We start from the raw sequence: 72,089 nt of genomic DNA, 5'->3' as shown, positions 1-72,089 counted from the left end.
GAACATCAACAAGTGGTATTAGAGCTATTTGTTCAACAATGGTTGGGGTCTTTGCAATTAGGTTTGATGTGAACAAGTTCGATAAAATTGGTAATTTTGAGCTTTGGCAATGAACGGTGAAAGATCAGATAGTGCAGCAAGGGATGGTGAGGGCGTTATACTAAAAGAAGTCGGATGACATGAAAGACGCAAGTTGGAAGGAGCTTGAAGCAAAGGCGATTTCCATGATCAAGTTATGTTTGGTTTTTGATGTGTTGTATCATGTCATGGATAAGGACTCGCTGGCGGTGGTTTGGTTGAAACTGAAGCGTCAATGCATCTCCAAGTCGATTTTGAACAAGTTTTATCTTAAGCAAAAGCTTTATTGGCTTAAGATGGCGGAGGGTTCGGACTTGACTTAGCACATCAACACTTTTAATCAAATCATTAGTGATTTGGGGTGGGTTGATGTGAAGTTCAAGGAGGAGGACAAAACATTGATGTTGCTGAATTCCTTACCTACGTCACCTATATATGGGAATTTGGTTACGACACTGACTTGGGGGAAAGAAACCCTATAGTTGGAGGACATCGCGAGTGCATTGTTGGGATTCCATCAAAGGAGGAAGGCCAACAATGAGGGTTCACATGGTGAAGGGCTCATGGTGAAGGGAAATCAAGATCGTAGGAGAGGCAAATAAAATCGGAATGTATGGAATGGGAGGAGGGAAAGGCAAAAGCTCAAGGGGGTGGGAGAAGGGAAACTAGGTCACATAAAATTGGAATGAACGAAGAGGGAGAAGGGAAAGGCAAAGGGGTTCATCAAAATCAGTGAATGTATTTGAAGAAGGGGACTCGGGGAGCAGTGATGGTGAGATGCTTACTGTTTCATCAGGTTCATTCGCCTCACGGGTTCTTGGATCCTAGACTCGGGATGTTCTTTACCTAGGACGTCCAACAAAGCCTGGTTCACCATTTACAGATTTGTGAGTTCTGATTCCATTTTGATGGGAAACGGTGTAGTATGCAACATTATCGGAATGGGGGATATCAGGATCAAGATATATGATGGTGTGGTAAGGACGTTGTGTGGGCTAAGGCATGTGCCCGATCTACAAATGAATGTGATATCATTGTGTGTTTTGGATTGTGACGGGTATAGTCACAAGTACAAAGGCGGGACGATGATGGTGTATGATGAAGTATTTATAGTAAGGACAGAGGATAACAGGTTATCTTTATGCACTACAGGGTTAGATGGAGCTACAACTGAGAGTTCTGAATCAGGACATACTGTTTTGTTCAATGTAATCACACACAAAATGGTGGGTATTCTTAACTACATTGATGTGGATGTTTTGGGACCGATCAGGGCAGCATCACGAGTTGGACATGGGTATTCCCTGAGGTTTTCACGAAAGGTCTGGAGGTATCTAATGCAGCACAAGTTGGAGTTGTTTGCTAGGTGTAACTTGTGGTTAAGGTGGAGTACTATACTGGGAGAGAGGTCCTCAGGTAAGATATTGTTGCTGAGTATGCTAGTGTTCAAGAAGTTTTGTGAGCAGGGCTTGGTGTATGCAGGGCTTGCAAGGGACTTCTTGGTGAAGTTAGCGAGTATGACGTGTTTCTCGGTTAATCAATCACCAAAGTTATCACTAGATGGGAGAGTTGAAAGAAAGGCTTGGACTTGTTATGCAGTAGACTTTAGAGGTCAAGCTTTGCACATTTCTTGTAAGGTGGGGTCTAGGCTTGGTGTTATGTCTGGATAGTGCATCTTTCTGGTATATAAAAAAGATGGGTTTAGGTTGGGTGATCCAATGGCAAATAGGGTGGTGGTTGGAGGAGACATGGTTTGTGTTAAAGCCATGTGATAGCGTACTTAGGTAAATGAAGAGAAACGGGTGCCAAAAAGTTGCAGTAGTAGCAATAAGCATGTTGTGAAGGTGGAGTTAGAGACTTAAGGTAGGAGTGTAGGGAGTTCTAACTTAGAAGACTTGCGGTATCATAGGATAAACTAGAACAGAAAGGAGATTGTGATGCAGGTGGAGTTTCAAACTCATGGTAGAGATAATGTTGCTCATAATGTAAGGAGTTTGAACTCAAGAGACTAGTAGGTTCACAATGGGCTTAAAGGCACTATCATGCCATCGCCTAAGTGTGATCTGATGTCTTATGCAACCATTACTACAAGGAAGGATCCTACTACCTTTTAGAAGGCATTGCACAGCCAAGAGAAGGGTAGGTGGATAGGTGCCATGGTGGAGGAGATGGACGTACTATATAAGAATCGGACATGGGGGTTGGTGGTGCTCCCATAGGGGGAAAGGGAGATAGGCTACAAGTGGGTAGGTATTCTTATTGTTTTATATGAGTGACATGCCGATTACTGGAAAGGTTCTGACTGAGGTAAATCAGTCGGGGACTCTATTGATAAAGGAAGTTGACATGAAGGTATTGAGTGCTTTTAAGAGTGTTCTTGGGTTGAAGATTCGCAAAAGTAAAGTTATAGGGAGATTGGGATTATCTCAGGGTGACTTTGTAGCTATAGGGAGATTGGTGTTATCTCAGGGTGGCTGTATGGACAAAACTACATGGAAATTGGGGTTATCTCAGGGTGGTTTTGGGGATCAGGTGTTGGTAAGGTTTAACATGGTTGATGTTAAACCGATCACTGGTACACCATTGGTGAATCTAAGTAAACAGACTGCCGCTTAGTACTCGAGGACGAATGGTGATGTTCAAATCGTGTCAAAGGTTTCCTACGCCAGTATAGTTGGGTACTTTGGTGGGCAACAGAGGGTTCCATTAGTTGTAAGGTTTGCAGATGGAGACTAAACGGGGGGCTTGGATGATAGGAGGCTTGCAACGAGGTACATTATGGGAAGCCCTAGTTGTTGAAAGTTTAGGGTATAGTCTCAGGGTGCGCTAGTTACAACTAGATCATAATACTTGGTAGAGGCTGAGGCTGCCAAGGTAGTATTGTGGTTCGGAGGATCGTTCAAGGAGCTGGGTGTTCAACTAGGTGAATTTTTTGTTACCACAATCAAGTTCAAGCATGGATTAGACTTAGTTTATGTCTTCAAGTGTTAGAGGGGAGGCAGGTCCTAATCTATAGGCCCGAGTGGAGCAGCGGATATGCTTTCAGATTTTCAAGGTGGAGATTGTTGGGATGTGGCTCATATTCAGAGCGGATCACATGTACCAGAGAAAGTTATGTGAAGCGAGGGACAATTGCATGATAAGTGGTTTTAGGCAGTACGCAAGAGGACCTTTGCTCAGCACAAAACCATCGACAGTTTGGCTAAACTATTGACGATTTTCGTGGGTGCAGATTATGTAATTTGAATTCGAGGGCTTGTAGATTGGGTTTATCTGGAGGATTTTCCTCCAGGGGATAACCATAGATGTAATTTAGTTATACTAGAACTCTTCTATTGAAATTAGATGGTTATATAAACATCATTATGTAACCTTAGATAAGATTAATCTTCAAGTAAGCTTCAAAGATTGTAGCTTTGACATTAGTCATAGTGAAACCAATGTTGTTGCTCCCGTGGACATAGGCTATTGATGAACCATGTAAATCTTGTGTGTTCTAGTTGTATTTTTTATTATTCTTATTATTTTTTGATTGTTTCTTAAGTATATTTCATCATCGAGTGATTGCATTAGTGGTTGTTGATTGTTTTGTGCTTGATTGCATGCTTCCGCTACACATGTTCAAGTTGAACGAATGTCAACAAAAACTATATGTCTCTCTTCATGTTGTCTTCCTCGAACACATTTCTTTCTTTACCGTTCCTACTAGCTCTCCTCATATGGCACAACTAGACCTTATTTGTATTGACCCTTTCTCTGATGACGAAAATGGTGGCGATAGTGGGGTGATGATGATGCAAATGGTGGTGATGATGATGCCCCTCTTGCGGTCCCCCAAGAATCTCATGTGGTTGTGGATTCTCATTAGTCTCGCTATCCCAAGCGTACTCGTAAGTCCACTCAGTTACCAAATTTTGCTTATTCTTATTTTTCTGGTTCTTTCACTTTGTTTTTAGCAACTATTTGCCCACTTTGTGAGTCTACCTCGTATAAGGAGGCTACTTGTGATCTCTTCGGCAACAGGCTATGGCTGAGGAAACTTCTGCGTTGCATAGAACACATACTTGGGACTTGGTGTTACTCCCACCTAGTAAGAAATTGATTAGTTCTCATTGGGTTTACAAGATCAAAACGAAGTTAGATGGTTCTATTGAGTGATACAAAGCTCGTTTGTTTGCTAAGGGTTTTACCCAAGAGTATGATATGGATTATGAGGAGACTTTTGCTCCAATTGCCAAGATGAAAACTGTTCGTGCTCTTATTGTTGTAGCTTCTATTCATTATTGGGCTATCTCTCATTTGGATGTTAAAAATGCCTTCTTGAATGGGGATTCTGAAGGAGGAAGTTTACATGGTACCTTTGCCTAGTGTCTCTCATAACCCAAGTGAGGTTTGCAAACTCAAAAAGGCTTTATATGGTCTCAAAAAAGCCCCTTGAGCTTGGTTTGAGAAGTTTTCAATGGTTGTCACTTCTCTTGGATCTCTTCCAATGCTAATGATTCAACTTTATTTGGTAAGCATACTTCTATTGGCCGTGCCATTCTTTCTTTGTATGTTGATGATATGATTATTACGGGTGATGATGTTGATGGTATTGTAGACTTAAAAAAGATGTTGGCTCAAGAGTTTGACATGAAGGATTTGGGGCAGCCACTCCTCTACTTCTTAGGAATTGAAGTAGCCTACTCCTTCCAAGGTTACTTGCTCTCCTAATTGAAATATGTTGTAGATATTCTTGACTGTGCTCGTCTCATTGATAGTTAGACTGTTGATACTCCTCTTGAGCTTAATGCCCGCTACACTCCCACTGATGGTATTCCCCTACTTGATCCGACATTGTATTGTACTATTGTTGGTAGTTTGGTCTATCTAACTATTACTCATCCAGATATTGCTTATGCTATCCACATTGTGAGTTAGTTTGTTGCTTCACCTATATTTGTGCATTGGTAAGCTATTTTGCGCATCGTTGCGATGTCTTTAAGAGACTCTCTATCAGAGTCTTTTATTCTCTTCGACATCATCGTTGAAGCTTTGTGCCTACTCTGATGTGGATTGGGCTACTAATCCTACTGATTGAAAATCCACTACCGAATTTTGCATATTTTTAGGTGACTCTTTTATTTCTTGGAAAAGCAAGAAGCAAGTAGTTGTTTCGTGCTTTTCCACCGAGGTTGAATATCGTGTGATGGCGTCTACCACGATTGAGATTGTGTGGTTATTTTGGTTGTTGGCTGATATGAGTGTTATATTTTTTGCTCCTACTCCTCTGTATTGTGACAATAGGAGTGTTATCCAGATTGTAAGAAAATTTGGTGTTTCATGAACGGGTCAAATACATTGAAATTGATTGTCATGTCACTAGACACCACCTTCAACAAGGGACTATTACTTTGCCCTTTGTTCCCTCCTCCATGTACGTTGCTGACTTCTTTACAAAGTCCCACACCATCTAGCGCTTTTTTTTTTTGGTTCACAAACTCTTGATGCTTCTTGCTGCTGCATCGTGAGTTTGAGGGGGGATGTTAGTGATAATAATTATTTGCATTATATCAAGGTAGAATAGTCTTTTTTCTCTATCTCTTGTAGAAATTTTAATGATTCAATGAAAACTTTTTCTTTTCCCAATTTTTTGCTCCTCTTTGATTCTAACAGTACTCCTACTACATAGGCAATATCAAGTTTACTTAATTAGTTGCATATCTTAGGCTACCAATAATGCTACTATATTTCTTTTGATTAATTACTTCATTTTCACTTCCAATTGGAAATAAGTGACTACTTGAATCAAAAGGAGTAGAGACATGCTTACATTTATCGTAGTCATATTTATTCAATATTTTCTTAATGTAATGCGATTGATAAAGAAATTTACCATCATATGATCTTGCAATTTTTTTGCCTAAAATAACATTAGCCTCACTTTAATCTTTCATTTCAAAATGCTTTGTAAGCATATTTTTTGTTTTATTTATGGCATGCAAATTTGAACCAAAAATTAGTAAGTCATCCACATAGAGACTAATGATAACATGTGTGTCTTCCCAAGGCTTATAATAGATATACTTGTTAGACTCATTTGTTTTATATCCATTCTCAATCATACAGGAATCAAACTTTTCATGCCACTGTTTAGAACTTGTTTTAAGCCATAAAACAACTTATTTAATTTATACATTTTATTTTCTTGGCTAGGCTCTAAGCCTTTCAATTGGTCCATATAAATTTCTTAATCTTGGTCCTCATGTAAAAAAAAATTTTTACATCCATTTTATGAATTTTTAGATTATAAATTACAATAATCGCGATTAATAATCTAATGGATGCACTCCTACAAATTGGAGAAAATGTATTAAAGACATTAAGGTCTTATTTTGCTTAAAGCCTTTTGCTACAAGAAACACTTTATACTTATCCATTGACCCATCTGGTTTGAGTTTCATTTTTAGGATCCATTTGCACCCTATGGTTTTACAACCATGTGGCCGGTAAATCTACCAATTTTTATGTTTTATTGGTAATCAAAGATTCCATATCATTATTCACAACCTCTTTTTAGAAAATTGCATCAGGTGATATTAATGCATCTTGTAAGGTAATTTGAATTTTCCTTAAAACATAAACAAAATAGTCAGGACCAAAATATTTTTTTAACTCTATTCCTTTTACTCCTTCTGGGTTTGATCTCAAAATATCATTGATTTTTTAAACCAGAACTAGATGAACTAGGTTCTAAAGCAACATTTTCACTAATGTTTTTATCCCCATTATTTTTAGTTTTAAAAGGAAATTTCTCTTCATGAAAAATTGCATCACTTGACTGAAGAATAATATTATTTTCAATATCTAGAAATCTATAAGTTGAACTATTTATAGCATATCCAAGAAAGACACAAGCAGACACTTTAACACTTAATTTGGGCGAGTATGGACGACCTAGTCCTACTGATAACCCTCAAGCAAGCACATACACCTTAAACACTTTAAATTAAGAATTTAATCAACCAAATGCAAAAACCATAAACTAAGCTATGATTCACATGTTTCAAGGATTTTGAAAAGGTGTTTGACTTGTCTAGAAATTAAATCCCAATTGTTCCTTCACAAAGGAATCAAGTTATATGCGGAAAAGATGCTATTTCAAAAATTCAAGAATGTAATTTCTATGTTTGAACAAAAATATTCCCACAATTGATATGAACAAGTGATAATAATATTGAAAACTAAAGGTTCAAGATGACTTCAGTCACCTAAACTTCAGGGTTCAGTCGTCTGAAGAATTTAGAAGCAGAATTTCTAACTGGCAGTAGAGGTTTTGTAACATTCTGCTATTTAACTGGGGTTTTTTTTTTTTATATTGTAACATTTATAATGCTCTGATACCAAACTGAATTAAACCCAACCATCAACCTAACCAGCGAGAAGCGGAAATCAGATGAACACAACCATATATAATTATATACAATACCAGAGTGCTAAAAGGTTTCTCTAAATATACATATATGACTGCTTCCCAAAAATACCCTCAACTGGGCTAGGGTTATACAAAAATACTCCAAAAAATACTCACTCTATTATCAGGGCAATACTGAGGCCGTTCTATCTGCGAGCCTGGTCTGCTCGCCTACTTGAATTACCTGAAAAATGTTAAAGTAATGGGATGAGCCAACGCTCAGTAAGATGAAATATGTTATTGCTAGTATGTGGCAAATAAGTTACAATACTATGAAAATCTATTACTATATAATCGTGTATCACTGAATTCCGTAAATACAATACCAGTAATATAAACCATCACCTTTTTTTATTGCATAACATTTCTGTACTTTAGGTTTCTACTCAAAATACTTCTAATATATATATATATATATATATTGTCTCTGTAAACCTATATTAACATAATAATAACTGAAAACTTCCCTGTGGATAACTGTGTGTCATGATTTAACCCCTCATGACAGGGTTGTGCGGCCCGAAGGCGGGATCTACCCTGCTTGGATAACTAGGAATAAACCACTATACTTCATTAGTCTGATCAACCCTCCTCAACCCATATCTGATGGGGAGCCAGTCCACTCGTGGGCTCTATACGATCGACTGTTATACCACGTATTATCTGAATAGGTGGTTGCACTCTGTACTGTATGTAGCTATGGTACCGTGCTCTATAAACTGTAATGGTCCAACAGGATCTAATACTATATAATACATCTCTATATACTACTATCTGTTTTACCATGGTTCTGTAATAACTATATCAACCATGACGCTGTAGAAAATTGTATCTATATCAACTGTGTTTCTATAATTAATTGTAAATCTATATGTCATGGTACTGTAAAACTGTATAAACATGGTATTTCTGTAATTGCTGTAAAATATATTCACTGCCTGTATATTCTGTAAAACAAATCTCTGAAAAATAATGTAAAGCATGTTTTTGTACTATATCCATATTCTCAAGCCACACAGTAATTTTAAAATATATTAATCATACTTTATAAATTGTATAAATCTCTGCTGTGAATAATACTCTGGTAGAATATATATATAATTTTATATTGAAATCATACTCAAATAACCTAGCATAGCATATTTCTCTTACCTGTTTCCTGCTAAAAATCCCCTACTATGACGGGTCTTACACCCGCAGGGTTCCCCACTCAACACCTTGAAAATCAAATATCTTAGAATAAAACATCATTATTTCTTTGCCTACATTATTTTCTACAACTGGCAGAAGGCCAAAAATTGACTAAAATGCCTTATCCTAATTTTGGGAAGAAATTCGACTCAATCCCAGTAATGATACACCCTAGCAGACTTGAATAGAATTCTTCTAGGAGCATCGTGGTAGCCTCACATCGTCGATTCAGCAACTGACGGAGCCAAAATCAAATAAAAATGGGAGAGTGTCCGTAGAGAGAGGAGAGAGAGAGTCTTCACTGAAATTTCTGCATAAAAACTGAGTTTAAGCACTATTTATACTGTAGGATTCGTCGACAAGCTACGTCACCTCGTTGATGAGTCCTGTAGAAAGTTCGTCGATGAACCTGCACCCTCGTCGATGAATTTCAGACTTCCAGAAATTCACTCTCGGTAACTTCTCGTCGACAAAATCCTGAAGAACCCTTGTAACGACCTCAAAATCTTAATATAAAATAAAACATAATAATAAAATGGTCAACCCAAACCCATGGGTATCTGAGACACCTGTCAAACACAACGGAAACCTAAGCAGCAGTAAGTATAAAATTACAACCATCCAACCATAAAACATAATACCAGAGTCTACTTACACCAAGATAACATATATATATATATATATATATATATATATTTACAATCTCCCATAACATTCCAAATACAACTAGGATCTCACAACAAAATAATCTTGATCCTAGTACAAAATCTTACACTCCTAGTAGGGTAACTTTACAAACTCAATGGCGGCCACGACTCGCCGGTCTCTCAGGGTCTCCTGAAAAATTAATTAAGTTCGGGGGTAAGACACTTCTCAATAAAGGAAAATAAACTAAATACAGTTGTGTGGCAACATGAACATTTAATGCAATTATACATATACAGTATATTTCACATATATGTAAACATTCATCATATCGTACTAAATAATAATATACTTTTCATATTTGCTAATAAATCATATTGTTCATAAAGCTTCTGTTATAGCTGATAATATCGAAAACATACACAGGATGAATAGCTAGCTAATGTCATGTATTACCCCCCATGATGGGTTGTGTAGCTCGAAGGCGGGACCCGACAATGGCTGGCCAACCACTGCTGAGTTAAAAATGTCTGTAAGTACGATGGGCCAGCCACACTTGGTCCGGACTGCCAAGAGGACGTCTACACTCTACACTGAAAGCCACATCGACTATCCATCTCCCAACCCCCCGTGGGGTGGTTAGCACCAATTTAATCATAGATATATGATCTATAAGCTACGATACCAAGCTCCTGAACTAAACTAAACTAACATCCAGGTTCTGATAACATATAATACATGATAATATAACATCTTTCATAATTTCATAAATATGGCCTCGCGCCAAAATCATTTCCTAAATACGGCCTCGTGTCAAACATTTCATAAATACGACCTCGCACCGAAATCATTTCATATATACATGTCCTCGCGCCGGAATCATTTCAGGTATATACAGCCTCCCACCGAAATCATTTCGTACATTACATTCTGAAAATAAATCAATTATCATGTATTTGTCAAAATCATCATAACATACCATATCTTTTCATAATACTTGAAAACATGTTTTACTCGTAAACTTTGTCATATCATTACCTTTCATGAAAATAACGTTCATGCCACACAAGTTAAGTAATTCCATACATTTCATTTTAAAATCACATTTTCCGTAAAATAGCAGTATTTTCCCAATAACATACATTTTCTCAATAACAGTCAAATATCATGCATGCTTTCTTGAAAATTAATTTGCTGATAAATAATAATAATACGCTTGGAAAATAACTGCTTTAGTTTATTCCCTTACTTGGCTACTAAGAAAAGCCCCTATAAATTCTGGTCTCACGCCTGTAGGATTTCCTAATCAATACCTTGAAAATGAAAACTTCCAGTACTAAACTTCAGTATTGTCACATTTATCTCACTTCCTATAACTACCGTAAGACCAAATTTGGCTTAAAAAACCTTACCTCAACTCAGGGATGATTTTCAACGAAGTTCCACTGACGATCCGCTCCTACAGATATGTAGAGAACTTCTCCAAGAGCGTCATGGTGGCTTTAGATCGTTGATCCAGTGAAAATTTGGTCTGAAATCGAAGGGAGAAGAGGAGGGAGCCAAAGGGAGAGAGAGTGAGAGTGAGAGATTTTTTAATTTTGAAGTTCAAATTCGGGTTTTTGACATTTATAGGACTGGATTCGTCGACGAGACACGTTACCTCGTCGACGAGTCCTGTAGAAAGTTTATCGACGAACCTGCACCTTCGTCAATGAATTTCAGATTTTCCCAAAACCCTCTCTCGATATCTTCTCGTCGATGAATCTTGTCTTCGTCGACGAGGTCCTCTTATATCCTCGTCAACAAATCCCCTGTGTTCGTCGACGAGGCCCTAATAATTTCCCTCGGTTATTCCTTCTGTTACTATTTCCATTTCCCTTCCTTTTTATTATTTAAATCCCATTATTCTTCGGGTCGTCACATTCTCCCCTCCTTATAAGATTTCGTCCTCGAAATTTACTATTCATATAATTCATCATCCTTTATTAGGCAAAATGTTCTACTTATTTTATTACTTACCCTCACTTATGGCGGAGGAATACCGTGGTTACATTTCAAGTCTTGGGAGACTACATATACCAAAAGAAAATTTTTCCCAAACTACAGTACCTCATACTACCTAAAACATTACATGTACCTACAAAAAGAACATTACATATTTACTTACATTTCTTGATCACATATGGACTTCTTGGAATAATTGTGGGTATTTCTGTCTGATCTGTATCTCAAGTTCCCAAGAAGCCTCTTCTATTGCATGATTCCACCATAAAACCTTTACTAGAGGAATTTTCTTATTATGTAGTTCCTGTTCCTTTCTGTCCAGAATCTGCATCGGTACCTCCTCATAGACTAGCGAATCACTGAGTTCTAACTCACCATAGCTGATAATATAAGAAGGATCTGGGACGTATTTCTTTAACATAGATACGTGGAATACATCGTGCATCCTGGATAGTGTAGGTGGCAAAGCTAGCTTGTAGGCCACCGGCCCCACTTTCTCTAAAATCTCAAACGGACCGATAAACCTAAGGTTAAGTTTACCCTTCCTACCAAACCTCATAACTCCTTTTAATGGAGCTATCTTAAGAAACACATTATCACCAATATCAAATTCTAAATTCCTGCGGTGATTATTGACATAACTCTTCTATTGGCTCTGAGCTACTCTGATTCTTTCCCTGATGAGTCGAACTTTATCGTACTCTTGTTGTACCAGCTCTGGCCCCACAACTCGCCACTCACCCATCTCATCCCAATACAAAGGAGATCGACATCTCCTACCATAGAAAGCCTCAAATAGTGTCATGCCAATACTGGACTGTTAACTGTTATTATACGCGAACTCTACTAGCGACATGAACAGAGTGCAACTACCCCCAAAGTCTAATACACACGCTTGGAGCATATCTTCTAGTATCAGTATCGTCCTCTTAGTCTGCCCTTCTAACTGAGGATGGAATGTCGTGCTGAAAGATAACTGAGATCCTAAAGCTTCCTGTAAGCTTCTCTAGAACCGAACGCGGGTCTCGATCTGGCACTATAGATACTGTAACCCCATGAGAACGAACTATCTCCTGGACGTAAATCTCTGCTAAACGGCTGAGGGGATAACTGATCTTGCCAGGGAGAAAATGGGCAGTCTTAGTCAACCAGTCTACTATCACCCAAATCGCATTCTGGTCATGCGATGTCGAAGGCAGCCCTAAAACGAAGTCCATGGATATATGATTCCACTTCCACTCTAGGATAAATAGCTGCTGCAACTGACTCGTTAGCCTCTGGTGCTCAGCTTTTACCTGCTGGCACGTCAAGCACTGGGCTACATACTCAGCAATTTATCTCTTCATACCACTCCACCAATAAAACTCTCGCAAATCCCTGTACATTTTCGTACTGCCAGGATGAACCGTATGCAAGGATCTGTGAGCCTCCTCTAAAATAGTCATCCTAATGTCAGCATCAACAGGAACACACAGTCTGGAACGGAACCGCAAAGCTCCATCATCTAAAATGCAGAATTCCTCTCCCTGACCACTTTGTACTCTGTCCATTACCTTTATCAATTCTGGATCTTTTTTCTGGGCGGCTTTAATTCTTTCCTGCAGAGTAGGCTGTACCACTAAGCTGACGATACATACTGGAGTATTACTCTCTATCAATTTAATGCCGAGTCTCTCTAGATCCATCATGATTAGGTGCTGGATCTCCATAGCTGTCAATGCTAATTCCCAGACTTCCTACTCAGTACATCAACTTTCACGTTTGCTTTCCCTGGGTGGTAACTGATAGTACAGTCAAAATCCTTAATTAACTCTAACCATCTTCTCTTCCTCATATTCAATTCCTTCTAGGTGAAGAAATACTTTAAACTTTTATGGTTAGAGAAAATCTCGCACTGCTCACCGTACAGGTAATGCCTCCAAATTTTCAATGCGTGTACCACTACAGCCAATTCAAGATCATGGGTAAGGTAGTTCTTTTCATATTCTTTCAACTTTCTAGACGCATACACCACCACCCTGTCATGCTACATCAATACACAGCCAAGTCCTTTCAAGGATGCATCACTGTAGATAGTATAGCCCTCACCCCCTGACGGGATGACTAATACTAGCACTATAACAAGCCTCTGCTTCAATTCCTGAAAACTTTGCTCACAACTGTTGTCCCATTCAAATTTGGCATTCTTCCTAGTCAGTCGCGTCAGAGGCTCTGATAAAGATGAGAATCCCTCGACAAAACAACGGTAATATCTAGCTAACCCCAAGAAACTCCTAATCTCCTGGACATTCCTTAGTCTAGCCCTTCACTACTGCCTCAATTTTACTAGGATCCACAGAAATTCCTTCTCCTAAGATAACATGCCCCAAAAGCACTACTTTCTCGAGCCAGAATTCATATTTACTGAATTTTGCATACAACTTCTTCTCCCTGAGCATATGTAAAACTTGCTTCAAATATATCTCGTGCTCCTTATAGCTCCTCGAATAGACTAGTACATCATCAATAAAAACAACCACAAACTAATCTAAATATGGATGAAAAATCCTATTCATCAAATCCATAAATATCGCAGGAGCATTCGTCAGACCAAATGGTATAACGAGGAACTCGTAATGCTCATACCTGGTCAGGAAAGCTATCTTCGATACATCCTCTACTCTCACCTTTACCTGATGGTAGCCTTACTTGAGATCGATCTTGGAATACACCCGTGTACCCTGGAGCTGGTCAAACAAATCATCTATACGGGGTAGATGATACTTATTCTTGATAGTCACTTTATTAATCTCCCTGTAATCTATGCACATCCTCATAGACCCGTCCTTCTTCTTCACGAATAGTAATGGAGCTCCCCACAGAGATATACTAGGTCGTATGAAGCCCTTATCAAGCAAATCTTGCAACTGATCTTTCAGTTCTGCCAACTCTGCTGGCACCATTTGGTCGGTGCTTTAGAAATCGGCACTGTACTTGGAAGTAGATCAATAGGGAAATCTACCTCACGATCAGGTGGCAAACCTAGTAATTCATCTGGGAACACATCTATAAATTCTTTCACCACAGACATATTGATAAGCTTCAATTCGTTTTCTGACATTTCCTTCACAAAAGCCACAAATCCCTGACAGCCACTCTGAAGCAACCTCCTCGCCTGAATAATTGAGACCATCTGAGGTAAAGATTGCACTTGTAACCCTGTAAATCTGAATTCTGGTTTCCCTGGAGGTCTGAATATCACTTCTCTTGCACGACAGTCTATAATAGCAGAATTAGCTTCTAGCCAATCCATGCCGAAGATGATATCAAACTCATGCATATCCAGCACCACCAAATTAGCAGATAAAATTCTCCTCTAAACATCATCTGGACAACCACAAAGCACCCTACTATATCCCACTACTGACCCAGTCGGTGTAGCCACTAATAACTCGACATCTAGTGATCGAGTTTCAACCCCACACAATTTAGCACATCCCAAGGACACAAACGAGTGTGTGGCACTAGAATCAAAAAATGCAATAACTTTAAATGAAAACATATTAACTGTACTTATCACCACGTCATCGACTGCCTCAGCATCACCCGACGTCAAAGTAAAAACCCTGGTTGGGGCCATATTCCGTTGCTGGCCTCCACGTAGCGCCTGGTAGCCTCTTCGAGCAGGTCTAGGAGCAGGAGCAGCACCTATCTGTGTTGAACACTCCCTCATCATATATCCTAGCTCCCCGCACCTGTAGCAAACACCTCACTCGGCACGACACTCCCCCAGGTGTCTCTTCCCTCAAGATGGGCAAGCTGGAGATGGCTGCACACCCTACAATTCCCGGTCTCCTGTCTCCAGTCTCTATAATATCCACCTCTCTTCCACAAACCACGGCCGACTCCCTGCTGGGAACCGGAAGGTGCAGATCTCTTCTTCTGCCTCTACTTTTCAACCTCCAACCGCTCCCCAATCTCCGCTATAGTGACTCTATTCACTAGCTCAGCAAAATCCTGCAATTTCAATATCAATACCTGCTTATAAATTTTTCTTCTCAGGCCTCTCTCAAACTGTCGTACCTTCTTTGCTTCATCTGGTATAATGTACGGGGCGAAGTGAGATAATTCGATGAACCTTGCCGCGTACTGCTGCATTGACGACTGTCCCTGCTTCAGATTCAGAAACTCCTCAATCTTTGCTTCCCTGGACGAGGCTGGAAAATACCTATCAAAGAATGTCTCCTTAAACTGCTCACACGTCATCTCCAAAGGTACTGTCCTTTGCTGCTCTAAAAGTCTCACTGCCGACCACCATCTTTCGACCTCCCCAGTTAGTCTGTAAGTGGCAAACAACACCCTCTGCTCCTCAGTACACTGCAGTACTGCAAACACTTTCTCTATCTCCTGCACCCAATTTTCAGCGACTGCAGGATCTGTTCCTCCTGAAAAAGCCGGAGGATTCATCTTTATGAACTTCTCTATCGAGCTACCATGGCTTGTCGATGGACCACCCTGTTCCTTCGAACTCCTGGCAATTTCTGCCATAACCTACTGTGCCACGCTACGTAAAATGGCATCTGAATCACTACCCGCAGTGCCTGAGGGTCCAGCACCCTCATTCACACTAGCGTGGGCACTATTGCCACCAGGGTCCATCCTGAAAAACAAATTACTTAACTCAGAACCCTCTTCTCTATACATATTATCCAACACATATAATATATTCTCCTAATTAATTCATCTCTCCTGATCTTAAATCAAGGTTCAATCTTGCAACCTAGATACCCAACCCGATAATAGTTTACCATGACTTTCCTGAAATCATCACCCCAGGAAAATCATACAAACCACTCCGGAAGTCCGGCATCTAGACTACAAAACCAAACCTTAAATCCCCTTATCCTATACTTTGGTATTATTACTGCTGCATTCTAAAGTCTACAGAACCTAATATCCTAGACTCTGATACCAAACTATAACGTTCTCAAAATCTTAATATAAAATGAAACATAATAAATAAAATGGTCAACCCGAACTCGTGGGTATTGGAGACACTTGTCAAATACAGCGGAAACCTAACCAGCAGTAAGTATAAAATTATAACCATCCAACCATAAAACATAATACCATAGTCTACTTACACCAAGATAACATATATATATATATATATATATATATATATATTTACAATCTCCCACAACATTCCAAATACAACTAGGATCTCACAACAAAATAATCATGATCCCAGTACAAAATCTTACCCTCCTAGTAGGGTAACTTTACAAACTCAACGACGGCCACGATCCGTCGGTTTCTTAGGGTCTCCTGAAAAATTAATTAAGTTCGGGGGTGAGACACTTCTTAGTAAGGGAAAATAAACTAAATATAGCTATGTGGCAACATGAACATTTAATGCAATTATACATATACAGTATATTTCATATATTTGTAAACATTCATCATATTGTATTGAATAATCATATACTTTTCATATTTGCTAATAAATCATATTGTTCATAAAACGTCTGTTATAGCTGATAATACTAAAAACATGCTCAGGATGAATAGCTAGTTAATATCATGTATTACCCCCATGACGGGTTGTGCAGCCCGAAGGCAGGACCTAACAATGGCTGGCCGACCACTGTCGAGTCAAAAATATTTGTAAGTACGATGGGCCCACCACACTCTAGTCCGGACTGGCAGGTGGACGTCTACACTCTACACTAAAAGCCACATCGACTATCCATTTCCCACCCCCTCATGGGGTGGTTAGCACCAATCTGATCATAGATATCTGATCTATAAGTTACGGTACCGAGTTCCTGAACTGAACTAAACTAACATCCGAGTTCTGATAAATACGGCCTCACGCCGAAATCATTTCATATATATGGTCTCATGTCAAACAATTCATAAATACGGCCTCATGCTGAACATTTCATAAATACGGCCTCGTGCCAAAATCATTTCATAAATACGGCCTTATGCCGAACATTTTATAAATACGGCCTCGCGTTAAAATCATTTCATATATACACGACCTTGCGCTGGAATCATTTCAGGTATATGCGGCATCACGCCGAAATCATTTCGTACATTACATTCTGGAAATAAATCAATTATCATGTATTTGTCAAAATCATCATAACATGCCGTATATTTTCATAATACCTGAAAACATGCTTTAGTTGTAAACTTTGTCATATCATTACCTTTCATGAAAATAACGTTCATGCCACACAAGTTAAGTAATTCCGTACATTTCATTCTAAAATCACATTTTCCGTAAAATAGCAGTATTTTCCCAATAACATACATTTTCTCAATAACAGTCAAATATCATGCCGCTTTCCTGAAAATTAATTTGCTAATAAATAATAATAATACGCATGGAAAATAACTGCTTTAGTTTATTCCCTTACTTGGTTACTGAGAAAAACCTTTACAAATTTTGGTCTCACACCCATAGGATTTCCTAATCAATATCCTGAAAATGAAAACTCTCAGTACTAAACTTTAGTATTGTCACGTGTATATCATTTCCTTTAACTACTGTAAGACCAAATTTGGCTTAAAAAGCCTTACCATAACTCAAGGATGATTTTCAACGAAGTTCCACAGACGATCCGCTCCGGCAGATATGCAGAGAACTTCTCCAGGAGCGTCATAGTGGCTTCAGATCGTCGATCCGGCAAAAATCTGGCTCGAAATCGAAGGGAGAAGAGGAGGGAGCCGAAGGGAGAGAGAGAGTGAGTGAGAGATTTCTTAATTTTGAAGTTTAAATTCGGGTTTTTGATATTTATAGGACTAGATTCGTCAACGAGACACGTCACCTCATTGACAAGTCCTATAAAAAGTTCATCGACGAACCTGCACCTTTGTTGACGACTTTCAGATTTCCCCAAAACCCTCTCTCGATATCTTCTTGTTGACGAATCTTGTCTTCGTCGACGAGGTCCTCTTATACCCTCGTTGACGAATCCCCTGTGTTCGTCGATGAGGCCTTGATAATTTCCCTCAGTTATTCCTTCCAAAGTGCAATGTCGTCGGTGAACACGAAGCATTCGTCGACGAAGTCGACTTCCTCCTTCTGTTACTATTTCCATTTCCCCTTCTCTTTATTATTTAAATCCCATTATTCTTCGGATCGTCACAACACTCGTCAATGAAACCCCTGTGTTCATCGATGAGGCCTAGGAAATTTTTTGGAATTATCACCTCCAAAATGCAATGTCGTCGATGAAGTCGGCTGCCTCCTTTTGTTCTTGTTTCCATTTTCCTCCCTCTTTATTATTTAAATATCATTATTCTTCGAGTCATTACAGGTTTAGTCGACTGAACCTATTCCTTTAGTTGCCTGGATGCCTACAAGTTTTTAATAAAATGCAAGAATTCAATTTAACAAGGATTGTTGGGCTTCAAGCAAGGGTTTACAATCCAATAAGGGCTTAAGAAAGATAACAATCTTACCAAAGGAAATCGTTGGATGACTTGATATTATCCACCACAAGCTTTAGATCACGCCGAAAAATCCTTGGAACAAACTTTGAACACAATTATAGGAGTGGAACTGTTGTGTGTATATAAATGGTTGTGTGGGTGTTTGAGGGATAGATGGGAATGGTGATAGCGCTGGATAGGGTGGTCTCTCACCACGTGATATCCGGAGAGAACGCTCGTAGTCTCACACTACGCAATCAAAATGATTGAACAAAACTTCAAGCTTTAGGAAAGAAATTCTTCTCAATATTCGACATAAACTCTGCAGAATTCTTACAATGATACAGGATATAAAGACTTAGCATAGGGGGACAAGACATTAAATAAGCTTACAATTCCCACACAAGCATGGGAGACAAACACATTAAACACTAACACTAAATACTAACACATTTAATACTTCCAACTTATTAGACAGACATGCTTATGCTTAGTTGTCTAAGACTTATTACATTTCCAAGTAAAGATTCAAACACATGCCAAAGGAGGTCCAAAATCGTGTGGGGCCCACAAGACGTGTGGGGCCCACATGGATCTTTAGGTGGATCTTACTTCAACACTTTACTTGGGTTTCCATGCACCTAATAGTATTGAAATAACATATCCAAGAAAAATATAATTCCAACATAATAATAAAAGTCTTCCAAAAAAGTCTTCAATCACAAGAAGTAGATGATCTTCAAGTATGATCTTCAATTAATCCCATGTGTACCTACAAAACAGATTTAATGATAGTGGACATTTGGAGGTCGTCTATGTGTCACAATATCAGTAAAGGAGTGAACATCAGGAGGTCGTCCACATGTCACCATATCGGCAAAAGAGATGGACAAGGCATGTTGATCCCCATCATTAGGTCTTTTAAGTTCTGTAAACCTTATAAAAGCTAAACAACCCTGATCTCTAAGATAATGTAAATTTGGCTTATTCTATCTCCAAAGCTTAGAAGGTGTAACTTTGGATTTTTTGTGTGACACTCTATCTAAAACATGATAAGCAGTTAAAACAACTTTTCCCTAAAGATTAGAAGATGCACCTGATTCTATTAGCATAACATTAGTCAAATTTATTAAAGTTCTACACTTTCTTTCAGCTATACCATTAGAAGTAAGAGAATAAGGTGGAGTAACTTCACGGATTATTCCCAAAGATTGTGCAAAAATGTTGAATTCTAAAGATTCATACTTATAGCCTCTATCACTTTTAATTCTCTTAATTTTTCTATCAAATTGATTTTCAACTTTGAGGAGGAAAATTTTAAACTTTGTAAAAGTATCACTTCTATTTTTCAATAAATAAACATGAGTATATTTTGAAAAATCATCAATGAAAGTGATAAAATATCTATTTTCTCTACAAGTTAAAGTTCCTTCAAATTCACACAAATCTATGCAAATTAAATATAATAATTTGGTATTTCTCTTAACACTTTTGTGAGTCCATTTTGTTATTTTAGCTCTACTACATGACTCACATTTTTCAAAATCCTTTCCAACAGTTGAGATTAATCCCAAATTACTTATGATTCCTACATACTTATTATTAACATGACATAAACGAGCATGACAAAAATTTAAGGAAGAAAGCAAGTAAACAGAAATTTTGAGGATGCTTTATTGTCATTCTCAATACTTAATTTAAATATCCCATCACAAAACATAACCTTTGCCCAAAAATATCTCATTCAATCTCACCACTACATTGCATTTGGGTGATATGAGAATCACCAAGCATAATAGTTTTAGGTTTCTTAAAAGGAGTAGACATGTCTATTAGCACCTGAGTTTGCCCACCATCCTTCAACATTATGGAATATATTTATGTCTATAATCATTGTCACAAACGATTCCTCAACTATATTGTCTTGAGGATTAATACACTAGCTTTTGTCACAAACAAGAAAACATTATTGTTTTGCTTGTTTTGATAAGAGGGTCCTTGGTTCCAATTCTTTAGGATTGCCCCTATTAATTTTGTGAGGTCTATCATTATTTTTCATATTTTTCTTGTCAAACTTTAATTTCAAGTTTTTAGGAAAATGATCATTAGATAAAGTAGTATATTGGAAAGCAATTAAATTTACCTTTATGGTATTACCATTATTGGCATTATCATTGCTTTCTTTCATAAGTGTGTCTTGCCTTGTTGCCTCCTTCTCTGCACATATTCAAGTTATCAAAGTCTTGAGAGATGTATCGTTCTACATGTGGTGCATGCTCTTTTAGAATTCTCTTTAAGATGGGGGTAACTTGTCAATGATTTCAGCTACAACGCCATTATCATATGAAAATCTTGTGTTTGCTTTATAACTAATTTTCCATCCACCATTTGATAACAAAAAAATCGGGTAGTTGCATATTCCTTTGCCTTTGCCTCCTTAGTATCATACTCATTCTACAAAGCCTTCTAAAATTTTTTTGTGAAGAAATAAGTAGGATAATAATAATAATAAAAATGATCAAGACAATTTAAATTATAAAACCGACATTTATACTCATTCTTTTCATAGTGTTCCAACTTTTCATGGTGATCGACTAATTCCTCTTCATTCATGTTGTCAATATTAATTTTATTTGGATGTTTGTCGGTAAGAACATAGGCAACCTTGAGGAGACTAAGGCGAAGAGTACCTTTCCTTTCCATCTCTTAAAGTGGACTACTTTAAACCAAAAGAGCTTGTTAAGATCTCTAACATTTTCATTGGACTTTTCAACTATAGACTCCATATTTCTTGAATCTACTTAAAGAGAGAGAGAGATATGTGTCTTAGCCTTATTGCAAATCGAGTTTGTATTTGATTTGTGCATAAGTTTTTTAAAAAAAAAATATTTGTATTAAATTCCTAGAAAAAAATTATATTCAAGATACAAGAGAATTATATGTTACTCCTATCTAGAGTTATGGTCAATTTTCTATTATCTTTTCCTTGTATAAATATATATATATGTTGACTTTTTGAGTCTGATCCCTAGTTTTAGTTATGACAAACTGCATGTTACTAATGTGTGTGCCTAAATACATGAACTGGTTAATCATTTAGACCACACACATGAAAGTGAAGTGAAAGCCAGAACGGACATAAAGCGCATTATCTTGGCTAATTCCATGAAAAGTCAAGAGCAAAAGAAGAAGATATCTATTTTAATTGTATATGTATGTTTGTTTCATTATTTGGTATGTAATAATTTATGATCTATAATATTTGCATCTCATGCATAATAGGTATTTATGCACAACATGACCGTAGATTGATCATAAGGAACCAAATGACTGTAGGGCTTCGGTTAATCGACGCCAAATTTTTAGGGTTAGCTTAAAGACCATAGACTGACTTTAGGTCCTAAAATATCATATGAAAAGTCCCTTACAACTTAGAAATAAGAATTATGTGAGAAGGGGTGACTTCAAATGAAAATTCAGACTTAAATACACAAATTGAATGACCTCAGTCGACCGAACCCAAAGCTATATAAAAGCTTCGGTCAATCGAACTTGTTAGAGTCAACAGTTTGACTACTCGGTTGACCGAACCCGAACACACATAGACCTTCAGTTGACCGAACCTCCCAGGGTCAATTATTGACCAATCGGTCAACCATTTTAAAATGAACTCCAATGCCCTGGTCAACCAAACTGGCACGTGGGGAATTCTCAATGCTCTGATTGATCGAACCTTCAGTTCAAATTTGACTTGGTCGACCGAACCTTTGAATTCAATCAATCGAACTTGAGCTGGTCGACTGAACCTTGGAAGTTCAAAATTGCCTCAAAAGTGGTCGACCAAAACCTCAGTTCAAAAATGTCCTGGTCGACCGAACCTAGTAATATGGCTGACCAAACCTTGAGTTTGGTCGACCAAACCTCTCAAGTTGGCAAATTTTTTACTACAGTAAATCAGGGTTAATTTGCTTTAAACATCATTAAACATTTTTCAAAATACCCAATAAGTCCCCAATGATCAAAATTTGAGGGATATCTATAAATACCCCTCATTTTCCTTGATTAGTATGAGATTAACAAAAGTCATTAGCAAAAATCCTCTCAAATGTTTTATACTTCTTTTGCTATATACTTAATATTTCAAGCATATTTTTATACACTCTCTTACATATTTATTAGCAAATATCATTTTGAAAAAGAGAGTTTGTTTTCCTAGTTCTCCTAATTTGCAAATCAATTGCAAGGTGTGGGAAGATTTGTTTGTGGTATTGTGCTTCATTTCAAATCATTTTCTTGGCATTACTCTCACACATTCATATATATTTGAAAAACTTTTTTGAGAGTTTTGCTTGATTGTTTATTCCCACAATATTTCGTATATAAATATTTGATTGGGAATAATTTGTTTTTCGCTTCCTAGTCTTTGCATTCAAATTGCAAGACTTGAGAGCTTGCATATTTTATTTGATAAATCTTTTAGAAGCTTAAACCCTAAGTATTTGTTGTGATTATATTTGATAAAATATTTGTGTGATACTTGACTAGGATTTTTGAGGTAATCTTGAATATTCACTCGTTGACTATATTATCTTGAATTAAATTTTCAAGATCTCACTTGAGTATAAATGCTATCATTTGTGAGTGTATTGATTACATCGTGCGTATTGATACATATCCTCTTAGTGTAAGAAGCATAATTTGGTTGTACGTAAATTTCAATTACCTGTTGTATTCCAAACGTGGTTTGAGGGGGTTTGATTTAGTTCGAAAGGATCAGCTGTTAGGGTCTTCTTCGCCTCGCAAGGAGAGTGTATAAATGTTGATGTCAGCCCTATGTTAATTTATCTTAATTGTATTAAGTGTCACTCCACCCGTTAAGTGAGCCTTAGTGTAATCCTCGGGCTTGCAAGCTAAGGCAGGGACATAAACAGTATTAGCCGAACCTCGATAACATTTCTTGTGCCTGTTTTAATTTTCCGCACTTTAAATTTTAGCACTTAAATGTTTGCATTTAATTGTTTAAATATTTGATTGGGCTTATGGTTATATAAAAAAGACTCTAGGTTTGTACAATACTGGTTAATGAGTTTGAATTGACCTAGGAGAAAGTTTTAAAGTTCCAATTCACCATTTTTTGAGAATACATCAATTCCAACAACTAAATTTACTAAAAATATTAAAATAAGTAAATAATATTTCCTTTACGTCACACAAAACATACTAATTATGCTAAAAATATATAATCAATTATATATTTTCTATTTTTAGAATAAGCATAACACAAATAGTTATTATGGATGTTTATGTCAATTACTCGAACTAAATAACCACTTGCCTTGAAATCAAAATCAAATAATGAGATTTGGAGTAAAAATTAAATGCATATTTTTTATGTTAATTATTTCAATTAAAGGGCCCACCATTCCATTAAAACTATTTATATTTTATAATTTGATCCTATCAAATGTAACATGATTACACAACATAGCTTAATATATTATTTTTCTTCTTTAGCACCCAAATATAAGCTTTAGCTTTTGCTTTTATTACTATACATGCATCGCGCATGCATGTTATGCATATTTCAAACCTTTTAAACTTTAATTTTAGGATGAAATCTAACACCACCCCGTGATTTTTTTAGAAATGACACTTTATCCTTGAGTTTTTGAAATTATCAAAAACTCCCTAAATTTTAAATTTATTAAAAAAATGAATCTTCCGTCATTTGACCATTAGTCAACCATGGAGTATCTGTGAGAAAATAAATTTAACTCTTGATAAAATGATATAATTTTTTAATTTTTATTCAACCATGATGAGATAATTAAAGAAAATGATTTTAATTTAATAAATTAAGTTGAAAAATTATTTAGTTAGTTAAGTAGAATATGTTTTGAAAATTAAACTTGTAAGTAAATTGAACATCCAACTCTCAAGGCTTGTATCAACCAATTGACATATGTATGACCGAATTAAATTATTATCTCAAAAAATTTAAGAATACAAAAAATAAAATAATACTATCAATTTATAAAAATTATTTAGATAATTATATTATTTCAAAATATTTGTTACATAAAATTTTCTTATAAATTAACAATTAATTGCATCTTTAAAAATAAAATATAGTTTAAAATCGGCTCGAATCAGCTGGTTGGTCGATTTGCAAGTTGCATTCTAAGTCTGGTTGAATCTCATATTTGAAAATATAGCAACTTGAATAATATCAAGACAAACGGTGAATTGAGTCAATCAAAGTTCAATGAACTAATATAATCCATTTAATATTCATATTTTATACATAAAAGAATTAAAATTTAACTTTATTATTTTAATTTATAGAGTATGACTTAAAAATTCAGTTTATCTTTTTTTAGCACTATGTTTAATAGGTTACTTGAATTTAAAAATATTGAATTATGTTTTATTTGTTTTATAACATGTTAAGTAATTAAGTTTTTTTATTTTTTATTTTTTTATAAAAATTGTATTATTATAATTACTAAGTTTTTTTTCTTACTTATTAGTATTTTAAATTTTTATATATCTTTTTAAAATGAAATAATAATATAATGATTTTATTATGTTAAAGTCAATTGGTTGTCTTAAAGTGATTGGACCAATTAAATCATTCAATTTAAGAATCAATTAGAAGGACATACCTTGGGTCAACGGCAAGGTTGCTCTTTTGTGATCGGTTGGTTAGGGGTTTGAGTTCAAGGAAACAATCTCTCTACATAAAAGAAGGGGGTAAGACTGTATACACTGTGACAACCCCCCCCCCCCCTTCCGCCTCTTATTCTTGCGAAGTAAGGAGCCTTATGGCCTGGGGACACCTTTTTTTTCTTTAATTTAAGAATCAGTCGATTTACTTATTTAATTTTCAAAACATTATATGTATCAATTTTCTCAATTTAATTGATATCATTTTTAAAAATTATGTTATGAAGTAAAAAATTCATTTTTTCACATATACTTAACGATTAACTAATAACGGTTAACAAGCAAAATGTTCACTTTGTCAATAAATTTAAATCTTAAGAAATTATTTAGCAGTTTTCAAAAAGGCAAGAGGTGAACTCATTTTTTAAAAAAACTTAGGGGGTATTAGTGGATCTAATCTTTAATTTTAATTTACAAAATAATTACAGTATTTTTTTATTATTAAATTTTTTGTTTTAGGGTATGAACAATTATAACAATATTTTAAGAATTTAAAAAGTTAAACCAAAAGAAAGAACTCTATAATAGGAAATTCTTTTATGTACAAGAGTATGCATAGCTTGGAAAGAGGGATTTTATGGTTGGTTTAGGAGTTCACCATTTATAGTGAATAAAATTGAACCAAATAGCACACCCTGTATTTGAGGAGGAATAAATATTCTTGGCTTGATATGGCAAAACGTTTCAAAGGAAAATATTTTTAAAAAATAAAATGGAGAAAAGTGAAAATAAATGCTAGTAACATTCAATGCCCATGTCATTATTGGCATTCAAATTCAATGCAATTGTTCTGTGTATTGCCCCAAAAAAAAAAACACAGAAACTGCAAAAGCAAAATCAAAAAACCAAACCAAAGAAGCAAAAATAAAAAACAAGAAGAATTGATTTGTGGTACGGCGCGTGCTTGCTCTGTATGCGGCGCAGAACATTGAGAATTGTGTAGAATTCGTACATAAAAAAGCAAAAATCCCAAATAAAACAAGTAGAGATATATTTAATTATTTATTGGGTTCATAATTTTTTGAAAAAAAAAAAAGAAAAGCAAGAAAAAAATCACATTTTTTAAAATTTTTATGGTTTTTTTTAATAAAAAACGAAAAGCTCACATCAACTGCTCTGGATTGGCCATCAATCCAACCCAACAGGGCCTGTCCATGGATTATCTATTTCTATCAGTCCATTGGGTTCAAGGAAGTGTGTCCATAATAGGCTGGCGTAGTGAGCTGTGACTTCCAAATTGTGTGTGTATAAATTGGAAGTGAAATAATGAAGTCATGGCATTAAAATGCCTCTTCAATATTTTTTTCTCTCTCCTCTGAAGTTTCGGGTGTCTTCTTTGTAAACCCTTTTGCAAATTCTAAAGAAGTAGGATTCCCACATCCCAAAAATTTCTGGGAAATCACATTCCTTTCTATTCGGGGGAAGTATATTACCGGAAACCCAAAAAAATATATAAGTGTGATACCAAGAGGAGAACTCATAATATGGTCCTGCTTCTGAGGTTTTATTGCTGAACTCAGTGAAGACCCGGTTAGTGTTTTTCATCACCCAAATTCTTCACATTGTTTTGATTTTGATCCATTTTGTCATCTGGGTTTTTGTTGTTTCCTCTTGGTTTTTATTTTCTGGGCACTCGTTATTTTCTTTCGACGGTTGATTCTTGTTTTGTTGAGTCGCGGTGGCTTGGGTATGTACCCATAGATCCAAACATATCTCAAGAACGGAGTCGTTTACGCTGCTTTGCAGTTCTGCGTTGCGTGGATTAGTTTTCATGTTGATATTCTCTTCTAGCTCTGCTCTTTTCCTGATTTATTTTTTCTGGGTGTCATTGTTTTTGTGTCTTCTTATAATGGTGGATGTCGTTCGATCAGAATTTTATATTTTGTTTGTGCGGTGACTTCAAGAAGTGTTTGTTTGATCTTTCAATCGATGTTTTGCTACCTGCTACTTCGTGTTTGGCTTTAATATGTTTTTTCTTTCCATGCTTGTTTGTTTTTTTGACTTTTCTTTGTGGAGTGGGGGTGGAGTATTTGATCACAAAGGTCTCTCCAATAAGAAATTGGATGCCACTTTTTTGTCGCGCAGTCTCTGATGGAAACCTCAGTTTTATATTGAAATCTTAAAACTGACATGTTCAATATAAAACTGAGGTTTTCATGCGAGGACAGTGCCACAAAAAAAGTGGCATCCCTTTTTTTTTTTTTTTTTTTTTTTTTCGGGAGACATTTTGGAGAGGCTTTGATCATATATGCATACATACATGATTGCGGGAATATATACTGTGTGTAATAGCAAAGTGAGGCATCTGAGTCATGCAACTTTGTTGCAGAGGACCTCATGGAGTTGTACCAATGCTTTAGCATATTAATCATGGAAATATTATTCTGATTTTTTTTTAAATCCTTGTTGATGATTTTATGGTTCTGCTGGGATACTTTCTGGTAGAACTGAAGTTCTCTTGTAACTTGAGGGAGAAATAAGGACCTGTATGACAGTTTATATTGTAAAATTGTGGTCACTAAGCTGCAGGACTTCATTTAGAAGAATTAAGTAAAACCAAATGGATAAATGGGAATGAAAATGCATAAAAAGAATTGGGGTTTGTGACTTTGTTTTCAGTTCTTGTTAAGAATAAGTAATTGTCTTCATGGCTTGGTGTCATGGTCTGACTATTTTCACACCGTTGTGAAAGGGCCATGCGGCACTAGTTAAAACACTCTTATTTAACTAGTCAGTCTATCGTTTATCAACATTCATTCACGAAACACTTTCATTAGCATTCAATCAAATGACAGCGGAAACAGTAAGCATTCATTAAAGCAGTGACAAACAAGTAGTAAACATTGAATCTACGCAATTCATTAACAACACCTCCGTTGACATTGTGTGTTTAGCGAGGGAGGCAAGTAGGCTAAATACGTTGACAATAGTTAGTGAGTTTTACAATGACTGATGAACACTCACCCTCCCCTAAAGAGGTTTTTATGTAATTATCATCCTGACACTAGGAAACATCAAAGTGACCGAGGAGTCATACTGCCATATTTGGCATACAAATAAACTACTAGTAAAAAATAACCCTACACTAGTATTTACATGATGGAAACTCATCCCAAGTACACGAGACAAGCGGTCACAGACAAACATAATGCCCTGAATAAGCTTAGCTCGTGATATTCTCCCCCATTTATGCGGTTGACATCCTTGTAGACTTTGGTGGTAAGTACACTTCAACTTTGTTCATGAATGGTTGCATATCTTCTGTTGAAATCCAGCTGATTTCTTTGTCATCAAGTCATTTTCACTTCACTAGGAACTTCTGCTGCTTCTTCCTTGAGGATATGAACATTTGGGCTGCAAGGATCTCTTCAACTTCATGTATGTCAAATGGCATTGTCTTCAACTTTGCTCTCTTAGATTGACTTCTGCTTAGATCGTTGGTGTCGGCGTTGAACAACTTGAGGCAGCGGACATGAAACACATGATGCACTTTCGCTCGGTTGAAGTGTTGCAGTCTTCTTCTCCCTTGATTTGCCCACTTCTTCATCTGCTTAGAAGCTTTCTCTAGATAGACTCGGGCAAACTCTACATTCTGTCTCCATTCTCTTGTGAAGATGTATGCCCTAAGACTCTTTCCTCTGTATGGTTCGCCCACTGTGTGAGGTAACAGCGGTTGCTGGCCTATAACAATCTCAAAAGGGCTCTTGTTGGTTGTTGAGCTCCTTTGGGCTTTGCCATAGAATAGATCCACATCAAGTAGTTGCACGTCATTCTTCTGATTGTCGTTGACAAAATGACACAAGTACTCTTCCAGTAGCTCTCTGAATCTCTTCATCTGTCCGCCTGTTTGTTGGTGAGAACTCGAAGAGATGTTAAAATGAGACCTAAATATCCTGAAAAATTCTGTCAAGAAGTTGTCAGTGAACATTAAGTCTCGGTCACAAATAATAACTTGGGGAACACCCCAATGTTTCACAACAGTCACAAGGAACAATCATGCCATCTTTTTTGCCAAACAGTACTTTAGTGCGGTCATGAAAGTACCATACTTCTTTCGCTCCCCCTTGTCTTGTTGGCAAGTGAGATAAGTTCTGGTATAATTAACCACATCATCCCGCGGGTGTGGCCAAGAATACCTCCCCAGTAGTCCTGTCATTGGAGTCATTCTTCGTGAATACCCCTTAACAAACTTCCTGTAATATCTAGTAAGACCAAGAAAGGAACGCAACTCTTTCATTGTCATGGGGATCTTTCGTTTTTGAATCATCCTTACCTTCTCCATACTCCTCCGGATACGACCTTGTTCAACCACATGACCAAGGAATTTGTAACTCCACTGAGCGAAAGAGAACTTCCCTTTCTTCACATATTGACTGTTTCCCCTCAGCTTGTTGAACACCTTCTGTAGATGCTTTTCATGTTTCCTCTGAAACAGCACCGATGCTCCCAACGGTGCTTTGGAAGGGCGAATACATCCCGCTTCTAATTCATCAAGTTGTTTTCCCAACTCTGCTATCTCTAGAGGCGCCATCTGACATGACCCTTTTGCAGGTGGTTTCACTCATGATAACAACTCGATCTCATGCTTCACAGTCCGTTGTGAAAGCAAATTGTGAGGTAGCTTATCCAACAACACCTCCTTGTACTCGTCCAACACCGTTTGGATGGTCGTAGGCTCCAGCTCTTGGCTAACTTCTTTGTCTACCACCACCGTGGGTAGACGTGTCTGCTCACCCTTTCTCAATCTCTTATTGAGTTGTATGGCTGAAAGGGACTTCCCATCGTCTCCTTTCGTTGCAACAACTTGCACCATGCACGGGTGATCTCCCATTAGACATAGGGAACCAGCCGAAGGCATCAACACTGCCATCGTCCCCATTAGGAACTCCATTCCTAGAATGGCTAGAAAGTCATCCAATGGCACCGCTGTGAAATTCGCATGACCTTCCCACTGTCCAAGCTTCATAGAAACTTGCTTGGCTACTCCCAGAGTAGGTTGGGCTACAGAATTAACTGCTTTCATGCGTCCTGTATCCTTCTCTAATGATAAGTTGAGTCTTCATGCTTCTAATTGCGAAACAAAATTATGAGTAGCCCCCGTATCCACCATAGTGCGGGTACTCTTCCCATTTATCCGCAAGTCCACAAACATTAACCCTTTTGCTCGTGTAACTTTCGGTGCTTTTGCCTGCTTTTCCAATGCGCTCACCAGCCGCACTAAACCTACCCTCGGGGCATCATCCTCTTCATCCTCGCTTTCCACCACTTTTTCCAAAATGGAAGCTTGAAAGGCATTAAGTAATCCCTTGTGTTGACACTCACTCACTCTGTGAGATCCAGCATACAAGTAGTTCGAAATTTTATTTTTCCCCTTTCCATTGGGTGTGTTGAACCTTTGAGATGACGAAGCTTCCTTTGAGGTTGATGATTTAGAGTCGGCTCCACCACTCTTGGGGTTGTCTTTCTTGAAAAACTTTCCATTGTTTCCCTCTCCGCCAAACTGTTTGGACGAAGCGGTATCATCACCAGCGTAGTCAGTCAAGCGTTCTACAGCAGCTTGTACAGTAGACAAGTCTTGAACTCTTTGTCTACGAAGTTCAGTTCTTGCCCACGGTTTCATCTCCTCTAGAAAATAGAATAACTTGTCCTTCTCCGACATGTCCCGGATATCCAACATTAAAGCAGAAAATTGTTTCACAAATTCCCTCATTGACCCCGTATACTTGAGATCTCTCAGCTTTCTCCTTGCATTATACTCAACATTCTCAGGAAAGAATTGGGCCTTGAGCTCTCTCTTCAAGTTTGCCCAACTATCGATTACACAGCTTCAATTTTCAATTTCTTTGTACTTGGTACGCCACCACAGTTTGGCATCACCAACCAAGTACATGGTCGTAGTATTCTCCTTTGCCTGTTCTGAGGTCATCCTCACATTGCGAAAGTACTGCTCCATATCAAACAAGAAGTTCTCTAACTCCTTGGCATCATGGGCACCCCCATACGTCTTGGGTTCTATTACCTTGGTCTTGCTAACTCCTGGAGTGTTGGAGTTCCCCATAGCAAGAACCATCAGATTCACCTTTGCATCCAAATCAGCTAGCCGCGACTGCAAAGTTTCAACTGTATGGCGAAAGTCTTCTGAAATGTTGCCTATCAAACTTGCTTGATGTTTTTGTGATCCCATCACTTCATCAACAAGTTCTCTCATCTAGGCCACCTCCACGGCCACAGTGTTGGTTGTTGCCTCAACCTGTGCTTCCAGTACGCCGATCCTCTTAGCATTATTTGGTGCCATGGTCACTTATCAAAGCTTTCCAAATCCTACAACGAAGGCAATCGAATTCACGTAGTAACTCAACCTTGGCTCTAATACCAAGTGTCACGGTCCGATTATTTTCACACTGTTGTGAAAGGGCCATGCGGCGCTAGCTAAAGCACTATTGTTTAACTAGCCAGCCTATCGTTTACTAACATTCATCCACGAAACACTTTCATTACCATTCAATCAAATGGCAGCGGAAACAGTAAGCATTCATGAAAGCAATGGCAAGCAAACAGTAAACATTGAATCTACGCAATTCATTAACAACACCTCCATTGACATCGTGTGTTTAGCGAGGGAGGCAAGTAGGCTAAACACGTTGACAATAGCTAGTGAGTTTTACAATGACTGATGAACACTCACCTTCCCCTAAAGAGGTTTTTATGTAATTATCATCCTGGCATTAGGAAACATCAAAGTGACCGAGGAGTCATATTGCCATATTTGGCATACAAATAAACTACTAGCAGAAAATAACCCTGCACTAGTATTTACATGATGGAAACCCATCCCAAGTACACGAGACAAGCGGTCACAGGCAAGCATAATGCCCTGAACAAGCTTAGCTCGTGACACTTGGGCACACATTCAAACCCAAAAATCTTGTAGGTCTTCAAGAGTTGCAGCAATTCGTCTTGTATGTATTTTGTGTATGTGAGGCAAGTTGCCTCTTGATTTTGTGGTTCTAAACTTTTTTGCAGCTTAAATGGTCCCTCCAAACTCTCAACCTTGTTTGAAGAGTTTAAAGAAAGAATAATCTACTCAACCATCATCTATTTCAAATCTTTTGTCTTTTTCTTTTAATTGCATCTCACCTCTTTGATTGGGGGAGCATAGAAACTTTGGTAGCTAGGGATGGGATGATCCCTCAAATGATAAATGATAAACTCTTAATAGCCTATTTAAGTTGTCATTTATGCTCTCAATCTCAAAATCTTGAAGTTTGAAGAGTTTAAGGAAAGCATAAATGCATAATCTACTCAACCATCATCTATTTCAACTCTTTTTTGTTTTATTGAATGGATGGTTGAATTGGTTGACAAGTAGTGTTACAAGATCAGGAGCATGGGTTCTTTCCTAGCTCATTAAACCGAAGGGGAAATATAGGTCTATAGAGTGAGTACTTTGTCATTATTCCATAATGATATTTTCAAATTTAAGTAACTCAGCTTAAATTTGAGAATGAGGTTATTAGGATTTCAACTAATGATTAAATTTATGTTTTATTTTATTTTGAGGGCACATATCAATTGATGTAACTTAATTTATGTTAGGGCATACTTTTTTATTTTTTATTTTTTATTTTGTTTCTTTTCTTCTTTTTTCTTGTGTTTTGAGCTTAATGTCTTGATATTCAGATACACCAAAGTTATTTGTCAAATCATTTATTCATTTGCCTCTTAGGTTTTGACTGTCTAATCATCTTATCTCATTATGTTGCTTTGTTTTATTGTTTTGTTTAAATATTCTAGTTTGGTGCATGTGCAGTCTACCTCTATTAGAGAAAGCCATCATATTTTAAATGGATCAAGATAACGAATCACACCAGCGAAAGCCAGGACTTCTAAAAGATCAAGTCCAGTTGGTTAAGAGAAAGGACTCTGATCGTTATGAGATTGTCCCAATTCAAAATACTCTATCATTTGAGAAGGGATTCTTTATAGTAATTCGTGCGTGCCAGTTGTTGGTCCAAAGTAATGATGGAATTATTGTGGTTGGGTTAGCTGGTCCCTCTGGTGCTGGGAAGACAGTATTTACGGAAAAGATACTCAATTTTATGCCGAGCATTGCTGTCATATCAATGGACAACTACAATGATTCTAGTAGAATTGTTGACGGCAACTTTGATGGTAAAATCTTCTTTTGACATATCCTGCTTTTGGATTTCATCCAAAAAACGAAAAAAGGAAAAAAAATACATAATTGGACTCGATTCATGATTGATATCACCAGTGACATTTTATTCTATGTTGTTCCTAAGTTAAAGAAAAAACTGCTCTTACTTTCATAATTTTTTTGTTTTTGTTTTTGTTTTTTTAAATTTCTTTTTTTTTTAATTGAAGCTTCTAGATTTCAATGAATAACTGCATCAAAGGAAGTTACAATGATACAGGTGGTGTGTTTGTATCAATTGCTTTTTGAGCATTATTGGATTTGTAAATAAAATTGATCTTGAGGCTTAATGAAAATTTGAGAAGCCTATGGTAGGGATGCAACTCAGCTGGACAATTAGGCAAGCTTTATTGAAGCTTTTAAAGTAGGGGTTGGGCTTAGTTCAAGACTTCTTAGCCTGAACTGAGGTTATGCTTGGGTTCACTTTCTCAACTCAATTGACTGAAAAAATGCATATAACTTGTTTTGCAAATAGTAGATTCATTATGTTTGATTCCTGAAATTTATGGATCTTGGTTAAAATATCAAACATATTAAAAAATTGCCTGCAAAATCTTTTAATGCTTTCTTTTTAATTTGTTAGGATTATAGGTTCCAACTTCCAACTCTAATTGATTATGATGTTTTCATATATAAGTACAGTTGCTTAAATTATACTACTTTTTCTTTCCATTGGTAACTGGGGAAGGGGAATGGCAATGTTTGAACCCAACTGGCGTGTGGGTGTTAGCCTGTTACTGTTGGCCATCCTATGCCTACTCTTGTATTACACGACTTGAACACTGAGTTTCTTTTTCCATGTGATTATAAGTCGCATCAACTGTGACATGCTAGCCTGGTTATTAAGAATGTGATGTATATGTGTAATAGAACTTAATTACTATATAACCTGACCGGCTTAATGTTGCTTGAGCTTGATTTGGAGATGAGGTGTATTTTAGGGCAATAATAATAATAAGAATGATTGTTCAACCAACATGACATGGCCAGAGCTTGGATTGGAAACCTTCAACTTCAAATTGGATTGAGTTAGGCTTGACTCTGCACTCAATGCATCCTAACCTCCCTGTGTTTCAGCCCTACATACTAGAAGTGTGACCACATAGATGTGCCTGTCATTTGAAGCTGTTGTTTTACATATTCACCACATTTTAGATCCACCTAACATTTCTGAACTTCATTTCATTGTTCTGAGCAAAAATTATAATAAATTCATCAAAGTGTTCTGGTGCTTAAAAGTTGCCCTATGACGCATGGCATAACTCTGCTGGGTTCTGAAATCTTTTTGAAAACAGATCCACGCGTGACGGACTTTGAGACATTACTCAATAATATCCATGATCTGAAGGAAGGAAAGCAGGTTCAGGTTCCAATATATGATTTCAAGTCTGGCTCCCGCACAGGATACAGGTTATATACCTCTTTTTTTAATAACTATGAGTAGCTAGTGAATATTCTTACAGAAAGCTATTGGAAACCATATCAGCTTGAAGTCAAAGTAGATCTAAAATTTTTTGAAATTTTTAAATATGCATTACTCTAATTAATAGAAGGAAAAAGTTTTATTTATTTATTTTATTTGAATTCCTGGGTGAATAAATACCCCCATATTTTAACAGCCATTGAATGTAGTGATTAGCAAACATTTTCATGCTCTTTCACAAATTTATAACCAATTGGGCAAACTTGTTAATATCCATTCACAAATAGGGTTACTTCCTCTCTCTCTCTCTCTCAGGTGAGGAGATCATCCATTTTTTTTGATAACATTTTGTTCTTAATATTATTTTTTTTTTCAATTGCTATCAAGTTTTTATTTTCCCATGTCTTATTTAACTTTTGTATTCCTTTTAAAATTGGCCTTCCCTTTTTAGTGGATCCCTCTCCTAGATTTCTTGATATGCTCTTCAATGCATTGTTTGTTTATTTAAGTCATTTTTTTGGTTGCTTATTACTGCTTTATTGCAACCTCTATGTAATTTTTCAATTGCACTCCATTTCAATCTTATAGTTCTTGTAACTTAATTGTGTATTGGAAACAGAACACTTGCAATCTTATAGTTCTTATTGTGTATTCAATCTTATAGTTCTTATTACTGCTTTATTGCAACCTCTATGTAATTTTTCAATAGCACTCCATTTCAATCTTATAGTTCATGTAACTTAATTGTGTATTGGAAACAGAACACTTGAAGTTCCAAGCTCCCGTATTGTGATTATTGAGGGAATTTATGCTCTGAGTGAAAGATTGCGGCCTTTATTGGACCTTCGAGTATCTGTCATGGGTGGAGTTCACTTTGACCTAGTCAAACGGGTTTTGCGGGACATACAACGTGCTGGCCAAGAACCAGAAGAAATAATCCATCAAATATCTGAAACAGTATTTCCCTTATCCTTTATTAGATTTATGTTTTAGGATGCTCGTAAGAGTTTCCTTTTCTAGAAGTTCTAAGCTGCTTTCTTCTGTGTAGGTATACCCCATGTATAAGGCTTTCATTGAGCCTGATCTCCAAGCAGCACATATAAAAATCATCAACAAATTCAACCCATTCACTGGATTCCAGTCTCCTACTTACATTTTAAAGGTTGATATCCAGTTTATTTATTTGAAAAATTGATGAAAAATTATGCTTTTTGGATTTATTCAAGAAACTTGTAAATTTTTTCAACTCGGAGTTTGCAATATGTCACTTAATATCTCTAGATGTATTAATGTTTTTGCTTGTTTTGTGAATAATTCCAAAAAATACACCTGTTAATTTACATTCTTAATTCATTTATCTTCTTTCTTCTTTTTTGGTACTAGCTTGTGTACCTATCCAATGTTTTTTAAATACCAATATATATATATATATATAGATAGATAGATATATATTTGTCTACTTCTAACAGAGTGCTAGATGTTTTTGTAGTCATCAAGGAAATTGACGGAGGATCAAATCAAGGATGCCGTCTCTAAAGATCACACAGAAACTCTGGAGCAGACTTACGATATATATCTTCTTCCACCTGGTGAAGATCCTGAATCTTGCCAGTCATATCTAAGGATGCGGAATAGAGATGGAAAATACAATCTAATGTTTGAGGTGTGCTCTTACGTATTTTTGAGATTTTTTCATATTATGATTGCAGATTTGAAAACTAGTCACCAGATTTTGAGAAATAATAGCTACCATAGCCATATTTTATATTTATTGATGCCTCTGTTTGAGAATAATGTTCACATTGCAATACATAAAATATTAGGCCATGTGTGGTTGAGGCTTATTTCTACCTACGCATCTGAGGATGGGGGCTGAAGGGGAGCTTAGGCGCAATGGTAAGGTTGTCGCCGTGTGACCTGGAGGTCACGAGTTCAAGGCGTGAAAACAGTCTCTTGCAAAAATGCAAGGTAAGGCTGTGTACTATAGACCCATTGTGGTCCGCCCCTTCCCCGGACCCCGCATGCGCGCGAGCTTTGTGCACCGGGCTTCCCTATCTGAGGATGGAGGCTAGTGATAATTATATTGATCAGTGTGTGCTTTTTTAATTTAATAATGCAATTGTATCATGGTTTGTGAGATTGGTTTCTTGTTAGAACGTAGCAGTTTGGATATTTTGATCTTTGACTTTCAGTACTTATCTTATTTGTATTTTTTATTTCTTTTTCTTTAGTTGTTTGGTGGTCATTTTGGGCTTATATCTTGTCAATGTTTTTTCTTTGGAAGACTAAAATAATATTAATGACATTTTTATGTAACTATATTTATATGTTTCCAGGATGCTAGTGAGTTCTGCATGGTTACATGCATTTGAATGTTTATAATACACAAGCTGATAATAAAGGGAAAAATGAATTAGGTTTCTGTAAGAAGAATTTGTTTTTCTCAAGCATGTCTAGTTTTCTTGCCAAATACCAAGAACTAACTTGGAGACAGAACTTCTTGTTACACAGCTTGTTTTTTGAAAATTTTCAGGTAACCCGTAAACCATACTCTGGACATCATATTTAACTCACCAAGAGTTGTTCTCTATAGGATAAGACACCCACAGTTCTTTCTTAACGAAGCAGGAAGTTTCTTTGATTCTTTAGTTATGGAAGGAATATATATATATATATATATATATATATATATATATATCTTTTTCCCATTACACAGATCCTATTGGAGGCGGTTGTAAGCATCCGTTATGTGGTGAAGTCCCAATCCACCACTCAAAGTGCAATGTTCAGTCCAGAAAGCTCCCACACCATGGCAGAAGTCTGGGGAGGACATAATTACACAGGCGTTCACAATTGGAGAGGCTGTTTTTGTGGCTCAAAACCTCCACCCAACAAAATGAAAAGAGATGGGAGAAAAGAAAGAAGAAGAAAATTCTATTGTTCTGGTTGGTTAGTGAGAATGGAAACAAAGAACAGAATGAAATTTAAAACAACATTACCTAATGATTGAGTCGTCTAACCGCATTCAGTCTGAATCTTGACCTCTCAAGCACTCCAAGAACAGTTTCTTCACAGAAGGAACGCTTTAGAAAATGCATTGAACATTGATAAATCTCTTCACAATGTTCTATTTTTAATGTTTTTTTTTATTATTTATTTATTAAAACTTCTCTTAATCCCCACAAGAAAAGAAATTCATCTTGCCTAAGTTTTACTAGGGTTAAATTAGATTAAGTTATTTTATTTCCTAAGAACCCAAAACAGAAAAAAGATTGTCTCTTTGTCGTTTTTTCTTTTTATGTCCCTAAATTTCTCAAAATCAATTGTACAAGGAGAAAAACCCTCCAATTCTTTTGAGCGCTCAATGTTTCTTTATTTCTTTCCTGCACTCCCCCTCATTGCCAAACTTTGTGTAACCAATGAGGATAAAATATATCTTTCTTCTTCTTCTTCTTCTTCTTCCTTTTTTGTTCATTGATTGTTTCGTCTAGCATAGGAACCATATTTTAATGCTTTCATCTGCCCTTGTGCTGACTTTAATATTCTTTGAGGTATCATTTGACTGGTGAATGGAAATTATTGTGACATATTATTATCTAAATTGATCAGTTTTGCTTCTGAATTTCAGAAAGAAAGGAAATTGATAGGGCTTTTTACTTCTGAATTTCAGGAATGGGTTACAGATGCTTCGTTTGTCATATCACCGAGAATAACTTTTGAAGTCAGTGTACGCCTTCTGGGTGGGCTGATGGCATTGGGATACACAATAGCAGCTATCCTCAAAAGAAGTAGTCATGTATTCTCAGATGATAAGGTTTCTGTGAAAATTGATTGGTTGGAACAACTGAATCGTCAATATGTTCAGGTATTAAATACTTTCCAGATCACCATCTCCTTCAGATTCTTGTGCTTATATACTTTATTTTTCTTCTTTTCTACAGCTAGGTTTTATAGCACATGCCACCTCTTTATGCATTCTTTTTCTATTTTACAATTGACACTAGTTTCTGCCTGCAATGGGTGCATTCTTGAAGGCAGGCCTTGGCATGTCAGCAAGATTACTCCTTGCAGTCTGGGCATCACAGGCTCAAGTCATGGAAATAACCCCCTTATGCAGGAATATGGCAGCATACATACTACGCCGGATCCAACATAAAGGGTCCACAAATTGTCAAAATTACTATTGAAATTTCCACTTTCCTCCGCCCACAAAGTTGAGAGGGTGATCGATTTCAGTCTTTCAATATTTCCTTTAAAATTTCTACTAATCATTCAAGATATAAAAAATCTCAAAATTTCAATGAAATTTGTTTAGTACCATTTTTGTAAGTTTTGATGGAAAATTTGAGGGCTTGATAATTCTCATACAAATTACTGGAAAATTGAGAGTTTTCATTAAATAAATCTCATGATTTATACAAAATTTTAAGCACTTGGAGTTTGAACAAAGCTTAATTTTGACAAATCATTAACTATATTATAAGTCATTTAAACACAGAAAGGTCCTTCTAAGTTTTGCTTATTTGAAACTGTTCTTTATTAACACCTTACCCACATTGAACAAACTTCATCTTCCATATAATATTTTGTGCATATTTATGTTTTCAATCTCCTCTCATAATTTTTTAACCAATAATTTTATCGTGATTTTGTATTATATTTTGTTACAAATACATAAAAACAACAAAAGATATATCTTGGATTATTATATTTGCATTTTGTTGTAAATTGGCATCAAAGATTTCTTTCTATGATGACCTCTTTCTCTTAATATATCTTTTTTATTTATTTTATTGAGAATAAAGATTATTATGAGGTATTGATAAGGATAGTAATGATAGCTTTCAGCATTTGGAAATTTTATGCATCATTTGACTTGAACTTTAACTACATTTATTTCAGCTTTTTGCATGTCTAAATTAATTGTATGTGCGTACGAACTAGTATTTGATTGATTTGTGAGCTTTATTTATGAATGTTCATTATTACACCTTTGTCATTGATGTATTCTACTAACACTATTATGGTTCTAAATCATGCATTATTCCATCTATTGGCAGCTAGCAAAGTTTCATATTCAAATTCCATGTTTTACTACTGAGTTCTGTTATTTTGTAAAACTGAGCTCAAAATCAACTTCCAATTTTTCATTATAATTTTGGTATTTTTGAAGCCTACAAAATTAGGGTCAAAACTGAAATTTGAATCGGGTGGAATTCCCATGCGCTGGGCTGCCCTATGCATTGTTGAATACATGCTTAGACTAGAGGAACATGGTTTGAGTGTTTTTTTGTTTCAGAGCAAGTTCTCTCAATTTTATACGGTTGGCCAATCTTGAATGCATAATGGCAGAGAAATCAATATACAAACATCTGCATCATATATCTAAAATGGAATTATCATACATTGTACAATTTCTCAAAATGGCAGAGAAGTCAAATGTACAAACATCTGCATCATATATCTAAAATGGAATTATCATACATTGTACAATTTCCTTGAGGGTGAGATATGCGTCATGCCTTTTGTTTGCAGTTGAACATAAAAAGTTATGTGCATAGACATGAAGTTAAATTTATGAAGGAAAAATTGAATGCAGAACTTTGTTTAAGCAAAAACTTTGGCAGATTTGTGTTCTTAATGGAGATTTCATCTTAAAAGGTTTCAGTGATTGATCAGCCTTGCATATGATTTGTCCAATATGCTTCCTAATTGTACTTTGGTGGATGCCAATAGAACATCTTATGCCGCTATTTAATTACATGATGCTGTATTCAGCAAGGTCTCTTGAGATCAATTTTGAAGAACTGCTGGTTTAGCGCCTGGCTGTTAGTTATTTAATGGAAAACTTCTGTTAGTTTTTTCCCAAGCTTTTTTGTTTTTTGTTTGCTATGTTGCATGCAAATTTAATGAAAGCTAAATCCTAACTCAAAATTTTTGCTATTTTACAAAATAGGTGCAAGGAAGAGATCGCTTGGTTGTAAAATGTGTGGCTGAGCAGCTGGGTTTGGATGGTTCATACATTCCCCGCACTTATATAGAACAAATTCAGCTGGAAAAGCTTGTGAATGAGGTTATGGTATGATTGCTTCCAAAGTTTATGATGCTTTCTCCTGCATATTTGCAGTTCTGATATGATCATTCCACAGGCATTGCCAGATGACTTGAAGACAAAGCTCAGCTTAGATGAGGATCTGGTCTCAAGCCCGAAAGAAGCACTTTCTCGAGCCTCTGCAGATAGGATTGCCATGAGAAACAAGCATCTTAAAAGGTGCAATTTTCTCATCCACCTGTGTAGTTCTGATCATTTGTAGTAGATGTGCAACAACACTTTCTTGGATGGGGTGGAAGAAATGGGAAGTGGGCGGGGATGTGGTGGCAGACTTTGAGACATGCTTGCTTTCTGAAATTTGGTTGTTGTATTTCATTCTTTGCATCATCTCATCTCTTTTATGCTTAAAGCATGCTTTACAAGTTCAATTACTCTCAATAGGTGAAGTTTAGCTTTCATACGATTCTGATGTCAAGGTAGCTTGCTCCACCATTCTTATTATTTGAAGTGAAAACAGCTTGCCCCTGCTGAACTAGTGTCTCCTTTTTCCTTTTGCATATATGTATTGAGATATCATACAAAACCTGGGCCTTTCTTCTCGTCATTTTATGCCATACTTTTCTTTCAGCATAATCAATTTACCTTGTGAACTCGCAAGATCGGCTCCTCTTGTGTTTTGTTCGTGAAGAGGGGGGGGGGGGGGTTGGTATTCTGGGAGGACCTGCTTTAAATACTTCTGGTACATTTATAAGAAAATATTTGTTATCGTCAGGATCTATCACTTTGATCTTTATGAAGTTAGTCACAATGCCAAAACTCTGGCTTTGCAATGAGCATTCCTAAGAAGCTGCAAAATCATCATTTTAACTAGACAGTTTGTAGAGCTATTTGTACTCCCATTTCATCAAAATTTCCCAAAAATCATACCTTTTATGTATTCTTGATAATCTTTTATGCTTCCTTAAGAAGCTGGCAGTTTCTTATCTAATGTTGCAACTAATGTGCATCTTGAACAGTGGTATGTCACACTCTTACTCAAACCAGAATGACAAGAATCTACCCAAATTCACTGGATTTGCTGTCCACAACCGAAGGTTTGATGACAGAACTGCAGAATCTCCAGCAGCCTTAGCAAACCAGGTGATTTCATGAATATATCAGGAACAGAATTGCTAAGGCCTGTTTTGATTCATGCAACTGACACGTCTAAACCTTGTGCGATTGGCAAGCATGGTGTGTGAATTTAGCATGTGCTGTGCATGCATTGCCCAGATTTGTCAAAATTGTGAACTGATGCTAGCACTCATATCAGGAAATTGAGTTATTGATGGGTTTATATCATTCTGTTATCTCTTGATTATTTCTCCTTCCTTATTTAGGGAGTCATTATACAACTCTCAGAACAGATTTCGACACTAACTGAGAGGATGGATGAGTTTACATCTCGGATTGAAGAGCTCAATTCAAAGTTCACCATTAAGAAAGTTTCTAGCACTCAACAAAGCATGGCTCTTCAAGCTGAAGCCTGCAATGGATCTGCTCCCACTTCTTACTTCATATCTGGATTGGGCAATGGCTCCTTGACTGGATCCATGATGCATAATTCCTCATCTTCTTCCCAGTTGGCAAAAGAATCTCCCCTGATGGAAGAGGTACCATGGCTTGTCTTGCTAGACCTTTCTCTTTGTTTAAACTTAAAATGCTTCTATTTTGTATGTCTATCCAGTGGGATAATATACCTCCAATGGTGGCTTGTGTAAAGTTTCTATCTTTTTCCCTTGACCAATCAGTTCCTTACCCGAGTGAGTGATAACACCAAACAACAATGTTATAAATTCCATTCCTGGGTGGACCATTCTATTCATTACATGCCGTTCCGGCATTAAGCTGGTCCACTCCAGTCAGCTTACCTGTTTGTACTTGCCATAAAGCCATATTTGGTTACTTTGCTCATACTGGCTGTACTGATCTATTCTACTAGTTGACTAATAGATTAAATAGATGGAAGAATGTTAAGTATTATAATTTGATAAACTATCAATGGAAAGTAATTCAATAAATTGCATTATCATGTGATTATTTGTATGGAATATGCATTGTCAAAGGTTAGTAGATAAATTTTGATAGATCATATAGTGTATTTTGTCATCTAAGTTTGAATTTTTTTTAAAAATATTAAATTCAATACTTATGCAAATACACTTGTACAAGCATATAGTTGACAAATAATTCCATTAAATTGTCATATCTGGAACAGGATACTTATATGCACCAGTATCTGTACATTCTATTCCAATAATAAAGATAGAACGGCTATTGGAACAGTATTCATAACATTGCCAAGGAGATGAGGGTCAAATAAAAACTATCTACCCCTTCCTATGCTAATCAAATGGAGAATTAGAAGGGTTCACTAAATCAAGTGTCCATAATCGACTCACAAAATGATTGACAAAATATAATCAAACAACTCAAAAGAAACCAGGGATGTTGCATGGAAAATCCTCAAATACAGAGAAAAGCCATGGGACCAAGACTCACCAGATCTTCCTGTATGTAAACTAATGATCTTACAAGTCCTAGCAATCCTAGAGATCACCAATCAACAACAAACATCATCAATAGTGCTCAAACTCAAGTAGCAGTAATATTTCACCACAAAAATGATGGATTTCAACTAGTACCAAACTTCTTACCAATTGTGTAGTTCAAAGTAAGGGAAGGAGGAAGCTACCTGACAACCAGGACTGGTGGAAATGAACTCCACTTCCCAAAAGAGCATCCTAACATTTCAGTTAAATTAGGCTAAAGATCATTGTCTGAACAAGCCAGAGTTGGCTGTTAGATTTAAAATTGGGGTCCCACTCTTATGGACAGGACCCAAACCTAACAAGGAAGGTATAAGCAAGGTTGAGGAGCTGCCTGGAAATAGTGCACAATATTGGGACAGCTTTAAGTCAAAGTTGAATGGAGAAAAAGGATTTAGGAAGCCAGCCCCAAATTGATAATTTGGTGGTGCATATATCTATTGAGACTGTAACAGAAGCTATCACTATAATTTGGAGGAATTAGTGTGAGGTATTGTTTGTTGTTGCTAGTGGAGTAGTGGGCTTCATAGTTTTCTCCTACAAGGGGAGCCTCACATATGGAGTCTACCATTCTTATAAGCCTAAGATCTCGCTAGTACACGGTCAATGTGAGATTATGATAGGCTCTCGCGTCTGATCTTTGATGCTCTAATCTATAAGTAGTCCACTCTGCTGTGTGGGAACTAAACCTTTGTGTAGGATATTTTTACATGATAGTACCCCCATGGCGGCTTTGATATTAAATGTAATGGTCTTGGTCCAACTCCAATGATGTATTATCCGCTCTGGCTAATAGGCCTTATGGTTTTGTCCTGTATAAGGTGCTTTACATAGTTGAAGCCTGAACCATTCTTATAAGCTCAAAATCTTCCTAGTACATGCCTAATGTGGGATGACCATAAGCTTACTATCTTTACAGGGGAAGAGATTCCATTCATCCCTCCATAAAATGCTTATTTGGATATGTTGGGAGGCTCTTTGGGCCTAGGCTAGACACTGGAGGCTGTTACCCCCCAACCTCTCCATACCTCATTTCAGGTTGAACCTGGGACCTTCAATTTGGGATATCGAATGTTCCATGGTCACTATTGGAGCTTCCCTCAAAGGACTTGAGTTTTTAGTTGCATATAAAAATGTATCTATGGAAGTAGGAAGCACAATGTTTGAAGGATAGAAAATAAAAATTAAGTAGGAAGGATAATTAAACAAAATTCCTGAAAATTAAACCCAATAATTATGTTCTATGTAATGATTAGTGCAACTGTGTCTTTGACCTTTCATGAACCATCTTGGATTTGACTGGCAGTTTAGAGAAGCAAATTTTTGAAATTTGAGGATATAAAGTGATACAGAAACCCAGAATAAGTTGTCAATAGATTACAAGTACGACTACAAAATGTAACAAACCTCTAAATTGAGAGAGGAATAACTTTATTGTAGTGACATGGCTCTAATTTCCTTGAACATTGATTTTTAATCCTTAATTAAACAAAGTAAATGAAATGATTGAAGACTCTTTGAAAAATCTAAATGTGTCGAAAAATGAACTGTTATTTAAAATAAACTAAAAACAAAAAATAAAAAATTGGAACGTTGAGGCTTGTGATGTTTATGTGCTCCTAGAATGCTGATTATGCTAAGTAGCTGCATAAGGTGGTTGTTGATTTAGCAGGACAAAATTCAAGTGCATGGATGATGGCAGGTTGGAAGATAAAAATTAGTAAATGCGGAACTGAAAAATTGAGAAAATTAGGTTGAAGGTTGAAGGAGCAATAAGTGATAGACAGAAGTTATGGCGCTGCTCAAAAATTAAGCGGGGGTATGACTCAACACACTCAATTTTGTACAAGTGTAGGTGAGATTATATAAAACATAAAATCCACAGTATTTTATCATAAATTTTTGTAATATTTTATCTATTTTTTTAAAAATGGATATTTTATATAAATATGACAACAAAAGCAACAACAAAAACAACAAACACCAAGCCTTGAATCCCATTAGGCGAGGTCGGCTACATGAATCGTTTTCTCTGTCAATATTGGTAAGGATTCATCATGGAGATCTGTCAAGTTTTATTATGACGATAATGCCCCTCCCCCTCTCCTACTAATTGAGAATTTTGATTCATTTCAAGCATCCATGTTATGAAACACAACTTCTGTTGACTTGCCCTTTCTATTCTGATTCTTGTCTGTTGTGTTTCATACAGATAGTAGCTATTACTCGAGGACAACGACAGATCACGCATCAATTAGACAATCTTAGCAATCTACTCCGAGAGAATTTTGGGGAGAGGTCTCATCAACTAAGAACAGACAAGAAACACATGACTGATATTGAAACTACTAGAGTTCCTCTGATTTTAACCCTGGCGATTGGTAGTTTAGGGGTACTCTTATTTAAGTGTTTTCTACCCCGAAACTAATTAATCTGCCTAATATTAATTCACATATTCCTTGCTTTCTTTTTTTAATTCTCTATTTTTTTTTGGGTCCCACATCGTTGCAAAATTTTACCCTTCTGCTCGGAAACAGTCATTTGACAGATCAGGCTCATCTGTGAATAGAGATTCTGGAGGCAAATAAAAGCTTTCGGGGTTCTCTTTGAGGTTTGTAAAAGAAGGGTGCTTTAGCAAATTTTGCTACTGTGGGTCAGTGATCTTTGTTAGAAATTAGAATATGCTTGCTTCTCATGATATTCTTAATGATCAATACTAACTTAGATTAATGTCAGCAATTTTATTTAGTTATTGCATGCATAACAAAATGGGCAGGCAGGATAAAATGTATTCCATCTGATCCAAAGAGATTTAACACTGATTGGTTATTGAGAAAATGAGGACTGAAGGAAAGAAGGGAAAGTTGTATGGGAGGTTCTTTTCCTTGTATTGGTGCAGTAGGAAACCAAGGAAAGTGAAGGGAAGACTTTTCCCTTCCCTCAAAATCAATCCCTCCAAAAGTTGAACGAAAATGGAATGAAAAACTTGACCTTCACGTTGAGCAATAACCAGTTTCATTTGTTGCATTTTCTTTCATTCCACCCAACAAAAAGTTTCTTTCATGTAGTTTTTTCTTTTCGTTCTTTTTCCTTCTTAACAAACACAGATGGTCTTTTCTGAAAGCTTTTTGTGGACTGTATGTGTAATCAATGACTAAGAAAATACAGAATGCTGTTGGAAGATAAATCTGTTTGCCTTTGTGCAAATGACATTGCAGTCCACTGATTATTGGAGAGTGTTGGCAGGCAAATTATGAGGCAAGCGTTTTTCCGTTAGGCAAATGATTGATCAGCTAAACCTTGGTGATGATGGAATCGTTAAAAAAATAACAAAATTGAGTATGTTGGCTGTAAGTTTGCACACAAGGGCTATGATTTCAGGGGCAAGATGGTAGTTCATGTTGCATTTTGAATCTTCTAGTTTGAGTTAGAATTTATAATTATGTTTATTTGGGAAAAAAGAAATACAATACAAAGTCTTTTTTTGGTTTTTTTTTTTTTGGATATTTTTTTAATAATTCTAAATTGAAGGTTTGTATTTTTTAATCTCGAACACCCTAAATCTTGATATTGATATGATAACTAATGAATTCAAATAATGTGTAATACTGACATAATTAGTCTAAACTAGTCGTGGGCCACGGTCTAATAAAAAAATTATTATGTTTGAACACAAAAAGGGTTGAAGGGAGTTCTGTATATTTTTATAATAAGATTTAAATGATTATGAGAAGTTTTAATTTTAAAATATGATAATGAGCAACAACAACAACAGCAAAACTAAGCATTAGTTTCACTAAGTGGGATCAGTTATATAAATCTTTTTTCGCTAATTTATGCAATCATATACCATTTCTTTTTATAGATTTAAAGATATTAAATCCTTACTCACTATCTCTCAAATTATTTTAGGTCTATTTCTATCCTTTTTACTACACCCCACAGTAACTAAATCATCCCACAGTAACTAAATCACTTCCTCATAGGGGTATTATAAGGCTTACGTTGCAAGTGTCCATACTATCTAAGTCGTCCCTCTCTTATCTAATTTTCTATAGGAATTATACCTAACTTACCATGAATATGTTCATTCCTTAATTTATCTTTCAATGTTATACCACTCATCCATTTAAGTATTCTCATCTCGACAACTTTTACTTTTTTGGATATTATATAAGAGATTATAAAATTTAAGAGGACTCAAGGAAGTTATGGAAAGACACCGAAAATTGTCTAGAAAATGATAAAGAGTAGAAGATCATAAAGTTATAAAGATTCGAAATTCTTTTAAAATAAAATATAATTCATTAAATTAATTTTACACTCATAATTGTTAATATTTTAATTAAAAATTAATTTTTAAATTAAAATTTTTTTGCCCGTAACACAAACTAATAAAGGTACTTTGTAAACATAGTTGAATATGTGAAATAATTTTATAGTATGAACCTACATATTTGGAATCCGTTAGCAAAGTAAGTGAAAAGAGGCAACATTAGACAACTAAAAACATGGAGCGGACTCTAAAAGCATGGAGCGGGCTATGGATTCTTATCACAAGGAACATTGATTTGCTCATGTTGTATAAATGATACTTCTTCATTTCAAAGTTTTCCTTTCAAGACTACATGTATAGGGAGGGTGAGAATATCCATCATTGTGACAACCACACCTCAATGGAAGTAGAAAGATAGTTTGCGAAAAAAAAAAAAAAAAAAAGATAAAAAAACATAAGCTGGTCGATTTATATCATTGATTAATGTTAGAAAAATAGAAATGGAAATGCTACTATCTTTTTCTTTTTTTCTCTTAATGTATCCAACCACCGACATCAATAAAAAAACTTGGTTCTTTTAGTCATTTGACATGTAAAAGAGACATAAAATTTAAAGAAGTAGCTAAGCACACTGCTTAAATTTATATAGCTTTTATATTTAAGGAAAAAGAATACTAGAATACAAGCATCTCCAATCTGTTTATTGTCTTTCATTATTGAACATGTCAAAATAGCTTATCATAGTCTCTTAGATCATGGAGGCATTAGATGGAGGTATCGAGTAGCATGGGGCGCGTGGAATCCTATGTGAATCAGCAAGGAAGACCTTGTAAGGCTAAATACTACTGGGTGACCGATAGCGAAGTAGTACCGTGAGGGAAGGGGTAAAAGAACCCCCATCGGGGAGTGAAATAGACTATGAAACCGTAAGCTCCCAAGCAGTGTGAAGAGCCCAAGGCTCTGACCACGTGTCTGTTGAAGAATGAGTCGGCGACTCATAGACAGTGGCTTGGTTATGGAAACTCCTTAGAGCCATAGCGAAAGCGAGTCTTCATAAGGCAATTGTCACTACTTATGGATGCGAACCTAGGTGATCTATCCATGACCAAGATGAAGTTTGAGTGAAACTAAGTGGAGGTTCGAACTGACTGATGTTTGAAGAATCAGTGGATGAGTAGTGGTTTAGGGGTGAAATGCCACTTGAATTCAGAGCTAGCTACTTTTCTCTGAAATGCGTTAAGGCGCAGTAGTTGACTAGACATCCCTGTAAAGCACTACTTCAGTGCGGACCGCGAGAGTAGTATTAAATCGAGACAAATTCTGAATACTAGATATGACCTCAAAATAACAAGGGTCAAGGTCGGCCTGTGAGATGATAGGGGATAAGCTTCATCGTCGAGAGGGAAACAGATCACCAGCTAAGGCCCCTAAATGACCTCTTAAGCACACCTTTTATAAAGTAAATCGCCATTTTTGTGAATAATATCAACATTAGATTTGAAATTGTTTCCATATTGGTGAATGTCCAAGACATTTTTCATGGCACTTTGGTCCCATTTGTTTGAGGTTCTTGCAATATCATTGGTCCATGCTTACAACATTATCATAAAGGATTTTTGAAGGATTTATTTTGTAGAATCCTTCGTGTGGCTCTGAGGGTAACAATTATGTTTGATATGTAAGAATGAAATGAAATAGGAATGGAATGGATTGAAGAATGTAATGGACTGAGGAATAGAATGGAATGACCATTGCCATTCCAATGTTTGGTTGCAAACATAGAATCACACTAGAATGAAATGATCATTCTCATTTTCATTTCCATGCTCATATTTAGTATAAAGTTATATGATAATGGAATGAAATATTTTATTTTTTTAGAAGTACATTAAAATATATAAATTTAATAAATTTTTTTAAAAAAATAAGGATATGTTTGAATACATTTTCCATTTCTTATCTAACACATCTTTGAGATTGGCATCATCACCCATGTTCTCCGAATAAAGTCAAGTATAACATCTTTGCCCTTCCATGATCTCCTTACCACTATTTATATTCACCTCCATACTTCACTGAGGAATTCTGTCAAACAGCTTGCATGCACAAACTTAGGCTTTGAAACCACATGTTGAATATGCTTTATTCACCTTGTCCTAATGGCATTTTCTAGTTGGACAAGCTGGCGACCTTCGGAAGCATCGCCTCCAACACTTCCAAGATCATGTCCCATCTCGTCTCCCTCCACAAGTCCTTTACGAACGATGAGATCTTTAAGATCAAGAAAGAGGTCATGAGATCCAAAGGCATTTTGTACCTCAATGGGTTCCTCCTCCACCTCGCCTGCACCAAGATCTTGGAAGATCTCAATTTCACTGCGATTGTTGTTGCTTGATTAGGCTGAAAATGCTCCAATTTTGACTTAATCGATTCTATTTGGCATATGCTAAAGTTTGCTGCCGAGATGTTGACAATGAGTCAGTTTTCTACTTTGAAATCTCTCTCCAAAATGAAAATTTTAGAGAAGAAATTGTAGGTGTGAAAAAAGAACATAAATCAGAAGACGAATTTTGACCTATTTAACGAGAAAATCGCCTAGGAAAGAAGACAAATTCGGACATTCAGAGACCTCTTTATGTGGAGCCAGACCTTCAACAAGGATAGGTACCATTTTTCCTTAGGCGGCCGATTTTTGAAGAGCTTTGTTAAGGAGATGGGCAATGGAGTGAACTCTCGACAAGACTTCTGAACCTTGGGAGTGTTATTTGCCCTAGTGGAATATACCATGGGCTATCTTGCATTCCTTTCTTTTAAGCACTAAAGTCTATATAAAGGAGGCTGAGGGAACCTGGCATGTTTGCTCCATAGCAGGCTGAGAACAAAGAGGATTGACTTGGTGTGCAGACGATGGCTCCTGGCTTGATGAGGGTGGGTGGATTGGGATTGTGTGAGTGACCAAAGGGCTGACTAGGTTGTCAGTAGGATCCTTCCCTTTAATGGCCTTTAAAAACTCTTCCAAAGTCTTTTCCATAACCTCGACCCTTTTCTCCAGACTGGCAATGCTATCTTGCTATAATGCCTTTATAATAGGATCCTCACCGAGGTCACTTTCCCTAAAAATGACTAACAACTGAGCCATCCTTTGTTCAATAATTTCCACCCTTTTCTCTTCGCTAGTTGACCCTATCAAATGATTTCCAAGTTCCGCTTCCTGGGATTCTTTGACTATATACTCGATCATGTTTATTAAGGAGCCTTTGAAGTCTAGTGGCGATTCAATCCTCACACTCATGCCTCCTCCGTGAGTTGTTTGGGGGTGCAAGACCTTTGGCGTTTTTTAAATCTTGTATTAGTGCCTTATTGCTATGCACCTTTCTATGGGGTGACCAGGGGCATTCATATGACACTTATAAGATACCATGAAATTGTGCCACTTTGAAGATGGTCGTACAATTAGAGGTACCGGAGTAATCTTGCCTTGGGAGGCTAGCTAATGGTATATGATTTTTGTTAATGGGTTTTGTTGGATGGTGTCGAGCATAGATTCTATACTGTTAGGGTAGATTGATATAGAGGTCCTAGATTTGAGAATTGTGCTAGGAAAATGTATGGTTGAGGATGGATTGAAAAGTGAGGATGTGCAGTGGGTTAGTGCTGAAATTGATGAATGAGTTGTAATCTTGTCTTGTCCTTCTGCTTCCCCATGATTAATAACACAAATTTATTCAACCTTTTCTTCATAGGTTGGTTCTTCCTCTTTTGGTGGCTAAAATGGTCGCAACACTATATAATCCACCATTTTTTCAGACTTCTAACCCCTTTCAATTTTCTCACTTATTTATACAACATTTGTAAAATTAGTCCTATTGTGTCCCAACAATCTTTCTTAATAGATTCCTTCCAAAGTTCCTACAAAAAGATGCACCGAATTTTCTTCTAACAATCAAGGGAGTTGCTAACTCTCTCCACTATTTGTGCATACTCCTTGAAGATCTTTGATGTCTTCTTCTCTATGTTTTGCAAGTTAAGACGGTTGGGAGCGACATCTAGGTTAAACTTGTATTGCCTCAAGGGCTTTTTGGCTAGGTCTTTCCAATTTTGTATGCTATCTTTTTCCAACGAGGTATATCACTTCAGTGCTGGACCTATGAGGCTTTCATGAAAGATGTGAATGAGTAGCTTCTTATCCTCAAAATAAAGTGTCATATTACTTGCATATATTTTCATATGGGTCTTTAGGCACCTAGTTCCATCATATTTGTCAAAATGAGGCATTCTAGACTTGGGAGGGATCCTTAAGTTAGTAAATAAGCATAGATCTTCGAACTCTACTACCTCCACATCCTATAGGCTCTAGACTGCTCTTAGTTGTTCTTCAATGAAATCCATGCATTCCCTATTATTTTTCACTTGCTCACCCTTAGACATTTTCTATTCCACGGGGGTATCTTGGTATCTTGTTTAGCTTGGTCAACGACTTGTGCTAGGAGGATTATGGATGGAGGTGCCTCCGATAGCGGAAGAAACATGTATAGTTCATAAGTGCCTTAGCTTTATTCAACAGCCAACTCTTCCACTGCTTTCTCCAATGCTTCAAATTTTTAATTAACAATGTAAGACTCCTCACCTTGTTGAGATTTTGGCATATCCATACTTAGGATTTAGAATTGGAGGATGCAACAGGACTAGGGATGAGATGGGATTTCTTAGACACATACATGCCTAAGAGATCCTGAATTAAGAAAGAGAGAGAGTATGCAAGATGGGCAAGGAATTAGCATAAATCATACAAATGAACAAAGTAAAATTTGAAAACATAAATGAGGTTTCAAAGTCATTATGTTCACTTGGATTGCATGAGATCTGATATTTTTAGTTTCGTAGCCCATATAGGAGCTTGCCCCATGGGGGACTTATCACTATATTTCATGAGTACAAGAAGAGTTGGGGACACCAGACTTCACAACTTTAAGCTATTGTGCAATACTAGGATAACATGACCCTAGCCTCTTTATTGCAAGCTCCTCGATGTCGTAACAGTTTTTAAATTGGCTAGACCGATATTGTTATTCAAATATTATAATTAAAAATATATAAACACCAATAACTAAACTATTATTAGTATAATTATATATATATATATATATATATATATATTTGTGTGTGTGTGTGTGTGTGTGTGTGTGTGAATTGCCAAAACATCAAAAAAATACAAATAGTTTTTACTAGCATGGAAATTTATTTTATTACTCAAAAAATGATCTAACAAATGCAAGTGATCTTTAATTACATATACATTTTATCATAATATATATTGTTTAAAAACTATATATGTTTTAAAAAATTTCAATAAAATGTGTAGAATAAAATTTTTTTTCTCAAATTTTACATTTGAAATCCTTATTCGATATTAGCATGCTGTATATTTTTATTTTATTTTCTTATTGTTGATGCTAGATCCAGGTTTTTGGAATTTTGTTCGAGATGGAAATGATTTTCTGGACCTAAAAAAAATATTTTTGTGATTTTTCTAAGTGTGAAAACATTTTTGTGATTTTTTGATATTCTTCTTGAACCTTAAAATAACCCAAATAAAATTAAAACAAAAACCATGGAAGTCAAAGTTTGACAATATTTTTTTGGAGTTTTCTAAAAATTTTGTGGATTTTTTTGAATTTTTCAAATATTGAAATGATACTAAATAAATAAAATGAAGAAAACCAGTGCCAACAGGTTCAGGAGAGGGGAACCGGTCAAACATTGACCGGTTCGGGGAAAAACTAGTTTACGGTCTTGGTCGAGACCAATGGGTTCAGAGTATGTCTACGGGCACGAGCATGGATGTTGAGTGCATGGATGTGTGTGCATGTGCATGAGATGTGGGCATGTGCGTGAGTTGTGCACATGGATGTGAATGTGGGTGCATGCATGGATGAGCACATGCATAAATGTGTGTGCATGTGCATGAGATGTGGGCATGTGCGTGAGTTGTGCACATGGATGTGAATGTGGGTGCATGCATGGATGAGCACATGCATAAATGTGTGTGCATGTGGGTGGTGTGAGTATAGTGTACGCACATGCATGAATGCATGACTATGGGTATGCGTGGACATAGGTGCATGTATGAACGTATGTATGCATGTGCATGAGTATGTGAATGTGTTGTATACATATGGATGTATGCATGCATGTAACATGAGTGTGAATGCATGCATGCATGTATCATGAGCATGTGTGTGAACTTGTATGAATGGGCACGTGTGCATGTAACAAGAGTATGTGTGTTTAAGAGCGAATGCATGCATGCATGTACGTGCATGACTAAGTGAATGTGTGTGTATCAAGGTGTTGAGTGCATGCATGTGTGTATGAGAGTATTACGTACATGTATGTATGTATGTGAATGTGTAACTATGTGAGTTTGTGGATGTGTAGATGTGTGCATGTATGCATGTGTGTGCATGAATTTGTGAATAAGTTTATGATTGCAGGAGTGTAGTTGTATGGATGAACACGCGTGCATGTATGTGATTTTGATGTACGAATTTATTTTGAACCCATGAAAACTAGCCTAAACATCTTTTTTAGAAATTCTTAGGTTTTTTGGAATTTTGGGAATTTTTCTGAATTTTTATATGTTTTTTATGGATTTTATGCATTTTTAAAAGGAATTATTTGGAAATATACATAAAATAAAGAAAATAAGAAGAACCAGATCAATCCGATTCAGGGGGTGGACCAGTTCAACTTTGACTAGTCTGAGGGAGACTGGTTTTAAGGTCCGGGTCAAGACCGGCTGGCTTGAAACCGTGCCACGTGTCAACGCTTGAGAGACTGGTAGGTGTGCGGTATGGTTTGCCCACGTGGCGTGATCTTGAGCGTCCGTGAGAGACGTGGATCAGAGGGTTGAGGAGAAGCCGCGTCACATTGGCATTGTGCGGGTGAGAAGGATGACACATATAGAGCCATAGGCAGAGGAACTGGCGTCATGATGATTTCTAGCATAGGGGGCATGCTAACAGTTGATGAGAGCGGCGATCCAACGACGAGGGCGAGACGTGTCAGGACGACTGGTGTGAAGCGATCTGAACTATTCCTAAAGGAGAAGATCTGACGGCTGAGAAAGAAGATGCCCTCCCACATTAATGATGCCAGGGAACAACGACACGTGTCGCCTGATGAATGGAGAAGTAGGTGGACGACCATCGTTGCTTCTGACGCAACGATCTTGGTCGTTGATGCATGGGGGATCGAATGGCAGGGGAAGGAGCTCATTAGGATTACTGTTATTGACTAGATCGGAGTCGTCCAGGGTGGGCGAGGATCCAACGGCTCTCTATGAGCCACTGATGCAGAGAGGACAGGTGCAATAATTGCTCTCTGACGCGAGGATCTCAACCGTTAATAGGGATGACGATCCGAGGGCGGTTAGAAGGCCACGTAACTCTCTTAATCGGACCTTCAAGGTGAAGCCACGTGTTCCAATCGAACGGTTTTGAGGGTGAACATATTTAAACCAAAAAAATTTGGTTCTCTCATTTTTGCTCTCTTAAATTCCATTTGTTTGCTCTCTTTCTCATTCTCTCTCTACAACTCTGAAGACGAAGCCTTTACCTCCTCCTCACAACTTACCTCTCTCTATTCTCTTCTCAACAAATCAGGCTCAGAAACCCTAATGGTTTCTGCAACTTCAATCTTCTCTTTCCCCCTCTCCTCTCTCCGTCTTCTGTTTTTCAATGAGGGTCTTCAGAAACCCCAATCTCCCTTCAAAACCCACTCTCTTCATTGATCTCTCTTTTCTCTTTCGATTCTATTTTCTACCTCTGTTTTCTACGAATCTCATGCGACCCAAACCCTAGGTCTCCTCTCGAAACTTCCTCGAACTCCTTGTATCCTTCCAAGATGTGAAGCTGGAGTTTATGACCCAAACACCAAAGGGTGGTCCTAAGAGTAAGGTCGATTACAAGATTTGAGAGGGAGGTTCAATTGATCAAGCCATTTGAAGACAAAAACACAAGCTAAGTATCTTTGAACCTTCTTCCCCTTTTTATTATTATTGTTTTTTATCGATGAATGATGTACAAGATCTAAATAATGCTGCTTATGTTTTGCAATTTGGGAATTGGGGCTAGGGTTTGCTTTGTCGGTCTCGGGTTGAAGACAAGTGGAATCGTCTCAACCCAATGAGTGGGTGACAGGGTTGACTCATGCGAGTCAACCCAGGACTTTGGGAACTCAGTTTATCCCGAGTCAAGCTTGTTGGCTCAGGGGGGCCTAGTCACGTGGGGGTTGTCACATGAGGACTAGGGCGAGTTGGAACCGGATTGGGCTTTGGGTTTTAGAAAATGGCCTTAGGGTTTATTTTCAAAAAATGGGTTTTGGAATTTGAATTTTAAAATGGGCTTCTGGGTTAAGTCTAGAAATGGGCTTGAGGTTTATTTTAGAAAGTTGGGCCTTAGATTAGTTTTAAAATGTGCTTGGGGGGATTTATTTTAAAATGTGATGGGCTTTAGGGTATTTTAAAAGTGAACCGGGCTTGAGTGTTTTAAAAAGGTTTTTGGGCTTTGGTTGGATTTTAAAAACAAGGCCTAGAGTTGAATTTTAAAAATAGGTTTAAATTTGAGAATGGGTTGGGTTGTTAAAATTTTGAAACGGGCTTGAGGTATTTTGAAAAGGGGTCTGGGTTCAAATGTTCAAAATGGGCTCTGATAAAAAAACTAGACTGGGGGCATATTTTTTTTTTTTATTTTAAAAAGGGTTTGGTTTAAAATAAAAATGGGCCGGGGGCATTTTTAAAACAAAGTGGGTTTGAAGGTTTTAAACAAAGTTTGGGCTTAGGGTTGGAGCTCAAGGTCTAGTTTCAGGGGTTTGGTTCAGAGATTCAGGGAGGGGGAACTTGCACTCACACTCACACAGGCAATAATTGTACGGACTTGAACAAAACAAGAAGGATAGATCTTAGATTCTTACCCAACTCCTTTCCTTCTCCTATCTTCTTCTCCCTTCTCTATATGAGTATGTACGTCCGGAATTCCTTATCTTTGTGGTGAGCTCTCTGTACTCTACCTCCCTACTTTTGCGGTGTCTTTGCTGCTTTCAAAATTTTCAGAGTTTTCGCTTTGAGTTTTTTCTTTTCTGACTCTCAGCCTCCGCAGAGCTTCTCTAGCTCTTAACTTCTTTCTCTCTGTTTTTTTTGTTTCTAATTTTTGCAGAAGTTTTCTAAGCTTTCTACTTCTCTTCTCTCTGCAATTTGGCAAAGTTTTCCTTGTTCTGAATTCTATCTTACTCTTTCTTTCTCACAAGCTCAATCTTCTCTCAATTTGGGCAGGGTGTAGTTGTATTCCCTGAGGTTTCTTTGCAGTGTGCTAGGCGCCACTTCCTCTCTTCCAACGTGGATTATTCCGACCGATTCCTCCATTAACGAACCGTTAGGGAATAATTCCTTCTTACGTGATTTCACTTTCCATTTTCATTGTTGTTGCTTTTGTGCGCAAGAAACTTGGAGGCTCCAGGTGGCAGCCCACGAGTGGAGGGCAAGACATTTTCTTGTTGCATTTTGATTTTTATTTTGTATTTATATTTTTTGATTTTTTAGCTTTCTTTTTGGCTAACGTATCCTGTATGTACCCCGGGAATTCTTTCCTGCAACATTAACTTGTACATCTTATTAGCTGTGTTTTATTTCCCTATGTATGCCTACAACTTTCCTTTTAGTATGTTTAAAAGTCTGTGTGTGCATGTGTGCACACCTGCCTTCCTTGAATGAATGATGCATGTACCCCTAATGTTGACCAATTTTGATCAAATAAATTGACCAATTTTGATCAAACATGTTGACCAATTTTGTCCTAAAAGAACCTAGTGATTGAAGCATAAATTTAACATCTAAACAGAAACCCGATTTTTAAATTAAAGTACTCACTCAATTAAAATCTCATTAAAAGTTTGAAAGGGTCATTTAAACATTTAAGCTCAACTTTTAACAACACATTGCTTAATTTCGAAATTTGACTCAAAGAACGAAAATTTCCTAGCACACCAAGACTCGACTTGAACTTTTGGGACTTATTAGTGTTATTAATTTTTGAAAAAATGGGAAGGATAAATTTTTGAAATTCGGGGTTCTCAGTTCAATATGATTTTGCGAATAAATCTTATGAAAAATTCAGTTTATAACTATAGTAGGAAGGACTCAAGAAGCTTTTCCTAGAATATCCAGACTCGACTCTAAATTGTAAGACCATCTTGAGATAATTGAGATTTTAGAATGGGACTCTAGTTATTAAAAAGACTCAAAATTGGAACAATCAGGACTCTAATTAGACTTAAAGTCAACTTTATTACACCAGGTCTTTTCAAAAAGGCTTGGTAAAAATTAGGGTGACTACACTTGGAAAATGTTTTAAATTTAATCAAAGAAAGAGAGCAAAAAAAACTTTTGAAAACAAAATTGAAATTTCTGAAAGTGGTCTATCCAGACGACTGAGGAGAATCCTCAGATGTTTGAAGAAGCACCTCAGACAACTAAAGTTTTACTTCAGACGTTTTGAAAAATTTCTTTAAAAGTCTAAAGATTTAATTCAAAAGACTGGAGATTTTATTTTTGAAACACGGAACAGGCAGAACACATTCAGACGTCTGAATGGTTAGTTCAGTCATCTAAACAGGAACTTCAAAAGTCTAAACTTATGCTTCAGACGTCTGACCCTGTGTCCAGTTCAATTTTTCAAAGTTTTAAGGAACTTCAGAAGACTGAACCCAAAAGTTCAGTCATCTAAACACTGTTAACGGTAAAAATTTTAAATTTTTTAAAACTCAAATAATGGTTTCTTATGCCCCAAATTAAACTATCATCCAAACTCTTTTTCAAGATCAGAATTTAAATAGACCTTCATCTAATAGGTTTTGGGTTATTAACCAATCAACATACTCCCTTACGGTTTATGCAAAATATCGATTAACCATCGTTCTCTCTTTCAATTTCCGCAAGCCCAAGAACAAATTAGACGTAGATTGATTTAATTTCCAATGTACGTTGTTTTTATAATTAAAAGAATTATAATATCCATGCAGTTTATATCTTTGCTGAAATTTAAAAGAGAGTAAGGGAAAGAAAGTGACACCACAACTTTTACGAGGTTCGACTTACCCCAGTCTACGTCCTTGCCTTAGCTCAACCACCTAAGGATTTCACTATACCTTATTCCTTCCGGGTGGAACAAAAAACTTTACAATAATCACCCTATTTTTCAGGAAGAGAACCCTCTCCAAGCAACGATTTATGCTTGGTCCAATGATTTAACAATGCCTTGAACCGTCAAAAATCAAGTAGAAAGAAATGGATCTGTGTACAAAAACATTCTCAAAACACAGAGCAGGTTGTACAAGTTAAATTCCAAATCGTACTTCAAAATCAAAACTAAATAGATAATGGGAAGCTTAAGGTTTATAATTCACCAATGATTCTTAAAAGGAGTCTAGATGTAACTTAGAACCAAACCCTTGTTTATCAATCTAGCAACTTCGTAGAGTTTTCCCCTAGAAAAAAGATGTGAGCAAGAATGATCTTTTAGGAGAATTTTAGTGTAGAAATCGTGTTTTGCTTTGATGTTTTTTTTCATTTAGCAAGGGAGGTATTCATAGACTTTTTCAAAGAAAAGTTTCCTCATTTAACATGAAGCATTTAGGTAACTTTTCAAAAGATATTAAATTAAGGAATTAATTTGGGAAATCTTCCCGTTATTTGAAAATTGAAAATTCTCTGCAGAGTCAATCGGCTGACTCACTCGACTGAGTCAATTTTTGCACTAGTCAGTCGGCTGGACAGGCGGCTGACACCATTCTGACTTTCAAAAATTAATTCAGATAAATTGTCAGTCGGCTGACTGAACGACTTTCAAAATAGTCAGTCGGCTGGACATTTTTAGTTCATTTGAGTCAGTCGGCTGGACAGTTAACTTTATTAAAAGTTTCATGTCAGTTGGCTGACTGAACCACGTTCAAAATTGGTCAGTCGGCTGAGTACTGTCAATTGGCTAGGTATGTTTAGTTCAACTAGTCAGTCGACTGGGTAAACCTCTTTTTCAAATATTTTCCTTTTTTTGATTTCTTTAAAAATCTAGTTTACTTGAAAAACTTAATTGACACTTTTCAAAAACATTTTCAAGAGTCTTTCAAGTGCTGGTCTCTAATTCTTTGTATTTTAAGGAGTTTCACATATCTAAATAGTAATGACTTTGAAGTACTTATAAATATCCTTCTAAGCATGATCTCCTTAATCACTAAGTCTTGCAGCCTCTTGAGGTTCACTTTTAACTTTTAAGATCTGCTTGACCTTTAAGCTCTTCATTTGTCGTTCATTACTTCATTATACTAAGAAACTTTCACTTGATTGACATTGATCTCCATCTTACTTCCATGATTAACCGTGAGTGTCCTTTTACTTACACCCAAAATAAAATCACTCAACAACACATGTTAAAGCATCCTTCATTTTGTTATTATCAAAACAAGATTGAAAAGCCCATTTAGGCCAAGAATCTCCCCCTTTTTTATGATGACAAATGAGGAGCAAAAATATGAGTACGCTTTAAAAAGACTCCCCCTTACAACTAGCATTATTCTACTCCCCCTTACAATAAGCATCATTTTAACAATTTGTAGTTTCAAGATCAATTTCAAAATCATACAATATCATGTACTTCTCCTTTACATATCTCATGCCCGAATTTTTCAATATCATGCTCAACATGCTCAAATATCATGCTTAATCATGCTCAATTATTTTTTCTCAAATATCATGCTCAACATGCTCCAATATCATGCTCAATTATTTTATTCTCAAATATCATGCTCAACATGCTCAAATATCATGCTCAATTATTTTTGCTCAAATACTACTCCCCCTTTTGAAATCAATCAAAGAGGGTAAAAAAATCAAATAAACAAATGACCACACATTTGTCAATATATTACAAAATAGTATATTTAGTGTGCTACAATAGTCAAGTATTCATGCATGTTTTATATATATAGTGGCATTCATATTTCATCATTCAAATCCAAGATCATGACAATATTATCAATATCATGACATGCGCATAAGTATGCTTTATTGCTCAAAAACCAAGTAATACCAATTGATACATTCATGGATTCCAATATACGTTCATAGATGCCAATTTTTCATTTATTCATGTGATCCATCATAAGCATACATGGTCAAGACATTTCAAAAATCATGTTTCTAAATCATACTTAATAACTTTAAGCTCAGATTTTCAAACAAGTATAGTGAGCCATACATTATTTGTATTTTCATTTTCTTTGAAGATTTCAAGATACCAATTTTAAAACATACACATGTAGCATATTGCTTATCACATAAGCATGAATCTATTTTTCAAGAAATAAGGAAAGCAACCAAGCTAAGTGTTGTATCATCAAAGTGCACGCCAAAACAAACTTAGAACACACAAAAATACAAACCCTAGGTCAGTTGACTGACAACTTTGAGTTCTACAAACAAGCCTAGGGTTGCTCTATCAGTCAATCGGCTAACCTCAGGGTCAGTTGGCTGACTGGTCTCTATTCCAAAAAAAACTGCTTCAGTCAGTCGGTTGACCTTAGAGTCAGTTGGTTGACTGTAGATTTTTCTTCAAGCTTTGTCCTTTTAGTTAGTTTCTCCACTATGTAATAGACCAAGCTCTCTTCTAATGGTTATAAATCTATCTTCTAAAAGAGATTTAGTGAAGATATCAGCCCATTGATCATTTGTATTGATGAATTTTAGAATGATGTCTTCTTTTTTAACATGATCTCTTAGGAAGTGGTGTCTTATGTCAATGTGTTTGGTTCTTGAGTGTGAAATAGGATTTTTAGATATATTAATCGCACTCTTATTATCACACTTAATTGGTATAGTTGTGTATTTCAAATTGAAATCTCTTAATTGTTGTTTCATGTAAAATGTTTATGCACAAAAACTCCTGGGGTACTACATATTCAGTTTCAGCAATTGACAAAGCCACGAAGTTTTGTTTCTTAGAGAACCAAGAAACTAAAGATCTTCCTAAGAAGTGACATGTGCCACTTGTACTTTTTCTATCTATCTTACAACCGGCATAGTCCGCATCTGAATAACTGATCATTTCAAAACCTGTGTCCTTAGGATACCACAGCCCTAGGTCCATGGTGCTTATTAAGTATCTTAGGATTCTCTTAAAATCTATTAGGTGTGATTCCTTAGGTGCTGATTGAAAATGGGCACATATACACACACTAAACATTATGTTGGGTCTACTAGCTATTAGATATAATAGACTTCCAATCATACCTCTATAGTGCTTTGTGTCTAGGGATTTTCCCTTTTCATCTTTGTATAGGCTAATGGTGGTACTCATAGGAGTTCCTATAGGTTTACTATTTTCCATACCGAATTTTTGTATTATTTCTTTTATGTATTTGGATTGACTTATAAAAGTCTCATTCTTTGCTTGTTTGATTTGAAGCCCAAGAAAATAATTTAATTCCCCCATCATGCTCATTTCAAATTCTTCTTGCATACACTTTGCTAACTCTTTACACAGATGTTCATTTATAGCACCAAATATTATATCATCTACGTAGATTTGAATTAAAAGTATGTCATCTTCCTTAGTTTTGATGAACAAGGTACTATCAATTTTTCCTCTTGAAAAACCTTTCTCAATTAGAAATCTACTAAATCTTTCATACTAAACCCTAGGGACCTGTTTTAATCCATACAAAGCCTTAGTTAGTCTAAATACATGGTTAGGATTTTCAATATTTTCAAAACCAAGGGATTGTTCAACATATACCTTTTCACTAATATACCCATTCAAGAATATACTTTTGACATCCATTTGGTATAACTTAAATTCTTTGTAGGAAGCATAGGCTAATAGCATTCTTATAACTTCCATTCTAGCTATAGGGGCAAAGGTTTCATCATAGTCTATCCCTTCTTCTTGGTTATACTCTTTCTCTATAAGTCTAGCTTTGTTTCTAATGATTATATCATTCTCATCCTTTTTATTTATAAATACCCATTTAGTTCCTATGATCAAATGATTTTCAGGTTTGGGTACTAATTGCCATACTTTACTTCTTTCAAATTGGTTTAATTCTTCTTGCATTGCAATTATCCAAGATTCATCCTTAAGGGCCTCTTCAACATCTTTAGGTTCATTTTGAGATAGGAATGCACAGTGATTGCATAGGTTCTTTAGAGAAGATCTAGTAGTCACACCTCTAGATGGTTCACCTATAATTTGTTCTTGAAGGTGATCTTTTTTATACTTCTATTCTCTTGGTATTTCTGGATTTTCTATAAGTTCATCTTTTGGGTTTTCTTCGTTTATTTTCTTTTCTTCTTTGATTTCTATCTCATTCTCCTTTTTGAACATATCATCTTTTTCTTCATTTTTGACTTCTCTTGAAAAAGGATTTGATTCATCAAAGTCTACATGAATTGATTCAATTATGGTGAGTGTTCTTTTGTTATAAATCCTATAGGATTTACTATTTGTGGAGTATCCTAGGAAAATACCTTCATCCGATTTAGCATCAAATTTTCCTAAGTTGTCTTTGTTATTGAGTACAAAACAGTTACATTCAAAGACATGAAAGTAAGTTATGTTAGGTCTTCTTACTTTCCACAATTCATAGGATGTCTTGTTTAGACTTGATCTAATGGAAACCCTATTAATTATATGCCAAGCTGTATTTATAGCTTCAGCCCAAAAAAACTTGGGTAAGTTATTTTCATTAAGCATAGTTCTTGTCATATCTTGTAGGGTTCTATTTTTCCTTTCCACAACTTCATTTTGTTGTGGGGTTCCAGGTGCTGAAAAGTTGTAATTTATGTCATGTTCATTGCAAAGTTTTTCAACGTCTTGATTCTTAAATTCTCTTCCTTGGTCACTTCTAAGGTTTGAGACATTATACCCTTTCTCATTTTGAAGCTTCTTACATAGAGTGATTAATAAGTTGCAAGCTTCCTCTTTGTTAGCTAAGAACAGCACACATGTGTATCTTGAGTAATCAGCAACAATTATGAAGGCGTATTGTTTTCCTCCAAAGTTTTGGGTTCTAGTAGGACCAAACAAGTCTAAGTGTATGAGTTCTAGGAGTCTACTAGTTGATATATGTTTCTTCTTTTTGAAGCTTTTCTTGATTTGTTTTCCTAGTTAACAAGAATCACACACTTTATCTTTGACAAATTTGGGGTTAGGCAAGCCTTTAACTAAATTCTTTTTAGAAAGCTTGGATATAAGATCCATGCTAGCATGTCCTAGCCTCTTATGCCAAAGCAAACTATTTTCACTCATGGCAGCTAAGCAAGTTATATCTTGAGAGATCAAGCTATCAAGGTTTATGCAATATACATTGTTCATTCTATGTGCAATGAATAGTGTCTTATGATGCTTAGAATTCTGATTTATGCATTTGTCTTTCTTAAATATTATTTCAAATCCTTGGTCGCTAAGTTGACTAATGCTTAATAAATTACCTTCTACTAACAAGACATCATCTATGGTAAGTAAAGAGTCTTTACCTATTTTACCAATTCCGATGATCTTGCCTTTTACATTGTCACCGAAGGTTACAAATCCTCCATCCTTTTGAGTGAAAGAAGAGAACTTAAATTTATTTCCCATCATATGCCTTGAACATCCACTGTCCAAGTACCATTTATCCTTAGACGGAGTGGTTCAAAAGCAAACCTACAAGAAAGGATTTATGTTGTCACTTTTGGAATCCAAACCTTCTTAACTTTCTTTATATCTTGTCTAGTTTTAGTATTTATCTTCCACTCATTATTTACTTTAATGTACTTTTTCTTGAGTAGACAACTAAACATTATGTGTCCTTTATTTTTACGCATATAGCAAGTGGTGTGCTCATAAATATTTGTTGAAGAAGTGCTTGCATAATGTTTAGATTGATTTACAAAATATCCCATAAACAAGTTTTTCTTTCTTTTTTTTGGTGCTCCATTGTAACCAATTCCTTTTTTGTTGTTTGCCATCCTTTGTTGTCCTACCATTTTTTCAAAGTTATCTTTACCTTTGGTAAAGTTGTAGATGACCTTTTCTTTCTCTTGAATTTGGTTTTTAAGATCATTTATTTTTTGCACTCTCTTGCTATCTTAATTCACTTGAGACTTAACTAATTTTTTAGATAAGTTATCTACTTTCTTCTCAAGCTCTTCAATCTTTAAGTCTTTTTCTTCTTCTACAAGTTTTGAGGATTCAAACTGATTTCTAAGTGTTTCGTTTTGTTGTTTCAAGCTTATGTTTCTCTTTGAGACTTTAATAAACTTGTTATGTAGAGAGAATAATTAAGATTGAAGTTCTTTGTAAGAGGGCATGCTTTCACACGAATTACTACATGATTCATCACACAAATCTTTAGAGAGAGTAATAAGAGTTTGCCTCTTCGTTATGTGCCATGAAGTACATGTTTGCTACTTCTTGATCACTTGACTCACTCTCCGATCCACTCGAACTTGTGTCATCCCAAGTTGCTTTCATTGTAGGCTTCTTTTCTTCTTGAGTTGTGGGCATTCCGGCTTGATGTGCCTGACCTTTTTACAATGATAGCAAGTGGGAGGATCATTTTTGCTTTTGTATTTCTTTTTATTACTTTCACCTCCTTCAACTTTTGATCCGTTGAATTTTCTAGTGAATTTCTTGTTTCTTTTCAAGAATTTTTCAAGTATTTTAGTTATGAGAGCTAAGTCTTCATCTTCTAATTCACTAGATTCATTATCTTCCTCACTTGAATGTTCTTTCAAGGCTTTTAGGGCTATAGACTTCATGTTTTTATTTTCATTACTTCTTTCCTTCAACATCATTTCATAGGTTAGAAGAGATCCTATGAGTTCATCTAAGGAAGTTGTTTTAAGGTTTCTCCCTTCCGTTGTGGCTTTTGGTTCCCAAATAGGTGGAAGTGCTCTTATAATTTTGTGGATCATCTCATGGTGGAATATGTTTTTCCTAAGGAACTTAGTGAGTTTATGATATGTGTGAACCTAGTGTACATGCTTGTTATAGTTTCGTCGGAATTCATCCTAAAAGCTTCATATTCACTGGTTAACAAATCAATTCTACTTTCCCTAACATCTATTGTGCCTTCATATGTTACCTCTAATTTATCCCAAATTTCTTTAGCTGTTTTACACGTCATTACTCTATTGAATTCATTTGCATCAAGGGTACAATATAGGGCATTTATTGCACTTGAGTTAATTTGCAGTATTTTGAAATCTGATTCGATTAGTTCTTTATCTTCTTTAGGTACTTCTTTTCCATCTACTAGTTTAGTAGGAATCAGATTTCCATTTGTAACAACATTCCATGCCTTCCAGTCCATTGTTTGAAGGTAGATTCTCATTCATTGCTTCCAAAAAGTGTAATTTAGTCCACAAAAAATGGGTGGCCTAGTTGAGGATTGACCCTCACCAAAGGGAGCTACTCCTATTTGTGCCATTTTGATCTTTATATAGCTACTTGTTAGGTTTTTCTATAACCAGGCTCTCATACCAATTGAAACCTAAGGTGTAGTACCAAGAGGACTCGTGAATTGGGTTATTTAAAAATTCCTTAGATCCTTTTTAAGAGTTTTTAACTTTTTACAATCCTTTAAGGACTTCTTATACTTTTGTTAATTAGGCAATCCACACAAGCACTAACTTCCTCTATTCAATCAACAACTTCAACAAACAAAACTAATTAATTAATTGTTCAAGCAAAACAACCACAACGCAAGTAATCAATTTTGATTTGCAATATTCAGCAGCCCTGTATATGAATGTGCAAGTCCTGTAGTTTGCTCTTGAACTAAAAATGAAATTATCATCCAAACTCTTTTTCAATATCAGAATTTAAATAGACCTTCAGCTAATAGGTTTTAGGTTGTTAACCAATCAACTTACTCCCTTACGGTTTCCTCAAAATATCAATTAACCAATGTACTCGCTTTTGGTTTTCGCAAGCGCAAAAACAAATTAGACATAAATTTATATAATTTCCAATGTACGTTATTTTTATAATTGAAAGAATTATAACATCCACCCAGTTTATATCTTTTCTGAAATTTAAAAGAGAGTAAGGGAAAGAGAGTGACACCACAACTTTTACGAGGTTCATCTCACCCCAACCTATGTCCTCGCATTAGGTCAACCACCTAAGGATTTCACTATACCTTGTTCCTTCTGGGTCGAACAAAAAACTTTACAATAATCACCCTCTTTTTCAAGAAGGGAAACCTTTCCAAGCAACAACTTATGCTTGGTCCAACGATTCAACAATGCCTTGAACCATCAAAAATCAAATAGAAAGAAATGGATTTGCATACAAAAACACTCTCAAAACACAGAGTAGGTTGTACAAGTTAAATTCCAAATCGTACTTCAAAACCAAAACTAAATAAACAATGTGAAGCTTAAGGTTTAGAAGTCACCAATGGTTTTTAAAAGGATTCTAGATGTAACTTAGAACCAAACCCTTGTTTATCAATCTAGCAACTTCGTAGAGTTTTCCCCCAGCAAAAAGATGTGAGTAAGAATGATCTTTTAGGAGAATTTTAGCATAGAAATCATGTTTTTCTTCGGTTTTTTTTTTTTTTTTTTTCATTTAGCAAAGGAGGTATTTATAGACTTTTTCAAAGAAAAGTTTTCTCATTTAACATGAAGCATTTACATAACTTTTTAAAAGATATTAAATTAAGGAATTAATTTTGAAAATCTTCCCATTAATTTGAAATTTGAAAATTCTCTGTAGAATCAGTTGGCTGACTCACTCGACTTGGTCAATTTTTGTACTAGTCAGTCGGCTGGACAGGCGACTGAAACCATTCTGACTTTCAAAAATTAATTCAGATAAATTGTTAGTCGGCTGACTAAACCACGCTCAAAATAGTCAGTCGGCTGGGCATTGTCAGTCGGCTGGGCATTTTTAGTTCATTTGAGTCAGTCCGTTAGATAGTTAATTTTACTGAAAGTTTCATGTCAGTCGGCTGACTGAACCATGTTAAAAACTGGTCAATTGGTTAGGTATGTTTAGTTCAACGAGTCAGTCAGCTGGGTAAACCTATTTTTCAAATATTTTCCATTTTTTGATTTTTTTAAAAATCTAGTTTACTTGAAAAAATTAATTGACACTTTTCAAAAACATTTTCAAGAGTTTTTCAAATGCTGGTCTCTAAGTCTTTGTATCATAAGGAGCTTCACATATTTAAATAGTAATGACTTTGAAGTACTTACAAATATCCTTCTAAGCATGATCTCCTTAATCACTAAGTCTTGCAGCCTCTTAAGGTTCACTTTTGACTTCAAGATCTGTTTGGCCTTTAAGCTCTTCATTTGTCGTTCATTGCTTCAATATACTGAGAAGCTTTCCCTTGACTGACATTGATCTCCAGCTTGCTTTCATGATTAACGGTGAGTATCTTTTTACTTAGACCTGAAATAAAATCACTCAACAATACATGTTAAAACATCCTTTATTTTGTTATCATCAAAACAAGAATTAAAAGCCCAGTTAGGTCCAACGGTTATCTTTCAAACAAAGCTCTCTTTTGTTCTACCACTTGTTCAACTGAATTGCTGATATTCTGAATTGCTGATCACTACTCTTTGAGTTCCTATCACTAATTTCTCATCTAGAGAAAGGAACTTGGTGAATTCTAAACTTGAGCTTCACTAGTATTTCAATTTGATATTTGAATATTGAAGTGCATAGTGTTTAAATTTGTACTAATTTCCTCTTTGCGAGAGTATTCTTGTACGCAGAAGATATTTCTTGTTTCTTGTCTTGTAGATGATTCAGGGCTGTTGGATCGTTGTTATCAAGCGTAGGGTTTTCTCTTGGAGAGGTATCTCTACCTATAAAAAAGGGAATTTGTAAAAGGTTTACTCTGCTCAGAAAGAAGTGCGAATAGTGGAATCCTTTAGTGGTATTGGCCAAAGGCAATGACGTAGGCTGTGGATAAGTCGAACCTCGTAAAAATCTCAATGTTCTTCTTACCCTAATCTTTTAAATTTTAGAACTTTATATATTATTGTGTGTTTGCTAAATGCAGGCTACAGGGAACAAAGTTGAATTAAAAAGAAGACTCTTAATAAAAAGAAAGTACGTTTTAATTAACCTTTTGTAGAGAACCACAGGGGAGTACGTTGGTTAATTGTTTGCGGAAATCTTAATTAAGATAGCACAATTAAATCCATTCAAAAATAGAGCTTGCGATTTCTTACAGGGCTGCTTACAAAGAAAGAGTTGAAATTCCACAAGAGCTCCAAAATTGTGGATAACTGAGTATTCTTGATTGATTATTTTGAAACATAACTTAGTTGATTGCTTGTTTAAGTTTTACTAACTTGTGGTGTGTTTAGTATTGGTTGTGAATTGTTTGAATCATTTAAGATTTACTGTGTGTATTGAACAAATAATTCAAGGAATCCTTAAAAGGAACTAAAAATTTTCTAATAACCCAATTCACCCCCCTCCCCTCATGGAATAACTACTTCACTTTCAGATGTATTATTCACAAGCAGTTCCAGTATGTTTCACAAACAGTTCTAGTATATTTCACAATCATTCCCAAATTCGGTTTCATGATAAACCATAAAATCATTCACCTGCCACACATTTTCAGTATTTGAATATAGTCCAAGAGATAACAAAAAATACATAGTATTTTTAGTTCATAAAATAAATCAGATTTTCCATCGTTCATGTTATTCAAAATACTGTATCATATATTCTAAATTTGTAAAATGCCGGTTGAACAGTTGGTTTTCAAAATAATCTTTGAACTCATAATAAATAAATATATAGCAGTTTAATCAATTCATATTTAATAAAAAAAAATCCTAACTTAACTTAATTCCCTTACCTAAATCCTGAAAAGTTTGGTAAAAATCCTAACCCATGCCCACGGTGTTTAGAACTCCAAACCCTGAAACCACATTTTCCCAGTTCCATTAGTTCAACCCCAAATTTATAATTTCCTTAATATTCCTAGGCTCACAAAATTCTCAATAACTATTTTAACATTTCCTAAGCCTATAAACTCCAAATAAATAATTAAATTCCCCAAAACAGAAAATTTGCTAAATTCCCTAAATCTTACCCTAACTTTGGAGTGGTGCCTGGAAAACCTAGTTCAAAAATTTACTCCACTAGACTTGTAGAGAAACGCTCTTAGAACATCGTGGTGATTTCTGATCATCAGTTTGGCTAAAGATTTAAGGAGAAATTGAGGAGAGAGAGAGAGGTTACCTTACCTCAGGAGTGGTGCCTACGTCGCTCCTACGACAAATCCACTTTGGTAGGAATGTCGGTGGCGGAGAATGGAACCCAACAGTATTTTTCGTTTTTCGATCGGCGCTTGTTTGGTCGAGAAAATCTAGGAGAGAAAGAGAGGGAGGACGAGGAAAGAGAAATGAAAAGAGAGAGATGCTTGAAATTGAAATCAAAAGGGGGGGCGCTGCTCTTCCATATATATATATATATTTTATTATATTAATATATTATTATATTATATATTATTTAATTAATATTTATTTTAAATTAATTAATTAGTTAATTCTAATTTTAATTTCAATTTTAATTTTATTTTATTTTACACTTTTATGTCTATTATTTTTGGGGTCGTTACATAATTGCTTTCTAGTAGTTGGTTAATTTTGCCTATTGAAAAATACAACCTTTTTACTTCTCTTTTATACAAGACTATAGTGAACTAATTTGGAAGTAGCTTAATAACTGCGCTTCAAGTCCTCGAGGATCGACACCTAACTTCCTCACTTTCTACTGAACTTGGGATTGTTAGGTAGTATAAATTTTATCTTTGGTAGTTAAGTACCCAAGACTTGGCAAGCCTACCACACCTAACTCTCCAGACCCCTCTCTAAAATCCTAACTCTATAGATCTTTCTCTAACTCTTTATATCTCTCTCCTAACCTTTGAAACCCTAATCCTTACTCTCTCTCTCTACACTGTTGCGAACTACTAAGATCCCATCTAAAACCTTAAGCCCCTTTTCAAACTCTATCACTCAACCAACGCTCGTTTACCGTCTATGAATACCCATGAGGTGTTCTAATCTTGATGAGGGACTCGTTTTGAGACCCAGGAGGGGTTTGACCCAAGTTTTGAGATGGGTTAGCCCTCTTTGGGGGGTTTGTGCGTGATGCTTTCAGAAGATAAGTAACCCCTTCCCCTTTTCTTTCTTTCTGTTTTGCTTGTGTGATTGTGTGTATGTGATTCGAGTGTTGTTTGTTCTGGTGTTTGTGATTCAAATGCTATTGTTGTTTCTATTTGTGATGTAAGTGTTGTTTTTTGCAATGTTGTGATTTTAGGGTTATGGTTTCCACTATAATTCGGTTAAGTGAGTTCAGTGTTCAAGGATGAGTTAACTCATCTGAACCCCCACCGAGTTTCTCTTGGGTTGACTCGAACGAGTCCACCCTTGGACCCTTGTGATTCCAGTTGAGATGGGTTCTAAGGCTTGGTTCTGGTTTAAAAATGAATTGGTCCTGATTGTTTTAAAAATGGGTTGAGCCTCGTTTTCTTTAAAAAAAAATGGGCTTGGTTGTTTTAAAAACAAGTTGGGCCGGGTTTATTTTGAAAATGAATTGGGCCTGAATCTTTTTTTAAAACGAAGGTGGCTTGGTGGTTCTTTAAGAACAAGTTGTGTCAGGTTCTTTTTAAAAAATTATTGGGCTTGGATCTATTTTAAAGTGAAAGTGGGCTTGGTTGTTTTTGAAACAAGTTGGGCTGGTTTCTTTTAAAATGAATCTTGGGCTTGCTTCTTAAAAAAAAAAAAAACAAACTGGGCATGGTTGTTTTAAAAATGGGTTGGGCTTGGTTATATTAAAAATAGGTTGGGCTTGGATGTTTTAAAATGAAGGTGGGCTATGTTCTTTTTTTAAACAACAAGATGGGTCGGGCACTTTTAAAACAAAGGTTAGACTTTATT

At 36.0% G+C, this 72,089-nt stretch overlaps 1 protein-coding gene and 1 long non-coding RNA gene across 2 annotated transcripts; one reads left to right on the top strand and one right to left on the bottom strand.

The window, feature by feature from the left end:
* Positions 1 to 26,691: 26,691 nt before the first annotated feature.
* Positions 26,692 to 46,530, top strand: LOC131153083 (inorganic pyrophosphatase TTM2). Its single transcript, XM_058105124.1, has 12 exons — positions 26,692 to 27,052; positions 33,333 to 33,694; positions 35,033 to 35,147; positions 35,922 to 36,117; positions 36,209 to 36,322; positions 36,650 to 36,823; positions 38,831 to 39,025; positions 41,117 to 41,239; positions 41,310 to 41,431; positions 42,229 to 42,352; positions 42,592 to 42,864; positions 46,013 to 46,530. The coding sequence occupies exons 2-12, from the start codon at positions 33,367 to 33,369 to the stop codon at positions 46,226 to 46,228; spliced, it is 1,980 nt and encodes a 659-aa protein (XP_057961107.1). The 5' UTR covers positions 26,692 to 27,052; positions 33,333 to 33,366; the 3' UTR covers positions 46,229 to 46,530.
* Positions 46,531 to 49,925: 3,395 nt separating this feature from the next.
* On the bottom strand, positions 49,926 to 51,275 carry LOC131153081 (uncharacterized). Its single transcript, XR_009136159.1, has 2 exons — positions 50,652 to 51,275; positions 49,926 to 50,532 (listed from the first exon to the last, which is right to left on the bottom strand). It is a non-coding gene; the product is annotated as an uncharacterized LOC131153081 (long non-coding RNA).
* Between the last annotated feature and the right edge of the window lie 20,814 nt (positions 51,276 to 72,089).

This window comes from Malania oleifera, chromosome 4 (assembly GCF_029873635.1).
Source record: "Malania oleifera isolate guangnan ecotype guangnan chromosome 4, ASM2987363v1, whole genome shotgun sequence".
Lineage (NCBI taxonomy): Eukaryota > Viridiplantae > Streptophyta > Magnoliopsida > Santalales > Ximeniaceae > Malania > Malania oleifera.
This window is presented reverse-complemented; position numbering and strand designations above follow the sequence as displayed.

What these genes read in the sequence shown, in the direction of transcription:
- LOC131153083 (XM_058105124.1), top strand. Translation starts at nt 33,367, where the DNA reads ATGGATCAAGATAACGAATCACACCAGCGAAAGCCAGGACTTCTAAAA. An exon ending in TGTTGACGGCAACTTTGATG is followed by an intron (nt 33,695 to 35,032) that starts GTAAAATCTTCT and finishes TTTTGAAAACAG; the next exon opens with ATCCACGCGTGACGGACTTT. An exon ending in AGCTTGTGAATGAGGTTATG is followed by an intron (nt 41,240 to 41,309) that starts GTATGATTGCTT and finishes ATCATTCCACAG; the next exon opens with GCATTGCCAGATGACTTGAA.